Below are 72,089 nucleotides of genomic sequence, written 5' to 3'. Positions count from 1 at the left end.
AAATGAACCAAAATTACAAATTTCATTAGAATTGAAAACAAAAAATAATTCCGGCGTTAATGGGTTAAATATTAATTAAAAAATTCTCTTTTAATAAAGAGAACACGTAAAACAAATTAATATTGCATTTTATATGTATCATTGTCAATTGATTTTTTTTTTCATAAATAAATGTATGCTATTAACATATGAAGGAGGAAGGGTGAAATATATTTACTTCCGTATTGTACACTCATGTCCAAAATTATTGTCCCATATCTATAACTGTCTTCTTGTAAGAAAGTAATTTGATAATGATTTTGCAGGGTACTTTTAATACTGATACTATGTGTATAATCGGGAAATGTATATTTTTGGTAAATTTCATAGGAAAAGAATAATAAATACAAAAATTAGAATGAGTAAAACAAAATGTTGCTAAATGGACAACAAAGTTTTGTTTTCGTTTTACTGTTCTTATTTACTGCTATTTTGACATGAAATTTGCCACATACATGCATTTGCCGATTATACGTATACTAACATTGTAAGGAATACCGGGCGAATTCATTATCACAACAACATATTTATAGACATGCGACATTTCCCCGTTTTATTGAAAAATTAGAACAACTGTTAACTCTAGTTAAGAAAGAAAGTAAACCAATCGTATTATGTGGCGACCTAAACATTGATTTCCTGACACCATCAAATCACCTAACATTATTATCAAACACTTTGCAATCCTTCGGCCTACAACACACTATAAACACTCCAACCCGCATTACAGAAAACTCAGAATCTTGTATAGATCAAATTATAATAGATAATGAAACTACTTCCTTTAAAGCAAATAATCTTAACACATCACTCTCCGACCATAATGCAGTTCAAATAAACATAACACTTCAACACCAAGATCGGAAAATTGATAGAAAAGAATGTAAGTGGGCAAGAAACTTTCATGAAACGAACGTGGAGTACTTTCAATATCTTCTTAGCAAGGAAGACTGGACGGACACACTACTAGAAAATGACGTAAACAATAAATACAGACAGTTCATTAATACAGTTAGGCACTATTTCGAAATAGCCTTTCCACTTAAAAAGATAAAGGTATATTCTCACAAAACTAGATGCAACTGGATAACACGAGGCATAATTAATTCCTGCATGAGAAAGAAACAACTACATACAATTGTAAAAAGGACGAATAATAGGAAACTAAAAGAATATTTTAATAAATATAGGAGTATTCTTAAAGGTGTAATAAAAGAAGCAAAGAAAATGCACACATCAAATAGGATATCTAAATCTGATAACAAGAACAAAACACTATGGCAAGTAGTAAATGAACAATCAACCGCATCAAAAACGCAAAAAATAGAAATTAAAAAAATAATTCAGCATGGCCGAGAAATAACAAATAAACAACATATTGCAAACCTACTTAATGATTTTTTTGCCAACGTTGCGAAAAAATACTCAAATTCTGAGTCTGAAAAGACTAACAACATAAAATTATCTAGTAATTCTGTATCTATATACTTAATACCTACCACAGAGTTAGAAATAAGATCGATTATTAAAAAAATGAAGACGAAAAAATCTTCTGGGCCCGACGATATTCCTTATTACTTGCTTAAAATGTGTGCCGAATATTTTCTTATACCGTTGACTGATATATGCAATTCCTCTCTTGAAACGGGAACATTTCCAGAAGATCTTAAACTTGCAAAAATAAGACCTATACACAAAAAAGGATCAACTACTGACCCAGGAAATTATCGTCCTATCTCTATTCTATCTGTTTTCTCCAAAATTTTAGAAAAAGTTATGTATAACAGATTGGTGCCCTTTTTTGAAAAAAATATAATCTTCACGAAGAGCCAATTCGGGTTTAGAAAGTGCAAATCAATTAACAATGCTGTAGTTGCTTTTCTAAGTGATATATATAAAGCGAGAGAGAGAAGAAATAAAATATATGGAATTTTTCTGGATCTCACAAAAGCCTTTGACCTTGTTAATCACAAAATTTTATTGAATAAATTGCGTAATTATGGTATTAGAGGTCATGCTAATTTATGGTTCCACTCCTATTTGACTAACCGCATGCAATATGTAGAAATAGGTCCAACCAAGTCAGAGGTAAGACACATTAGGCACGGAGTTCCACAAGGATCAATATTAGGTCCTATACTTTTCCTTATCTACATTAACGATCTTCCTGATTATATAGTTCCAAACAAAAGCGTACTTTTTGCGGATGATACAAATATTTTAGTTGAAATTCCAAATAATATTTGCTCCGAGGAAATCATATTTAAGAACACGACAGATAAAATTACAGAATGGATAAAAGCAAACCAACTTAACTTAAATGCAGCGAAAACAACTATAATGAGTTTTAATGAAGGAAAACTGAACTCTCTAAATATACATCAAATACGTATAGACGGGGAACTCATACAGGTATCTGACTCTTGTAAATTTTTAGGGATAAAATTGGACTCTAAGTTAACATGGGACGATCACGTGAATGATTTGTTGAGGAAACTAAGCGCGAAAATATATCTTATACGTAAAGTTAGTAAGATTCTAACTACAGAAACATTGAAAACAATTTATTTCGGATTAATTCAGTCAATTCTATCGTATGGAATCATTTTTTGGGGTAATACCTGTTATGCAAAGAAAGTGTTTACTATGCAGAAGAAAATGTTACGAATAATGTTATCAGTCCCGTTTCATACACCAAGTAGACCACTGTTTCAGAAACTTAAAATATTACCATTGCCGTGTATATACATTCTAGAAACAACCTCATTTATACATATGAATAAAAGAAACTTTCAACTCAACTCGGACCTACACGAATACAACACAAGAACAACCAATCATATTCATATCCAAAATTTCCTTCTAACAAGAACTCAAAATTCGTTACACCACATAGGAATAAAACTTTATAATAAATTACCAGATCGTGTCAAACGAATGCCAAACTTGCAGTTTAAAAGACACCTCAAGTTACTGTTACTCAAACATCTTTTCTATGGTTTAGATGAATATCTTCACTGTGATCTTTCTTTATAATGTAAATATCAAAATTTATTTGAATTTTAAAATATATAAAACAAGGTAAATTTATATTTTCTCTAAAAGTACACTTAGTTTGTTTTATTGTTACGTATATATTTTATATTATTACTTTATATATTGTATTATTATATATTATTTTTTAATAATTGTAATACTAATTGTAGCGTATCTCTTGCAATTATTATTATTATAACTTGTAATAGTAACTGTATCTCTTGACGAAGCCATGAACGCTAAGTTCTTACGGCGGAAAATGAAATAAATAAATAAATAAACAATAATTTTGGACATGAGTGTACATATTTAGGATACATGACTTACATTCCGTAAATGAAAGTAGAAAAAAAACTGACTTCCCTAGGACTATTCCTGAATTGTACAGTCGTGGTAAAAGGACGCAAAATATAGATAAAACTTCATTATTATTCCTGCGGAGGTTATAAATCATTCATAAAGTATGAACATTGACAATGTTTCTACAAATGAAACCAATGCTTGAGGTCATTATACAGTACAGGGTTTGTCCGGAAAGTAATAGGACTGAGTCGATTTAAAAAAAATTATTGAGCCAATCGTTACAATTCTTTAAAAACTTTCAAAATAGGCTTCTTCTGCGTCGATGCAGCGCTGCCAGCGCGATTTCCAAGCATTGAAGGCGTCACGGAAGTCATTCTCCGGAATAGCTTTGAGAGCCGCCATGCAAGCTGCTTGGATCCCCTCTGTCGTCTCAAAATGCTTGCCTTTCATCGGGCGTTTCAGGCGAGGAAACAAAAAGTCCGGGGGGCCACATCTGAGCTGTAGGGCGGCTGCGGAAGCGTTGGGATGCCGGCCTTGGTCAGGTAGTTGTTCACAAAAAAGGCGGTGTGAGCCGGGGCGTTGTCGTGGTGCAGCTTCCAGTCGGCTCCAATGTCTAGTCGGACCCGATTGACCCTTCGTTTGAGTCTCTTGAGCACTTCCACGTAAAACTTGGCGTTGACGGTTTGTCCAGGAGGAACAAATTCATCGTGGACGATGCCTTTGATGTCAAAAAAGACAATGAGAATCGTTTTCACTTTGGATTTGCTCATTCTTCCCTTTTTTGGGCGAGGAGACACCCGCGTGTGCCACTCGGAAGATTGCCTCTTTGTCTCGGGATCATACTCAAAGATCCATGATTCGTCACCTGTAATTACGTTATTCAAAAATTGGGGGTCACTTTCACACACGTTCAAATTTTCTTGGCACAATTCCACTCTCCGCAATTTCTGGTCGTCAGTGAGCACTTTTGGGACAATCTTCGCGCACACCTTGCGCATGTTCAAATGCTCCGTCACAATTTCATGAACCACAGTTTTTGGTAAACTTAACATCTGGGCAATTAAACGAATACTTAGTCGACGGTCTGAGTTCAAAACTTCGCGCACACGAGTCACATTGTCGGTGTTTGTCGAAGTCGAAGGTCTTCCAGCACGGTCTTCATCGGCGACCTCTTCCCGGCCCTCCGAAAAGGCCTTGTGCCACCGAAACACACCACTTCTTGCTAAAGCATCATCTGGGTAAGCCTGCTTGATCATATCAAACGTCTCTGTCGCAGATTTACCGAGCTTAACACAGAATTTAATCGCGTACCTCTGCTCTAACGAACGCTGCATTTTCGGCTTGCACCACTCACAGAAACACGTCGCGCGAAAAAGCCTGTCCTGACTCTCCGTGTGTCGGAGACAACTGACCAGCCGCTCGTTCGTTAGCTAGGAACGCCCTCTACCGGATCCAGTTGGTGCGCGCACGCTCCGAAGTACAGTCATGGCGGAATAAAATCAGTCCTATTACTTCCCGGACAAACCCTGTATATAAAACTTCTGATAACTAAATTAAATCATTCATAAAAGAAAAAAAGCATAGTAGGTATAGATTTCATCCCACATGCGATATGAATAATACTACTGACGTTAAGCTATGTCCGTAGCCTTCCCACATCACTCCGTAAGGATAAATTAACCCTGCGTTAGGCGCGTATGATTTTGTTGCACGATTAGGCGCGTGGGTGACAGGTGTCACCCACCTATTAAAACATACTGCTGCAGAGATAATTTATTTTTTACGAACTGTAGACAAGGAACAGAAGTATGCTACTGCCGCCACATCAAACACCAACAATTAACGTTCAGCTACTGAAATATGCGACTCCGAACACCAACACAGTGTTGCCAGCGTGAGACAAAAATCACTGGGGGACACTTGTCACCCACGCGCGTAATCTATGGATAAGTGTTGTGATTATTAATTATAATAATGCTCTCTTCTTCGGTGCGAACGGTTCCGGTTTCGATTCTTGGTGGGGACACTCTATCGGACAGGTGTAACGGCTTTTTCAGGCTAGCCATTCTGAATGAGTTTTCTTGCGTTTTCCTCATTCATACCAGGCAGATGCCGAGATGGTACCTAGAAAAATGTTCTCAGGCCGCTTCCTTCCCTCCTCAATTTCCCAGGCAGCGTAATTGTCGATGGACGTCATTCCTCATATGTGTGTGACGGGCTAAATGGCCATAGATGCTGAAAGCCTAGAAATCTAATCCTTCCTAATTATAATAAAAAGATAGTAACGAAAGTGATATTGTAATTCAAGTAACGTCTTACTGCACGGATTTATCTAATTGATATTTTTAATAAAGAATGGTACAAAAAGAAAATAAACAATTACAAATACGTTAATTACAAAGCTGACTTACTATTTGCTACCAAAATTATTTAGTGGCGCCTTTTTAATCTCTGTGCCCTTAGTGTAATTTTTAATTTAGTGTTTGCGCGTTTTGTCAATCTACGATATGAAATATGAGTAAGGCAGATTTTACTCGTAGCTTGAAATTCGCGAAAACTACTCTCTTCCGTTTTTATTACACATTTTTCACAACACTGTGTAGTGCTGTATTTGTTGAATAGTGCCCTATGACAGGAATGGCCAACTACGAGTTCGCGGGTTGCGCGCAGCTCTCCAGAAGATAAGTGTTAACCTTTTTTGTATATTTTATTGGATACATAACAATTTGAAAAACGTAATGACTTGGACTAATACACAAAGTGGAAGTATGGTTTAGGCGCGTAAACCAAAAATAAATTTAAGGCTAAGATTAGTTTGTGTATTAGTCTGTTGTACTGTTTTATTTCGTTATTAGGGTACGTTAGGTACCTAAAAATTTAAGCATACCGTTTGGGTTCACGTTGCAAACGTGAAAAATGATGGATTGTGAATATTATTAAACGTCAGTACTATTGAGGGCAGGTATATGTTTTTACGTGCTATTAACTTTTTATTTTATTTATTTTTCATTTCGTACATATGTTTGAGAAATGATAAAAGATAATTTCACCCAACCTTGAGAGTGTAAGGATATTTTTCGAGCAAAAGGGAATTTTAAGATTGGTTAGAGGGATTTCATTGTTGAGAACCTGGCAGCTCTGATCCTGGTGCATTTCATCCGAAAGTTTCAAGATAATTGGGAAACTGAATTTGTTTCCATGAACAATCGAGGTAATAAACCACAGTATCTTGTGTGTTTACAAGTTCTCTCGTGTCATAAGGAATACAATCTCAGCCGCCCTTACAACCAGAACAATGTAGAAAAATACATGAGTTACTGAGGACAGGCATGCGCTACATTTTTTTTTCCCACGACGCCATGCCAATTCAGTCATTCTCTCCTCGCTTTTGTTGTGAGTTCAGAAATATATAAGGGAAGGTGTATATCTGATGCTGAATTTGCGAATAAGAAGAAAGAAAAAATGTTGGGTAGAAATGGTCAAAACTCTCCGGGAAAATAAATCAAAAGACCTTCCCCTATCAAAACAAACCATTACCAAGAGTTGTAGAATTAAGTACTCCTATTCACAATATATTAAAAGCCATCATTTACCAGTCTTGAGTATTTTTCATTAGTCATTGATGAATAGACCGATGTAACAGATATACTTCATCTTTTAATGTGCATTAGAACTATTTCTAACGATTTTGATGTCGAATTGCTGGGTGAAATCAATAGTCGAGCTGCAGAATCCGGAATTCAATTTGAGTCTTGCATTCCTAACCAAAATTACGCAACCCCTCAATGTACTGAATTTACTTACAAGGACGAAACCAATGCATTTCAGACTTAGTTGCATATCTAGACGGGCTCATTAGTCGTATAAAGATTTTTAGATCAACGTTTGGAAAAAGAAACTTCATATATTTTTCATCGTACAAAGAAGTGATAGAGAAAAATTTGGAGATCTTAATATGTTATGCAGTGAACTTCTTGACAAGCTTTCCGTAAAATTTACAAACCGATTTATGGATTTCGTCTCAGTTAACAATCCCATGGGGTGTAATATTTGAGTAGATGAAAATATTCAATTACAGTTGTGTGATATGCAAAGTAATCCATTTCTGTAGCAAAGGCAAGAGCTCTACAGTTTTGGAAATTGGTGCAAAGTGATAACTTCCCCAAGGTGAATGACTTTTTTAAGAAGGATTGTTGTCATGTTCGGAAACACATGTATGGTGTACATTTTCCTCTATGAAAGCATTAAAATCTAGTCAAAGAAATCGACTGAATGATATCCACTTGTGACCTGTTACGACTGATGTTGTTGTTCTATCGAAATTAACTTTGGAGAACTGGTCACTTCTCATCAACGTCCAGTGCTCATGTTGAAAAAGTAACAGGTAAAACTAGTCTAAATTCGAGTAATTACTGCAAAATTCGAGTATCGTGTTATTATTTGGAATAAATCTTATCTTCAACTAATATTCTCTGAGAGAAATCTTGAATTGCTTCAATTTAGGGTTGCGTTTAATACACCAACAATCCAAACATAGACAACGAAACATACTACACTGACACGTCACAAATGTTGCTTAGGTTAGTTTAGGTTAAACTCTCTTAGAAATATGATTTTCGCAATGTCGGTATTTTGAGTGTCTGTGTTTTGAATATGGATGTTTTAATAGACACCCGTAAATTTGAAAATTTCTGGGCTAGGGTATCATGACCGTATACTATATAAAGTGTCAATGAAGTTGCGGTGCTCGCCAGGTAGAAATTTCTATGATGCGGCCCCTCAGTTTAAAGAAATTGGCCATCGGTGATCTATGATAATAGTTCCAGCAATATTTACCAAATACTGTAAGCCTGTCAAAGAAATCGAGGCGAGTCTATCCACGAACAGTACGGAAACCCGTGACAGTTGCTGACTAAAAACAGCAAAAAATGGTTCACTAATTCAATGTATACAAATGTCCATAAGTGGATACGATTAATATTTTTTCTGTAACGTTTCCCTAATTATGTGGGCGCTTCGTAGTTATATCCATTGAAAATTTGAGGAACCGAAAAAAACTGCTTGTTCATATTTATGTGTCGTTTCGCCAATAGAAGCCAGTAGCAACAAGTGCTTTGTGTTTTTCTTCTGAGCCTCGATCCCTGATTCGCTTAGAAAGATAACTGACTATTCACTAGTACAAGAAGGGTCTGTATCTCGAACCCGTATGAGCGGCAAAATAATCTTACTTCTCATGAAATTACGAACAAAAAGAATATTTGCTAACGATCCTAAGGAAAACAGGACAACTCATGAGACATACGTGATTAACTCCTTTTAAGGAATAAAACAAAAGGACATCAGTGAAAACAACAAGGTAGCATAAACATATGTACGTCTGCTACTAATAACATTTGACAATGGATGGACAAACGTGTATGTATGTTGACCACAAATAAAGCCTATCAGTAAAACAAAGTGTAAATGTTCATCTACACATACGTAGATATCTCATAACTCGTGTTAAATATTTATTAAGAACATGTTAAATTGTTAAAGTTACAAAAATACTATTGCATTGGAAACGGTTATTTAATGACAAAGCTGCATCAGAGTGACCAACGACAGAAAAAGACAGTCTTCATCGAAACAACAATAGAACAATGTTCTACCTAGTTTAGTTCCTTTCTCTGTTGATTGTATATAAATACTACAATGACATATTTTCAAAGAATTGTAATATCTAATAATGAAAACATTACTAGTATAAACATTATGAGAATGTGTATATATAAATCCTAACAATTAAGAAAATGACATATATATACAAAAATATTATTGATGCTCTAAGCGATTTTGTAAAAATATCTTATCAAAAATGAATTCACAAAACTAATTACAAATATACAAGACTGAGTTATTATATTAACTCATTGGAAGTTATACAACTTTCTAACTCTCCCCTCTCTCTCTCTCTCTCTCTCTCTCTTTTTTTATTTCTTTTAAGCATAGCTTATACGCTCCTCGATGCCACTCTGTATTGTAAGTTCCCAAACTTGCATTGCAGAGACGAGCCTCACATTTATATAATATTTATTTAATAGAGGTTAGATGAGTTGATCCCGAAGATCAATAGGGCGCTAAGACTCCTAATTATTCCCACAGCTGGAGTTTCGTGGTGGGCATTGACCTCTACCAACGCTAACGTGACTCTACGATAAATCCTAAAACTTCCCACTTGACCTAATTATAAAGTCATTCTGTCACAATTAGTACCTCCCCATTGAATCAAGCGCCAAATAAAGTAAAATCGCCCCCAGGCGGCTTCAAAGGAAGCGGAACACCATTGAAGAAAACACGTGTTTCTTTTTTACATGGAAGGGATAATTCAACAAGTCCTTCCAGTTGACCTGCTGAAAAAGAAAGCGATGTTGCAATTATCACCCTCTTACTTACTGATTCTTCAGTAGTCTTCGCAGAAAGACAGATTTCTCTAATTTTTTCGTTACTTTTGTTTTCGTTGCATCCTCCTCCTTCCGCCTCCTTTAGCTTGAAGGGCATAGTTGTGGGACAAACTCAAATGTTTCATTTAATCTGAATTCAATTTGGGTATGTTGTAATGAACAGAAAAAAAGAAATCAATCATTACTTTCATGGTATGTGCTTATTTCACTCTTAAATATAGCATATTGTTAATATTGTGTAACTTCCATAATGATAACGCTTGTACGAACCAAACATGTTAAGTGGTTCGCCCCTTCCCACGTAAGGCATCAGTGCCACAAAAGCCCGATGAGAAAAAAAAGTACAATCTTTCTTTGCCACCCCCAGAAATCCGTCCTTGACCGCTCCTGTCCATATTATTATATTGAATTCCTTTAATGATTGTATTATTATTATTACATAATGTATCCATCGATAATATAAGTTTAACGATGGCAACAACGTATCATCTCGAAAACAAACACGTGCCGTTTATGGCTTATTTGGAGTGTTATTTATAAGGACAGTTAGGGTAAATTTCCTGCTTGAGTACAAAGAAAGCCAGTTGGGGACCAATAGAACGTCTCGACTATACCAATTAGTAGGTAATATAAAAAAAAAAAAAAAAAAGAAAAGGGATTTTAAAGAAATAAACTCATTAACACACTAATGATATAAGTACAGTGAGGGATGGCAACACTCGATTACCAAAAAAATTATGTTATTATCCGTAAACAACGTTTACGAAAAAGAAAGGACCCCCCTAACTTGTTTATGTTCCTTACGGACTCGGTACACGACTACGCAAAGCATGTCTAACCTTACAAACGCTAGCCAAAGAAACATGTGTAGCTATGCTAGCAAATACGGTTTCTCAATAGGAAGTCCTTTAGTCATAATCGGGTAAGTATGTCAATTAGATTAATATTTCCACTAACTCATTTACTGTCAATATAACCAATTGCATTTTTTTTATTTGTATATCTAGTGAAATCTTACGACAATAAAAAGGGAAACTGACTCCATTTTTTCACAAAGACGTATTAGAACTATCAACATTAAGGTTTTACATCATATTAACGAAATGTAGAGATCAAAAGATAAATTATTTAATTAAATTTTGAAGTTTCGAACAATAGGTATAATGGTCAACGGTCGTCTTATCTCCTATTTCAGCTTTTTTTCTGCTGGTTGTTTCTAAGAGTTTTATAAGTATAAAAGTGATCACTACAAATTAGAAAATCTTAACAACCTTTTACGATCGTTGACAAATGTCCATTTTTCAATATGAATCTATGCAACATCGCTCACACATATAAATGCCATTGTGTATATATAACAAATTACGAAGTTACTAATTATGTTTATAACAGCTAGCAATAAGCATTCATGAAATAATCGTTATTGCTTAGAGTAGAGAAATGGTTATCCTTCGTTTTTCATCACGAAATTTGATACAAAATATGATAGACCAAATTTGTAATAGTGCTTTCCAAGAGTTGTCATTTCTCTAACCATGCACTGTAACATGCATTCAGTTTTACCTTGTATAAAATGTCAATGCGAACTCCCTGTTTGTATGAAATATACTAACAAGTTACTAATTAATTAATTTTCTATTCAAAACGTGAGCTGTTCACATTGTGAAACTACGGTAGACATCCAAATTATGCGGATTAAAACCGAAAATATATTGTAACGAGCGATAATATGAGAGATGCATCTTATCCACCCGACTCTTACTCCACATCAAAAACAGTTTCTCGTCATATCTTACAGTTCTTGGGTAATGAAACTGAAGTTGTACTATTCTTACTACTTCTGGCTTCAATAGAAAATGAAATCTATTCTCTAGATTTGGAATCGATACCATAGACCATTTGTCGCCCCTACTACCATTTAACTTTACGGAAATCAATATTACGAGGGACATTCAGAAAGTAATGCCTCCAAGCCCACTACTTGGCTAATAGCACTGCGAACATTCTGAACTGTTCATCATTAAGGCACTGATGTTTAAGCTATAGAATGTCATTTGTTTCACCTTCCTATCTCTTCTCGATCCGGAGTACTGGAGCAGTCCATGGCATCCAGTGGTGATGTATGGTTGAAACAGCGGGCCGTCATTGAATTTCTGACTGCGGAAGGTTGTGCGCCAAGGAACTCAGGTCGCTACGTTGACACCCTAAAGCGACTGCGAGCCAGATTGTAATGCACTCGCAAAGATAAAGAGACAATATTGCACCACGATAATGCTCGTCCGCACACAAGCCACAAAACTCAGGAAGCTGCAGCACCTGAGGTTCATGGACATTCTGCTTATAGTCCGGATCTTTCGGAATGCGCCTTTTGGCTCTTCCCCGAACTTAAGGACCAACGCTACAGTGGACCTTAAGGAGGTGGAAGCAGCAGTTCGGCAATGGTGTCGTCAGCAGCCTCCACAATTCTTCGTCAACAGCATGAAATACCTTGTTTCGCAAATAAATAATCTTTGAGTTTTACGTCCCACGGTTATGCCGGTTAGGCTAAAGGAGACGGTGATGATGAGTAATGAATGAAATGGTGGAATGAAGAAAGTGGGAAGAAACGGGAGAATTCCGTGAAAACCCACGCACACGGTGTTTGTCCACCACAAAGTTCACTTGGCGGGGGCTGGGATCGAACCCGGGACCCCATGCACCAGAGGTGAACGCTCTACCACTGAGCCACCGCGGCCCCTTACCTTGTTTTGCGTTGGTGCAAGTGTGTTGCCCGTAACGGGGACTATGTTGAAAAATGATGCTACCATTTGTAGCTGACATTGCAAGCTTTCCACTGATACCTGTATCGGTGCTATCTGTCAAAGACAAATAAAGGTATCACCTTGGAGGCATTACTTTCTGAATCACCCTCGTAGAACCGGAAGTAGTATTTTATTTCTAGGGCTTTTGGTTGCAATAGACGAATAAAATCGGAAATTGAAATTATTATTCCGATATTAAGTTCAATTAAAAAAAAAAAAATGTTCCCGCTATCTATTACTATTTTTCACTGTAGAAACCGTAGTTTTCTATCGTTTCAGTTTTTGCATACAGGAAGAAGTACCGAAATGAAAGTTATTCTTGGAACACTCAATGCATATCAAAAAGCCATTTCTCCCTCTCTTACTGGGTTTGATTTGTGAAGATTATCGATAACGATATTTCGGCGTACGAACGTGCACACACACGCCTGCGTCCACAATCCCACGCCCTCAGTAGTGCTCTCGTTCATTTGTCGTAAACGTTGTCACAAATGCTCAAGCTTTTTTTCTTCACTTTTTCTGTTATTTTAGCCCTCATTATGACTCCTAATAAAGAGAGAAAACGTGTTAGTTGTAGTTAAATCATAGCAAAAAAGTGGAGTGCTAAAGGAAGCAAAACATGAGGACATGCATACAGTACCATGTTTCTGTGCCTAGAACAGATTACTCGTTTCACATTAATTTCAGTGGGAACAATTATTTTGGTTCACGAACTGCGTTATACGCAACTGTGTGCAGGTGACTGATGTTAGCCCGAATTAAGCTCCATTTATATTACAAAATGAAGATAAATGGGAATGTTGACTAGCACAGTCGTCCTAGGATTTTGAAGTACTGAGAAAAATGAAAAGAAATCTTTTTGAGTTTTACGTCCCACGGTTATGCCGGTTAGGCTAAAGGAGACGGTGATGATGAGAAATGAATGAAATGGGAGATCGAACCAGGGACCCCAAGCACCGGAACCAACTGAACGCTCTACTACTGAACCACCGCGCCCCCTTGAAGTACTGGGATTAGACCTAGGATGCTTTACAGAAAATCAACAATCACAAAGAGAAAACTGAGGTAATGGTAGATGGGCTAAAAGAGAAAAGTAATTTGTAGGGGCACGAGTTCTTCGCACTAATTCTTCTTCTGCTTTCCTTTTTCATATCTCGCGCTTTGTCGCATTTTCCAAATAGTTTCGCATTTTGTAGCTTTTGTGGAAAAGATATTCCCTAACATTTTTACAGTTGTTCCTTTTATTCATAGATCACTACAGAAATAAACAATAAGCTGAAAACAAAATACACTGAATATTTCACCTGATGTTGTAAATTTCACTTAGAAAAAAATATATATTAATCAAACTGAAGAAAAATCAATAACAAAACTTACCACGAGTAGAAAGTTTTGCTGTCTTCTATTTTATGCAACGTGTTTTATGAGATTGGTGTACCTTGAGTAGCAGAAGACAAAAGGTGTCTGCAATGATGCCATTGGCTAGCTAATTAAAACGGCTCCTCCCCATCCGGCTTTGATGGTGATAGCTAACGCGCAATATGTTCTCTATAGCCGTGTCCGAATTACCCAAAATGCACCGTTCAGTCAGCGGATAATGAAAATGTATTTTTAAAATTTCGCGTATTGTTAGTAATTTCGAGCAAAACTGCCAATTTTGCGTTTTATCGCGCAACGGAAACCAATGAAAATGCACACAGAATATCATAAAACGTCAAGAAACTGAAAATTGCTTAATTCTGGCGCATTTCGTTTTATCGCGCATTGCGAAAAACTCATGCCTATAGTAACTTGACAGGGTACAGGTCAGGAAAAGGAAAACAGTACAGACCTTGATGTTGCTTTGGTCCTCCAGGATTATCTACTTCTTTTCCCCTCAATGGCATATACTGTTCACTGCTACTGATGACTGGCCCAATACACAGCCACGGCTCCTCACATATGCTCAATACGCTTGTCTCTCTTAGGGGAAACAAAAGCGTAAAACCTCTTGTAAAATTAATAACGAAACACATGGAATCTTTCTTTATCAATTTAAAATTTATCGTCGTCGTCATATGCTTGTACTTTTCTTTCTTTCTCTCTCTCTCTCTGACTTGTGAGAGAAAATATATGACGGAGTGTTTAGTGGGCCATTCCGTCATATATTTTCCTCCAACTTTCTCCCACGAACGGCTATATCTTACTCTGCCACAAAAGCACTTTACTTTCCTGTTTCAATAAACTCAGAATACCAGAATCACATAAGTGGAAATAACTGTACTAAGAGGTAAAGAATCTAATGCAATCTTAGGAATGTAGAAGTAGGAGTAGACGTCTATTGGCTTTATTTTGAAAGAATACAATGTTTAAAAAATGAAAAGTAAATCATATACATATTTCTTGTCTTGAGCGTTGATTATCTTTGAAATGAAAGTGAGTTTAACGTCCCATGATTACGCCTTCTAGGCTAATGGAGACGATAATTAAAGCAAGTACATAATACTGGAAGAATTGGTGGAATGAGAAAGTGGGAGGAAACGGGAATACCCCGAGAAAACCCACAAGCACGATGTTGTCCACCACAAACTTACTTGGTCGGGAATCGAACCAGGGTCCCCATGGACCAGAAATAAGCTCTCTGCCACAGCTACCGTGTCCCCGAGCGTTGATTATCATAAGATGTTTCGAAATTAATTATCAGTAATAGAATTGACTGTCTGTTCTAGAAAGTTATATCATAAATGTTTTCATATTAAATGTCTTTATATTAGGGATGGCCAAAATTTTCCGGAATCCGGATTCCGGAAATTTTGTTTTCCGGAATCGGAAAATTTACTTTCCGGAATTCGGAAAAATTCCGGATTTCGGAAAAATTCCGGAATTCAGAAAAATTCCGGAATTCGGAAAAATTCCGGAATTCAGAAAAAATCCGGAATTCGGAAAAATTCCGGAATTCGGAAAAATTCCGGAATTCGGAAAAATTCCGGATTTCGGAAAAATTCCGGAATTCGGAAAAATCCGGAATTCGGAAAAAATCCGGAATTCAGAAAAAATCCGGAATTCGGAAAAATTCCGGAATTCAGAAAAATTCCGGAATTCAGAAAAATTCGGAATTCGGAAAAATTCCGGATTTCGGAAAAATTCCGGAATTCAGAAAAATTCCGACATTCGGAAAAAATCCGGAATTTAGAAAAAATCGGAATTTTTCCGAGATCCGTAATTTTTCCGATTTTACTTTCCGGATTCCGGAAAGTAAAAATTCTGGAATTGGCCATCCCTAGCTAGTAGCTGTTAAAAGAGAAACACAATAATGAATATATATACTGTATTAGTTTCATGTAGTTGGATATGTCTTTATCACTTACGTAGACAATTGCTACTGCAGTTATTTACTGCTTTATGAGAAGGTCTTATTTTCACACACAAAAAAGTCGCCGGTATGTCTCAAACATTATCGCGTTCCCACCTGCAGCTGCTCCAAAGCACTGCAAACTACTTTTTAATCAGGCGAAAGGCAGTGAAGGAAAAGAAATCTCAACAAATATTCTAATAACATTCGCTTATTGTCAACATACCTACAGTGAGCGCAGAAAGTGCTCGTACACCATGCATACTTTATATTGAAAACAGCTAGCATGAGAACGGGAGGTGGAAAATATATATATAACCAGAATTAAGACTACACATTCATACATTTTATTTCTATATACAAGAGAAAGGCCAAACAAAGACAATCACTGTTTTGCTCAGAAGAAAAGAGAGAATTCCTTTTTTGTAAACGCAAAAAGTCACCGTACACTTATGATTGAATTAATGCTTATAAAGTATATTACGTTATTTATTATTTTGTGGGATTACCCTGTGCGTTAATGATTGTCTGTAGTCTTCGTGGCATTTATTTCACCTGTAGTAGTTCGTAGTTCTGTAGCTTCGGGACTATAGAAGTCAGTGGAGAGCTTTTGTGAACGCGGCATTGAACCTCCGGGTTCCATAGGCCATAGAGTTAGTTAGTTAGTTAGTTAGTAGCTTCGGGACTGAATATGTCCCATTCTTCTTGAATAGCTTTTCTCAGGCCTTCTTTAGTAGAGAAGCTGTGCCTTCTGATTCTTGTCACCAGAACAGACCATAGATGTTCTATGGGGTTCATGTCTGGGGATTGGGGAGGTGTGCGAAGCTGTTTCAAGGTATTATAGAGTAGCCACAATCGAGTATTTTCCACTGTATGTTTGGAGTTGTTGCCTTGCTGAACAATAAATTGTTTTCTGCGCACTAGTATGGAGATTTTCCTTTAATATGTTAATATACACTTTGTGGATCATCACTCCATCGATAAAGTGGAGACGACCCACTCCTGAGGCACTCATACAACCCCAGACGAGCACGGACCCTCCTCCGTGTCTTACTTTAGGGACGAGATTTTGAGGATTCATCTCTGTATTCACCTTGCGTCATACCATACGCCTCCCATTGGATTCGATAAGATTAAATTTACTTTCGTCCGAAAATATGACCCTATTCCAGAAAGAAGCCTGATCCCTTATCTTTATACTCTTTTTCAAACTTTAGTCTCTTTATACGATTTGTCTTGTTCACCCATAACATTTTCCTGGCTATCCGAGCATGATACCCTGCAAATATTCCGCACTGTACTGGCTGATACTTTAACACCGCGTGTTTCCAGATCCGTTGCCAATTGCACAGCACTACTTTTCGGAACCTTTTTTCTTTCCCTAATAATGTAACGTTTATCTTGTTCACTCAACACTCTTGGTCTTCCAGTTTTTTTTTTTTTTTTTTTTTTCCGCACAGTGATAGAAACATTATACATCGCAATTATGGTTTGTACTGTTGAACGAGGTCTGTCTGCAAGGTTTGCTATCTTTCTCAAAGATTTACCCTTCTTATGCAATTTAATAATTACTTTTCTTGTCTCCTCAGTTGTTTCTGTTCGGTTGCTTCCCAGTTTTACAGCCCACCGTGCAGTTTTTTCACTCCTATTCACAACTAAACTCATTCTGTTATTCGTCATGCTATAAACAGAGGTGTATAATCAGGTGAATACTAGTGAACCCCAGTTGTGGTATCTTTGTTTCGTATTCGTACGTCAGGTGTACGATCTCTTTTTGCGGCTACTCTATACACTTTCTACGGAATTTATTTACTTTCAGACCATTAAACTTGTCTTTTTGTTCTTTATTGGTATATTCATAAAGCTTAGTTTTCATTATTCATATTGTGTGTGTTATTACACTTCTTAAATTTTCTGTTTCTTTTTCGCAAGCATTCTCGTTTCAATAGCATAGGTGTACGAACACTTTCTGCGCTCACTGTATTACAAATCAGTAATCACTGCGAAATACAAATCAGTAAATACAAATTTATAATTTTTGACTTTACGAAGTATACAATGTAATTGTTCAATAATTAACATAAGCAGGCATTCATTAATTTATATTAATATAATAATTAATAAAACTAATAAGCGGGTGATTGATGACTCAGTGGTAGAGTTTTCATCTATGGTATTCTAACCCAGGACATGTGGGTTTTCGATGGCTAATTTTGTGTTCGAAAATTTTTCCGGTGGTAGGCCTACTCTTGGTTCCCTTTCTTATATTTGTTCCATCATCACTCATTAACGAATTTAGTTTATCAAAACTCTATAGCCATATATTCATTCTGTCCGTCAGTGAAACAAACAGTCTCAAGTACTATCTGATGGATTACCATCAATTTTGGCCACGATGTACAGAGTCAATAGTTAAGAATCGAGTTCCCTGATGAATGTTATATTCAAACCGGAAGCGGTACAAATCAACCATTTCCGGTTTTAACGTTAATCATTATATAGTAAATATGGTAATAGATAGCGAGAAACGGTTTCCAGTAATCGACATATATAACATTCATGTAGATAGAATGTTACCCAATTTGTGCATCTGCTGAAAATAATGAGCTTAGGTATTTAGAGAGCATTTTCCGCTTTAGAAAATGTTTGCTTGGTAAAGAATGTAGAGAATTAGCTGAGTCAGGCACGTAGCTAGAATATGGTAATAGGAAGGAGGGGGGTCTGTCACGAAATACTGTGGTTATTTACCAGGGGCTCAATCATTCTAAATTATTTTATTGGCAACATATATTGGTTCGTTTAGCCAAGATTTCTAATGGAGGGATGATATGAAATACTGTGGTTACACACCAGAGGCTCGATCAATCTAAATATTTTACTGACAACATACCCATATTGATTGGTTAGGACAATAAAATGAGGATATATTAGTAAGTATTTTAATAAGAAGCTATGAAGATATCTCGAGTAAAAAATTATAAAAAAGTATTGAAAAAGATATAGTCTTCCGAGGTCATTCGAACGGTGTCGAGAATTTTGCGTCTGGGAAATTTGCGCCCTACCTCAAGAACAAGGAAAATTGCGCCTGCAATGTACCTCCACCGGGAAGTTTGAGCCCTGCGAAATAAAAGAACCTATTCGAGCTTACGCATTTGCTCGGAAGGGCTGACATTACAGCATAAACAATCCTCCCCCCACAACCATGCCATTTGTGATTTATTTTCATTGTGGCTATATAAGGGGAGAATAAACTTCAATATAAGCCAAAAGAACACAACGGATCAACGCAATCACTGCTTCTTCCAGAGATGATTTTGGGGGAACACTGGCCTCCCCAGAGCTCTCAAAGTGCCCCCTCGGAGGAGACCAAAATAATACGTCTATAATATAATAATAAATAGAATAGTACCAGCAGTGACCCCCTCCGGAATACTAAGTGTGCCCCCCGGAACATTTTTTCTGAAAGAACGACTGAACGCAATTGTGTGTTTAAAGTGTAATTCCAGCAAGTAAACACACTGTACATAGTTTTCTTGATAATATTACTGAACTGATTTTACATTCACTTTACATTTTCTTTTCTATATTATGTGTCCTAAAAAGCCAAACAACTCGCAAGGATTGTGAACAGAGATATCTGGGTAGAGCCAAACAGCCTTTTGTAGATTAAATTATACTCTTTGATTATATTAATAAATAATTATATATCAGTCATTTATACTTTTATTGTAAATTTTGTAGTATAATGAAAAATTGTATTTGTATGGATTGCCCTTCAGTGAACTAAAATTGTATTTTTTTTTCATTTGTTCGGAATATTATAACGGATGGATTAACTCACTGAGACGATGAGAGGCAAGCCTAGTTCAAGTGTGAGTGGAAGTTACTTTACACAGTACAAAAATAAGTTGAATTGTAGGGCGCTAACATCCCAGTGCAAATATATAGCCGGCGCATTTTCCCCTCTTTTTGCGGTAGGGCGCAAACATCCCAGTGCAAATATATTGCGAGCGCATTTTTTCCTATTTTTGTGGTAGGGCGCAAATTTCCTGGGCGCAAAATTCTCGCATTCAAGGGAAATATAATGTCCGTGAAGTTGACAAGCCACTTATGTCAGACTCCAATTTCGACTTTAAACGTCGCTAGTGCTATGTTAGTGTTCGATAGTGACGAAAATCGTTAGTACTCCACAGATAACGTGTGCTTTTTAAATAATGGATATGTCTTCTAACTGCATGCCAACACGCCCACTTCTAAGAATCATCTCAAAAATGAGGTTAACCGTTAGAGCAAGTAAGTGCTCATTAGTACCATTAACATTAACGTTAATGCCTCCATTGTACGGCCCTTTGAGTAATAATTACACCACGTATAGTCTCAATGGGTCCCTATATTCTCGCGAACATTCTGACGTGCCCAAGTTAGTTACTTTTTTTTTGGAACTATTGTTTATCTGTTATTGTTTATTGTTTATTGCTAGTCTGCAGAGTAGTCCTTACATTAATATGCCATTGTCCTTGATAATCATTGCGTATTTACAAGCAGTTTGTTATTACTGTTAGAAGATATCAAAAAACAACAGATAAAATCTACTACTTAACGGTTCATATTTTTCTTTTACAGTACACAAACGATTAATAATAATAATAATAATAATAATAATAATAATAATAATAATAATAATAATAATAATAATAATAATAAGACTATTCCAGCATAAAAGTTATCAATTGCATCACACTGGCAACAAGCGACGCATATTTTAACTTCATAAAAATTCGTTTCTCACGATTTTCTGGAAAACTACGTATGATATCTTCATTCTGTCAAGTTGTTTATCTCAGTGTGATATATGTCTTACCTCTGGACAATATCACAGTAAAACAAAAATTAAATATTAGGAGTGCATCGTACTTTTGGACTACATCTCATTAACCATGGGAAGATTGAGTAGTGTATACTTTAGGATGTAAGTTTCAGCTTAACTTGCATCATACATTCTTAGGATTACAAAAAGGAAATTTGTTCGTTTGCATTTGAACAAAATTCTTAGGATTACAAAAAGAAAAAATAATTTTTCCGAATTCCGGAATTTTTCTGAATTCCGGAATTTTTCCGAAATCCGGATTTTTTCCGAATTCCGGAATTTTTCCGAATTCCGGAATTTTTCTGAATTCCGGAATTTTTCCGAAATCCGGAATTTTTCCGAATTCCGGAATTTTTCTGAATTCCGGAATTTTTCCGAAATCCGGAATTTTTCCGAAATCCGGAATTTTTCTGAATTCCGGAATTTTTCCGAATTCCGGAATTTTCCGATTTTACTTTCCGGATTCCGGAAAGTAAAAATTCCGGAATTGGCCATCCCTACTTTATATCATATCACTTATATACATAAATATAACATACTTCACACACCATATCTTCCTTTACACGTGACCCGAGGGTCCACTATACATCAGTCACATTGAGAAAAGAATGAGAGATTGTGCAGGTACAGGACTAAAAATTTTGTCAAAAATAAATAAATAAAGAAAGAAAGAAAGAAAGAAAGAAAAAAGTATACAAATTCGTTTTATTATTTTATTGTTAGGCCCAGTGAAAGCTCTGCAAAAAGTTCATGCATACTGATTATCAATTAGGTTGAAAGATTTATATATAATCCAAGCCAAAAAAAGCACATGGCTACCTTTCAAAAACATAACATAATAACTAGTCACACCCTTTACATGAAAATAAACTACACAAAGCTGGCATCTCCTAAACGCATAAGAACAAAGGATAACGAATTACAATAATGAATTCTAATGCATTATAATCTTCCAACCAGTCGTGAAACTGCTAAATATAGTACAAAATAAACCCATTAAAATATTTTTTAATAAAAATCTGCGGTATTATGCTTTCACTGTAACTGACTAGATGTCAGTTACCAGATATGATTTTCAAAATACGCGATTGCACTTTTTTAAAAACTGAACATTTCTATCATATCTGACTAAATTATTGTTTCTGTCTAGGAAGTTTATTCATGTATTTTAAAAATATTTTCAACAAATACAAGAAATTAATTGCTTTATGTTATAGCTTCAGTATTAGTGTGAGCTACAATATGAGTTTGCAATAGGAAAAATCTACTGATAAACACTAAAAATACTGCAGCATTTATGCACACACACACTTGTCACCCGTAAATTCTTTATATATGTGTATATAAAAAGTATTTCTTGTAAGACAAGAAGAATAAAATCTGCACTCTTTGTTTACTCGAAAACTAGAAGCCAGCCGCTTCTATGTACGATATTATGCATTCATGCACAGAAAAGGAACCAGCTCATATGCTATCCATGGACTTCAGGTGAACATTGCGCAAAGCCTACAAGAAAAACAAAGAAAAAAAGAACATTAATATATTGGCACCAGATGGTTGGCTTGGAATTCTAACGCTACTTTCAGTATCGAGGTTAAATGAGACATACACATACAACTTCATGTGGAAAACTAATCACATAAGTTTCCACCGGAAATGAAAAATAAGTCTCTCGCGCTTTGTGCTAAACACACAGCTAGTAGTTCACTAAAAAACACTCAGGCGTTTGGATCCTCATATGGACCTAGGTATTCTATATTGCTGCACTACTAAATACATGGAAGTTCGTCGGGATCGTAATACGGCAAATTATGCATAAGTTAAAATATCAAATAATACTTTTGATAAAATGGATTCTTTCAAATCTGTAGGATCAATATTAACAGACGAAAAACCTATTCACGAAGAAATTAAATGTCGACTAAAAGCAGGGGAATTCCTGTTATTATTCACTTCAAAATCTTTTGTCGTCGCAAATCCTGTCGTGGAATTTGAGCTTAAAATATATAAAACGATAATCATGCCTAATGTTCTGGGTGGTTGCGAAACATGGTCGCTTACTCTGAGGGAAGAAAGTAGACTAAAATTAGATCTATTTGACAACAAGATCCTGAGACGAATATTCGGACCCAGGAAGAATGGGAATGAGGAATGGTGGAAACTTCATAACGAGGAACTATGTAATTTATACGATTTACCAAACATTGTTATCTAATGTCATCCTTCTAGAGTCATCAAATCTAGAAGGCTCAGGTGGACAGGTCATGTAGCCAGAATGGAAGAAAGTAGGAACGCTTTCAAAGTCTTAACTGGAAGTCCAATCAGAAAACGACCATTAGGAAGACCTAGGCGCAGATGGGAGGACAATATTAAGATGGATCTCGCAGAAAAAGGAATATCCTTAGAAACTGGATTCAGTTGGCTAAGGATAGAAGTCAGTGGAGAGCTTTTGTGAACATGGCATTGAACCTTCAGGTTCCATAGACCATAGAGTTAGTTTAGTTAGCATATTGACTTGTATATTGCTCCACTAGCTAATATGCATTCTGTGGCTGATATGATGTTACGTTTTGAGGTGTTCGCGTAATGCAGCTTCAATAATGCATCACTTACTAAAAACTACCACTTGGAAGTTATATACTTTAGGAAGATCTTATCATTCTGGATACTATTCACTCTTGTTTTTGGTGACGAATAAGATAAATGAATAACAAAAAATTGTAGCTGCAGGATGTGTTTAATTAATAACTTTTTAACGTTCTACGATTCTGCACCAGCTAAGGGAGTCTGTAATCATAACAGGGTGGCAAAACAGGTTTTGTTTGTTTTGTTTAAACAATTTTTAAAAAAGATTGGCTTTACTTATATTATACGCGGATAAAAAAAAATGAGAAAATTCACCTAACATTCTTATACAACAATGGAGTTAAGAATAACAGGACCTAAAGCTTAAATAGGGCTGCCAGATTCTTGGTTTTTTTTTTCTTTCTTCGTAAGTTTGCATTTTTCTGACACGTTATACATTCTTATTTTCTTCGTAAAATAATTTCTTTCGTTTTCGTTAATAAATAAAATAAATTATAGTCCTGGGCATTTTAGAAATGTTTTTATACGACTTTGTTAGTGCATTTTTTTTTCTTTTTAATTAGGGAAATTAATTTCTCACATTGTTAATAACGCAACACAGTGATGTATATTACTAATTAGGGAGAAAATACAATAGCTTGCGTTTTTACCTCCTATCTAGCCGATACTACAACCTTATGATTAAGAATAATTTGGTTTTAGCATCTGTCAACATCGTCTCGACCATGTCGCAGTTTCTATCCATCATGTTATGCTAATGTGAGTAACTGAAGCTACTGTGAGCTAATAAAAGCAGAATATATTTATATCAGGAACAGAAGCTACTGTGAACTAATGAAAGTAGAATATATTGTTCTGAGGAACAGAAGCCACTTTGAGCTAATAAAAGCAGAATATGTTGATGTCAGGAACAGAAGCTATTGTGAAATAATAAAAGCAGAATATGTTGATATCAGGAACAGAAGCTACTGTGAACTAATATAAAAGCAGAATATACTTATGTCAGGAAGAGAAGCTACTATGAACTAATAAAAGAACAACATACTGATGTCAGGAACAGAGGCTACTGTGAACTAATAAAAGCAGAATATACTGATGCCAGGAGAAGAAGCTACTGTGAACTAATAAAAGCAGAGCTCGAAGTGTGAATTTTGTACGTATGTCCTGAAAATATTTTTGAACTTAAAAAAAGGGACTGTAGTTAAAAGGCAACAAAGATTTGTCATATCGCCATATGATCTCCTACTGAGAATTATACTATACTTTTTTGCGTTGATTTTTTAAAAATGAAACTGTCCCAATTTCCAATTAAAATTATTTTGTGTTACTACGTGAAACCATAGATGTTTGGTAAATGTACATTCTCAATATCACATATGTTTTGTTCTTTCCCTAAAAGTCGTAAGATCTTCCTTTTTTTTCTCTCTGAAGAATCTATCAACCCTTAAATTGGGATACAAACTACTACTTGACTTCCACCTCCAATGGTCATCTCCCAAGGCCCTCCATCTGGACTCGAACGCGGCATCCCTTAATTACAAAAGCGACGAGGCTATTAAGTTATCCACGGAGGACACTTGATAGAAAATGTTGTACTGATCTTGCATACTCGTAAATGTTTTAGGAGTCGCTTCAGAAGGAAAAGGAGATATACAACTACATGAGTGAAATCACTTTACAGTTATACACGTTATTAAAATAAAATGGACAATTTCAAATAGAGTACAGGAGATGTAATTTAGTCCAAGTCAGTTCAATGAGTAGAAGTATGACGATTTAATTTAATTTGCAAATCAAAAAATAAAAGAAGGGAATAAGGATACGAACCATATACATATGCAGAAAATTACAAATAAAACTCCAACTGACCAAAGCAGTATATATATATATTTAAAATTATATGTGTGTTACAGTTTCGGCTATGTAATATAGCCTTCCTCAGACACATTATGGGAGAAATATCCAATTAAAAGTTTATGTTTAGAGCCAATTAAAAGTTTAAGTTTTGTAAAGAGAAAGTGGGCGTGTCTTGCATCCAGATTGTATATAAGCTGTCAAAATTGGATATTTCTCCCATAATGTGTCTGAGAAAGGCTATGTTACATAACCGAAACTGTAACAGAAATATATAATTTTAAAATATATATACTGCTTTGGTCAGTTGGAGTTTTATTAGTAATCTTGAATTTTCCAAAGCTACAGTGAATAATTTACATGCAGAAAATATTTTTGATTTTAATAAAACATTTTCATTCAAGTTTCCTGAGTTTAACGTGTGTAATAATAATAATAATAAAAAAAAAAACTTGTAGATGATTTGAGATGCGAAAAAAAAAAATCACTATGAAGTTCAGACACTTTGTGGTGTTTTTGCTCTTAAATTTATATTGGTTTAAATCACTCAAACCTGGATCATAACGACTACAATGCTGGAATGAATAAAGGGGGAGGAAACAGGAAAATCACCAAAAAACACTCGCACACAAGGTTTTTCCACTACAAATCCCACTTGGCATGTGCTGGGAGCGAATTAAAGACCTCATGCACCAGAAGTAAGCGCTCTACCACTGAGCCACCGCGGTAGCAAGTACATTGTGTTGTGATTCTTGTAGTGAATAATTCGTTAATTCGTTCCAGTGACGAATGAGAGCAATATAACAAAAGACAGTGAGTAACCATATCAGAGGGGAGGATGATTTCAAGAGAAAGCACTTTGAAAAAGATGGGAATATGACCCGCATTAAAGTAGCTATAGAACATCTACAATGTTAATAACAGTTTGAAAAAAAGAAGTTCAAAGATAAGACATATACCTATCATATGTACAATACGTACATTTGCACGGGGCGGCAAAATCTGTTATAACTATATTAAAATATTTAAAATAAATATATCTTATTGGAAACAGACTTCATGATGATGGTAGTTAAATTTACTAAGCTGACCTTCTATTTGAACACTACATTCATAAATCATGTTTAGGTCGCATTAGTTTAAAAGGTAACATAAGACAGTGCTAAAGCAAACAGTCAAACAAATCTCAGCATGGATTGCTTGATTGTTGTCAAATACAAGAACTCAATTCTCGAACAGTTGCGTACACCTGTTCCATTTAGTTAGTTATCACAGTTTTGATATGATAACTAGTCTTACCTTTATCGCAAACAAGTTATTTACCATTGAAGGTAGAAACGAGTTATTTTTTTTATTTTTAACAGATGTAGAAGGAAAATCAAGAAATAAAGATAAAAGAGCTAGTTGCACTGGAATTACAAACTGATATATTGAGATTGAATTCTACAAAAAGGATTACCATTTTCCTCTGCAAGTGTGTTTGCTTTATCTTTCACTAATAATAGATTATTATTAAAAAGGAAGACTGACACAACGAGATTGTATTTGTAGTGTTTAGGCCCTTCTGAGTGCAAGTGCACTTTCATCCCTTTTGTTGTTCATGATCGGGTAGCATACTTAAGACCGTGGCTTTTAAGATTTGTTCTTTCTGGAGAAGGGGTTGTATGTGTGTGTGGCAAATAATTCCATTGGTTTTCTGGGATCATGGTTGGATACTTTTCCGACAGGCCTCGAATGTAGCTAAGTACACTAATAACTAGCAGATTATATCTATTGGTGCTTATCATTAACTAAGCTGACACATTCTCCATTACATGGAACAGCTGGAGCAAAACTAAACCCAGTTCTACTTATACAAAAAAGATGGCAATATTTGATATAGATATAGTCTATACAAACAGCGACTGCGATGGAATGGTCTGGATAATAACTAACAGTCTCTATTAGTCTGGGAGAACCTCTTTTCACATACGCAGAAGCTTTATAGCTAGTGCAATGGATATATTACAAAAAGACATCGCACCATAAAAATACAAATCTGATTTAGCTTTTATTCAAATTCAGAGTTTATTCGCAACACTACAACCACACCTCTAATTCCAAATACTGTTTACATAAAACGAATTTCTGCATCCAAATATCCACAGAACAATACGAAACTGCACCCACAAATTATTTCGATTCCTTGCTCAGTATATTTTCACATAAAACATATCTTTCTCAACCGGTCAAACATATGCTTATATCACAAAATATTTTTACCCAACCATTATTATAGCTAATATAAATATACCAGGACAATTTGAAAGAAAGAAAAAGAACTCTGTTTGCGCATGTACGAAAAGTATTCGGGGATAGCAATGCCTGATCTGTGACGTCGCATAACTAGGTTAATACGCAGTGAGAGGTGAAAAGAGAAGGTTATGTTGCAGTTTATTTGTCCGCTAAAGCAGTTCGAAATGAACACTGTGATAGAAAGTCCGTGAAATGTGCGTACAGTAATATGCTTCCTGTGGGAGAAACAAATTTTGATAGATAAGATTCTTTGCGAAAGGTGAATGTTCATGGACGAAATAATGAAAAAATGAAATGAAATCTTTAAGTTTTACGTCCCACGGTTATGCCGGTTAGGCCAAGGAAGACGGTGATGATGAGAGATGAGTGAAGTGGTGGAATGAAGAAAGTGGGAGGAAACAGGAGAACCCCGAGCAAACCCACGAGTACGGTGTTTGTCCACCACAAAGTCCACACGAAGCGAGCTGGGATCGAACCAGGAACCCCAAGCACCGGAAGTAAACAATCTACCACAGCCACCGCGCCCCCTGGACCAAAATGAGTGAAGGTGTCTACCTCGATTGTGTCGTATATTTAAAGATGGACTAACTAGTGCATTATGAGGAATAGAAATGGTCTTCCATCTATAGTTAGTGATGAACTCGTGCAGAAAATTGACAAAAAGCCTTAACTTCAGTCCGCAAAATTCTTGAACTGTTTTGTACGAGGTAGTGGTAGAAAAATCGGATTACCGCAACTTCTGTTCTCATTGAGCACGAAAACTCCTTTCTGAGAAGCACATAACACACAGTTTTGGTCTCTCTCCCGTTATGTCAAAGGAGAACGATTTCTTAGAACTGTGATTGGCAAGAACACATGGGTGTTGTACATGTCTATCAAAAGCAAACTGCTCTCAATGGAGTCAACGAAAGCTAGAAAAGATCTCTGCAAACATTTGCCAGAGGTGTTATGGCAACAGTATTCTGGAATGCCAAAGGATTACTGCTAGTAGAGTTCATGGAGCGTAGTTTGTCCATAATTTTAAACTCATCCTGTGAAGCATTACGAAAATTGAGATTCAGAACGGTACATATTGATTTCCGGTGAAGTGATTGTTCTCGATAGAGTTTACTCATACACCACTCGAAGCACGCAAGAACTATGCAGTAGTTTCGTTGGGACATCCCCAATATAGCCCAGATTAGGCACAAAGCGAATACCACCTCTTCAAGCACATAAAACAATGTATAGCACCGCTGTAACAATGACACTGTACTTCAAGATGCTTTTAAAGGGTGGCTTCATTTCCAAGTGGCAGATATTTTTGCAGAAAGAATTTCAAACCATTGTTAAGACTAACCTGAATGGCGATTATGTCAAAAAGTAATGTAATATAGTTTTTAAATACGTATCACTGAAGTCAAATTCTTCTATCGAACTGTCCTCTTATAATGTATAAAATAATAATAACAAGAAAGCAGCAACGAAATACATATGCAAGAAAGTAGTAATATATCAAATTATGAAATATTAGAAAGCTTTAAGAGTAGAATGGTCAAACAATTAGCAGTAATTAATTACAAGATAGCAGCATTAGACATAATAAATAAGTATCTATCATCACTAACCACTGCAGCCATCTTCTGACTGTTAGGAGTAAGAATTTCACTGAGCGTCTCTTGTACACTTTTCAGTCGCTCTTCTGGAGATTCCTTGCGACATGGAACATCAGATCTTGTAACAGACGGATGCTGCAAAAGTTCATCGACACTGGCCCGTTCTTTCGGGTTCCGTACAAGACACCTCTTCATTGCATCAACCAACAAAGGCTCGTCGAATTCCGGAAATTCTATTTCGTATTCAGGGTCGCATATGGCGCGAAGTTTTGCAAACACGTTAATTATATGTTGAAATGGAGTCTTACCGTACACAAGGTTGTACAAGATGCAGCCTAAAGACCAAACGTCTGATTTTACACCAATCTGTAACAGCAGAAACAAAAAGCAGAGTAACAATCAACTAAACTATTACTTACTTAACCATTTACAAAAAAAGATTACAAAATTTTGATATGCGACCGTGAAAAATATTGGAAGATGATAACCTGGTTACAACAAAAAAGATAGCAATAGTGAGGAGAACACAATTTTTACAGTTTAAAGTGAGCTTTAAGCAAGGTATAGTAGTCTTTAGAAGAATAAATAACAATAATGTTTATTTCTGTGCCATGAACAGCCTAATGGCAAAAATACAGCACGTTATTGAACAAAAAACATATTGCATACAATGTAACCTATCAACTGAAACAATAAAACAAATGATAAATAACAAAGTCTTAGATTAAATAAAATATATCGAATTAATAATTCGTTGTCAAATTTATACCAAATATTTTTTGTCTCAAAGTAGATACATTATCAAAAATACAAAAGTAATATTTGTCAAACCCTAAAATTCATGCTTCTGTACTGATAAAAATAAATTAAATTAAATTAAATTAAAGTAATTGATCATTCTTCTTAAAATTACATATTTTGGCTTCAAAGAAATTAATATTGATCTATTTCTCGTATTATACATTGGTACCCTTATTATGGAAGAAATATTCACTATGATATCTATTGTCTAGTATTTTTTGAATAAAATCACTTTCAATAAGTTTTCTCCTGTCACTTACTGCCTGTAACTTCCAAAACTGTTTCTACTATTCATAAGTACGTGAGTAGTAATCTCTATTCATTTTATGGCACAGAAGCCTAATAAAACATAATAATAATAATAATAATAATAATAATAATAATAATAATAATAATAATAATAATAATAATAATAATAAAATAAACACATGCTTTTTTAAAAAAACTCTTACTGACCTTAGAGATTAAAGTGAAAACATTAACTCCGTTGCTTGCGTCTGTACACACCCACGAAAGCTACAGCATAAGTAGGAGAAACCGTCCAGGAAAAACTCTTACAGACCCAATAAACGGAGTTTGCGTTTTCATTTTATTTTTAATAATTTGATTAAAAATGCGTAAATTATTGTCTTAAGAAATAACCCCAGATGGTTTTCAGTTTTCTTGTACGATAGACATTCACGCACAATCTGACGGACATTCTACGTGGAAGTGGTGTTTTTTATATCAATAAGTAAAATTCACAAGAATTCATTAAAGGAGATGGGCACGGTTTCTGTATTAAGTAGGAGGATAAGGTTGTTATTCAACATGTTTTATAAGGAAACAACCTCTACAAAGATGATGTAACGAATCACGCCTTTTAAGAAGTGGTGCTGATGACGATTACAACGATAACCTATACAATACACTAATATAAGGAAAACTGTCGCGAGATCGAAGTAGGTTAGATAATCATTTGTGAAAAGTGCAAGTTCTCTCATCGACACCTGACGGCAACAGTGTTGGTACTGTGTATTTTTCTTCCAATACGTTATTTACAATTTTTGTAAGATTTTTATCTGGATCATCTTTTTAGTGATATTTGGAAATGTTGCTATCAGTTACATAAATAGAAGGATCGGCTAGAAAGTATGTGCTCTGACACAGAAAGTAGCATTTCTGATTGATGTAATGTTTCTATGTTAGATAGTAGGTGTTATACGTAATCCCTACGAGGATACATGTTCTAATGCTGAACCGTTCCTTCTCTGTAAGTAGAATTGTACGCCAGAACGGAGCCATCTTCTTTGAACAGCATATCACCGATCGTGCAGTGCCTCGATATCTCTTCCTGAAGGGCTATAATACGGACAAACAGATTCATCAAGACATGCAAAAACATCTTACAGGATCAAGCCCAATTCTATGCAACAGTGAAGGGTGGTGGATGAAGAAGTATTCTACATTCAATATATAAAGAAAAGTATTGCGTATGAAGTATTTATTATTTAAACGTTCCGGCTTTAAAAACAATACAGAGTAAAAGGCCTGATATCTTCCAGGGAAAACGAACAAAATATAAAATAATATAAAAGAATGACTTATCTGGTGTCTGCAGAACTATCTGGATCTGTAGAAAATAGTAAAATGTTCTTCCGTTGTAGACACGACACTAAGATAAACACACAATGCACTGTAAAATCACTAACAAAAGGTGTTCTGTAATGTACACACTTGGTTGTTCACCCATAACAAGAGATGTGGTACGGTCGACGTGATCTCAGTGAGCACCGACAGTGATAGAGTGTATGGTTGTTCAGAGGGCGGGTTGGGTAGTCTAATGTTTAACTCATCGGCACGGTACGCGAGTTTAATTCTCGGTTCAGTTACGCTTTTTTTTTTTTTTTTTAAACCTTTTGTATATCATGACTTTGTTCATGTTACTTTACGACTTATATGAACAACTAGGCTACAGAGCTTGCAGGTTTTGCGCAATGGGTCTTCGGTTATCACCATTTGTGCTTTGTTTTCAACTTTTTTTTTCCACAAGAGTATTCGAAATGAAAAACTGAAACGAAATCTTTCAGTTTAACGTCCCACATTTATGCTCTTTAGGTTAAGGGAGACGATGACTAAGGCAAGTGAATGATAGTGGAAGAATTGGTGGAATGAGAAAGTGGGAGGAAACGGGAGTACCCCGAGAAAATCCAAGGGCACGATGTTGTCCACAACAAACTTACCTGCCGGGTATCGAACCAGGGACCCACGCACCAGAGGTAAGCGCTCTACCACTGAGCCACCATGACCCCCCTAAGAGTTTACTCGAGGAGGGGGAGACATTCACAGAAAGTAGTTCCGGAGGAAATTTGTAGGAATTCTACTAACCCTTCGGATCGTACCAGAGGTAAGTTTACTAGCCTCTTTCGTTCCAACGTTTTTTCTAAAATATATGTCTCTGGAAAACACGTATTCACGACCAATAGTAAATAATACTAGAAGAATTGTGCTCTCATTATCCGTAGGTTCTTCTCTAGTATCTCTTTGCTCATTCCCTCTCTCAGTAATTCTATTACTCCCTCTTATGTGTTCCTCGCTATATTCGACGCAATCTTGTGTTTAAAAAAACTGAGAAACATTTAAAGGCTATTACTCTTAGTTCTTGAGCTTTCGGCTTTACCCTACAGCCTCCGTCACCATGGTTAAGAATAGGAAAAATGCCAAGGAATAAAAAGAAAAAAAAATGAAATCTTTAAGTTTTACGTCCCACGGTTATGCCGGTTAGGCTAAAGGAGACGGTGATTATGAGAAATGAATGAAATGGTGGAATGAAGAAAGTGGGAGGAAACGGGAGAACCCCGAGAAAACCCACGCACACGGTGTTTGTCCACCACAAAGTTCACTTGGCGGGAGCAGGGTTTGAACCCGGGACCCCAAGCACCAGAGGTGAACGCTCTACCAATGAGCCACCGCGGCCCCCAGGAATAAAAAGAAACGAATCACTATGGCAGAATAATGTAAAGCACAATTTCGCCAACGGAGTTGAAGACTTAAATATCGAGCGTTGTGTACCTCAAGTAACAATGGTCATGGTATGTGTCTTCTATTAGACAAACGAGGGTGCGTCTAAATATTTTTGTTGCATTAATATTCTATTTATTACAATAAAACCTCCCTTAATAGACACTCCTCAATAGCGGACATATCCATAATACGGATAGAACCTTCCCTTTTATGGACATTCTTAGATACGGACAGAAATTATTCTCTGATTATATGTATTTATGGTTGGCATTTCTTATTTATCCTTGTAGATAATGTGTGAACGAACACGTTTTGTTGATTGAAGGTAGTAAACAATATTTCGAGAAACAATCACGGGGTTTCATTTCTAGCTCCAAATAGAATTCCTGAATTCACAATATACAGTTGTCTCTCATTTCGTCAGACCTGTTATCCATGTTCGCTTTTCTTACGATGTTCTATTTGCCACAACTATATAATATCCCTGATAAACGTATTAAATGTATTTTACTCCCCCAAACACTTGATTTGTCATTCGGATTTGTGTAGTAGTTCTTGATAATTAAGCGTTGTTGTTCTCCGAAGTCCTGCGTTGCTTCAGTGCTATACATAATCCATTCTGTCAATACATTTCTTTAAGGTGTCATTAACCTAACCTAGCATATATATATATATATATATATATTAGAGTGGGCCGAAAAACATTAAAATCGTTTTTTCAAGTCGTAATACCGCGGAAAAGTTCGAATTAGGGAGACTAAAAAGGAGTTTAAAAAAAAGGTTATATCTTCCGGTCATTTTTATTTTTTTCGGTCTACCCTAATATACATATATATGTAGGGACATCGACCCAATTGATAATCCCACGCCGTAAACGTTACCAACATCTAGTGGCCCACTTGTCGGTAAATGTCAATCGTCGATATAGCGACGCACCGAAGGACTGCAACTAGTGTGCCACTGGCGCCAGCATTCGTCGAGTCGAAACAGATACCTAGAATCCGGGTGTTGAAGTTCCCACCGCGTAACAGCGAGGACTTCATTTTGGTCCGCGTTCCTTCGATTGGTCCGCGGTTATTATTATTATATATTATTTTTTCCTGACGAATTGTTCCTAAAGTGAGCTCCAGGGGTCAAGACTAGCCCCTGTCTCTACATCATGAAGTGAAAAATCTTGAGATGAGTGCGTGTAATTGTATGAATTTAATGGGAGAACTATGAAATAGAGTAAATAGACGCGCGTCGTTTTGTAATAAAATTACACGGTGAATGCATTTTATCTGATCCCAAACGGTTATCTTCGCATATACACGGTTAAAGGAGTTCTGATTGGCTAAATTGAAAATACCTCAACGATTTATCCCTCTACAAGCGAGATTTTTCTTCATCGCTTCCGTGGCGAAGTCGGAAGAACACGCACTTAGTAACCATAACGTTGGTGGATTGCACCCACCCCGGGGTACTTGTTTTTAGCGTTAAACTCACCTTTAATGTAAACAAATAACGCATACAGGCGATTTAACATATTTTGGGGGAGTAATTTTGTGGTTCACTGGGTTTCGTTGCTTCTCTACCGCTGTTGGTATAATTTTCAAAACGGAAGTGGGGCCACCATGGATCATCGCTGCGAGGCCGCCAATTTTCGACGAGATGTCGCTAGTTGCCCATCGGTGGTCCACAGACTCTTACGGCGTGGGGAATGTTAATTTTGCTTAGGGGTTAAAAGAAAGAAAAAAAATATACATATTTACACTCTTCTCTAAACAACAAATAAATAATTATATCAGCTCAAATTTAAAACGAAATTGGGAAAATTGTATTTTGAAAACAGTACCTTAATAGCTGGTCTATATTGGCGCCCTCTTGACTGTGTATTCTGCTTCGTGTCTTGAATCGCTTCAGGACTCATATAATTATAAGTTCCTACTTGTGTGTCTTTGATAATGCTCGTCATGTCGTTTTGAATAGAACTAGCAATACCGAAATCAATGAGCTTCAAGCATCCTGCTACCAATAGGAAATTGGCTGGTTTCAAATCAGAATGAATAATGCCTACGAAAACAAACAAAACAAAATTTTAGTTTTCATAGATATAATCTGTAATAAACCATGTTTCAATTTTCCTGAAGTCGTCTTCTATTACAAAATTCTGACATGAACCTGAGGTTGTATCCAACAAGAAAAAAAATGTTTCTGTTCCGGAAGCAATCAATAATAATAGTAATAAAAAAACCTTTTGCAGCTGACTGTCCAAGAACTAATACTTAAACGTATTAATTGTGTGTAAGAATGTGAACAGTGCACATAACGAAATATTGAAATGTATATAATACCGTATTTTGCGCGAATGTTGGCCGCACATTTTCCCCTAAATTTTGGCTTGAAAAATCGTGATGCGGCCTATATTCGAGATTTCGCCCCTTAAATCATAAATCATCAATTTCAAAATGACATGTACATGTATCTTGTGGGTTGAAATGAATACCATTACAAGTTATTATAGTTACTTTTGTAAAGCTTCAAAGACTTAAGAAGAAAATAGCAGAAAAACATATCTTGTTCGGAAAAATTGCCACCTTCATTGGTACCGGTAACACCTTACACTGGCTCAAAAAACACCTGAACACTTAATAGTTTTATTAACAGGAATACGTATCTTTGTTATACAGTATATTTATATACAGTAATTGTTCTTGAAAAATGAAAAGCAACTTTGTTTCGTAAAACTGTGTCAGCTTGTTTGTACCCACCCATATCAAGCACAAAACTTCGCACCATCTCAACATCACCAGCACAGAATAATAAACATATAACAATGAAGATCGTGTTTTAGTTTTTACATGTAAGAGTCAGCAGACGAGTCTCTTGGTAATTTCACCAGGCAATTGCGTTGGTAATCCTTAACATGTAACTCCAAAACCGACAACTTTCTTTCAGCTTTCTAAATATATTAAAGAACACCAAATTTTAAAAACATTACCCTTTCTCTCATAGACACACACACAGGTTTTGAATTTTATATATATATATTAGATGGCCAATTCCGGAATCCGGAAAATTTCAGTTTTGAAAAATTCCGATATCGGCTAAATTCCGGAATTTAGAAGATTCTTATATTTCGGAAAAATCCTGGATTTTTCCGAAATCCGGAAAGTGAAATTTCTGATTCCGGATAATAAATTTTCCAGAATCCGGATACTTTTGGCTACCAGAATATATATATATATATTTCTATTATCTTTTCTGCCATTGAAATTATCGAGAAAAATTACTGTCTTCTGCGTGGAACTTTACCATATTTATTACATTAAATACACTATATGTATCTTAGAAATTACTATTGTTACATTAGACCAAAGTCAAAGTGGGCTTTGTTTAGAGATTTTACGTTCCTTTTCAGTGAGATCTTTTATAAACTGTGCTTACAATTTATCATGGGATCGGACCTAATGTGACTGAACCCAAACCATAAATCGGCTGTTCGAGAGCCCTACAAAAATACATAATCAACTTTTGTTACCAACTGTGAATTCCATAGTGCTAAAAAACAAAATAAGCGCTGTTTACCTTGTTCATGGATAACTTTTACAGCATTTAACATTTCTGTCCAATAATATAATATCATAGGCTTGGAAGGTCGTTTGGTTTTCGTGTAACTCTTAAGTAAAGTTGCCAAATCTGTGTCCCCCTTCTCCATCACTACATATAACTTCTTATCTCGCTCTTGATATTCACTGAAACAAGATGAAATTTACATACAAATATATATATCTTTTCCTTAATTATACTCTCATTTACAAATAAAAATATACAAAATCAATTGATAGCAACTGACAAAGTAAGTTTTATGTTAGCTTCGCACGATTCATATATTTTTACGTGTTAGATTGTACATCTAGCTGAAAAGTGAATTAGTGATCAAGAAATCCATTCCAATTTTTACCCACATTAGAACAACAAATTCAACAATGATAAGCCTATAAACTCGGCATAAATTAAGCCTTTTCTCCAGAATCCGAGTTCGTAATAGTTTTTGAGATGTGAGATTATTTATTTTTTCTCTGAAAAAACTTCCATAGGGAGGCACGAATCCAGTTTAGTTGTATTTGACAGTCATTGACAAAGGTGTCAACAATTACAGAAAATATACTATTCGGTAGCAAAAATCTAATGACTAATTGCATATAGTGGCCGCAACAACAAGATGGCCTTAGTGGGTGATAATCGGAACTATCCGAACAGTCGTATCCTTTTACTAGTGACATTGTAACTTAATGTGTGTCCAACGACGTTGCCATAGTTTTGGTCCCCGTTACACTGTAATTAATGACTTAGAGATGTGGGTTCTTTCTATATAGAGAAAGAAGAAATGAACAGACATTGACCAATTTGCCTGCATATATGGGTCGTTCCTTCGCAACAGAAGAAGAAATATTCTGTTGAAAGCAGGTTAAAAGTGTCGAATAACAAAGCAATATCAAGCACTTGGAGTTTTCAGATTACTTTTTTCTTCGCCAAAACATTTAAGACATTCCATTCCTTACTCATAAGAAGGACATCAGCTTTTACTCACCCCCCCCCTCCTATTCTCGCCAAGCTGTCGTCCAGTTCGAATTTTGTTGGCAACACCGAATTTCGGTGAAAATATCTGTTTCACTACCATGTAGTGGGAGAAGAATAGGTCAATAGGTCAATTTTCTATACCACCCACTAAGACTTTTAAGCTCTTGCCTAAAGATTAATCCTTTATTTTAGATAATTAATATAGAACAAATAACAATTGTATGCCAGGAAAATTACTGCTGCATAATTAATATACGTAAACATACTGAATTATTTGAACTGAAAACAAACACGGAAAGTGTCCTGAACAAAATACAGCTGAAGAATATTAAAGAATAGCTATTCCGTATTATTTAAAAGAATAACAGCAACGAATCAATAGTTAACGATAATTTCGTTTATGGTGATTCATTCTATTTTCTTTTTAACTTTCTGTTGTAATGCATAGTTTAATTTTAAAAGTAGCCATCTGTTGTTAATTATCTACTGCAGTAGGAGGTAAAATGATTAGGTGTATACTGTTTGCAGATGATATGACGCTTGTTACAGAAATGAAATCTTTGAGTTTTACGTCCCACGGTTATGCCGGTTAGGCTAAAAGAGACAATGATTATGAGAAATGAATGAAATGGTGGAATGAAGAAAGTGGGAGGAAACGGGAGAACCCCGAAAACCCACGAGCACGGTGTTTGTCCACCACAAAGTCCACACGGCGCGAGCTGGGATCGAACCAGGGACCCCAAGCACCGGAGGTGAACGCAATCTTGAATAGAGTTGAGAAAAAGACTTATAAAATGCTTCATGTGGAGTATTGTACTGTATGGAGCAGAAACATGGACATTACGCAAAAATGATGAGAAACGACTGGACACTTTCGAAATGTGGATGTGAAGAAGAATTAAGCGAATTAGCTGGGTCGTCCTGGAAACGAATGAGAGGGTGTTAGAAATGGTATGAGAGAAAAGAACAATTTTAGATATTACTAAGAAGAGGAAGACTGGTTGGGACATTGGATAAGAAGGACCTGTATCGAGGGACGTGCTAGGGGGTATGGTGGCAGGAAAGAGAGGGAGGGAGCGAAGGAGACTACAATTAATGGACAATATCAAAACTGAGAAATCGTACGTGAAGACGAATAGGTTAGCGAAAGAAAATGGAGCAAGGAAGCTTCTCAGTTGCAGCAAGTGATCTGGCGATAGTGGCAGAATATCTATGATGATGAATGTTTACTTCAACAAAACATGCCTTAAGTAAAACGGAAAGAGTTCAAAACTTACTATTGAAGAACTGTTAATAGTAAGACAGTCATCTTGTATCTTGAGAATTGCTTAGATTTAAGGTAACTTTCAGACGAAAGAATGTCCCGATATATTTGTAGGCTAGGCTTGTCCAAAACAGACATGGAAAATAATAAAGAAAGTTCGAAGTATTTTTCTTCCAGTGTTTATTAGGACTTAATTGGGTATTAGGAATCATTTTCCTTTATGTTTCTTATATCCTGTACATTACACATATAAAAAATACTAATAATAAAGAGAATCAAATAGAAACTTATTGTAAAATGCTATTTCTAGTTAATACCGAGATATAACTTTTGTATTCAGTTTACGTTTATCATTTTACAATACTGATCTACTTACTGGTCAAACAGTTTGATAACACTCGAGCTGAACTGCAGTCGACTCAGAAGCTCTATTTCGTTGAAGTAGCCTTTAGCAATTGATTCGTCTACATCTTGCAGATCAACACACTTAATAGCAAGAATCTGATTCCTCTTGGGTTCGAAGGCCTAAGAAGAAAAAAGGGAAAAGCTTACATGAAAATTAATTTCGAAAACTGCAGATCAGTCAACAGTAATCTTTCGGCTAGTTTACATTCGACAATGCTAGGAAATGGTTTATTTGTTCTTATTCAGGGATTTCTCCATTTTACAAATAGAAAGCAAATGCTCGAGATGCTACTGAATAACAACTAAACAGAACAGACTCTCAATGATAGGCAATGAACAATCTTAGTTTCGTTAGTATTATATTTCACGACTGTACTCTAAGCTAACTAAGTGGTGGGCAGGGGGGGGGGACAACAAGGCTTCTTCCCCGGGAGCCAGATTGTGGGGGCGCAAAACAACGATTCACCAACCTTAGCATCATATCCATAGAGCATAAATTGGCTTCAAAGATACTTTTGAGGACCCAAAAGGGCCCGCAAAGTTAAATTTTACTTCCAGCCTTTTGTATTTTCATTTAACTGACATCGATTTAAGAGATTTGTAAAATGTCTAAGTATAATACTGGAGACAACGGCTTGACTGTTTGTCATAACTATTCTATTCTAGAGCAACAGACTGTTGATTCATTCTACCCATATGCACATTCCGATATAATTCCTAAAACATTGTTTTGCAGTTATTATGATAAGACTGTAAGAATATGTCAAGCATGCTACTCTCAGATTATTTGGCATTCAAATACTAATTAATTTGGTGTTTTATCTTGTACTAAACTTTGTACTGCAACTTTGAAATCAAGATAAGAATGAAATGGGAGAAGAAAAAAATGAAATGGGAGAATTACTGTGAGACTAAAATCAGGTGTAGTCGGGGAGCGTTTCGGTTTGGCTGATCAGGAAGGGGGAGGGGACTAAGGCGAGTTCTTGCCCCGGGGACAACTAGTGTAGTTACGTCGCTGCGAGCTATTTAAGGACAGGCTTCAAATGAGAACCAAAACCACAACCAAGTGGGACAAACATTCACCCTTGAATTGAACATGGATTTGTGACAGCATCATACAACTCCTGAACAGGGTGATAAAATATCTCAAATTCTACAGACAAATGGAGAATTAACACACGTATTCCCCGTCTGTGGACATCCTCGTTGGACGGCGACAACCCCGCTCCCAGCTGTACGTAATTGCATTTGTCGGGTGAAACGTTGTGTGTAATACTTTCACCCGACAGCGATACCTTTCCCGTTGGGATATTCGACATTATATAAATGCCTTTGTCGGCTTTTCAACGTCTCTCACGTAAAAACGGCGCCACTTTCGATTCATGTTCATTAGATATTTTTTTTTTTGTTGGATTTCATGTATATTATCACCTCCTTCAGTTTTCAGTGTATTATCTTACCACCCTGTATATGCCAAATAGAGGAAATTATTGATTTATATTCCACCAATTTCTATTATTTTATAGGTAAAAATTAAATTATAAACAAGACAAGAATTGAAAAAATACACTAGATCGGGAATTGAGTCTGGGTCTCCAACTTGAAATGCCTAACGAACCTCACTGAAACCCCTATTATTGTCTCAGGAAACTTTCAGATTGAGAAAATCTACATACCAAGAATATCACTTATTCCAATTCTTGTTACGATTTTGTTCTCACTAACAATCAGGGTGGATTGATTTAAATCAGTCTGATTTAAATCACTTGATTTTTTAAATAAAAATCGTTGATTTAAATCGAATTCCGAAATAAATTAATTTAAAGTGAAAATAAGTAAAATCCCGTTTCTGTTCTGTTATTTCGATTATGGAAGTTAATAATCATAACACAATGAGACTCAAATGTACAGTATAGTATGAAAACAAGTGTCATGCAGAGGATTATTAGGGAAAATCCCGTTTTGAACAGGTAACGGAGCAATCACGCTTTCTTCTTTCCGTAACATTGGGTTTGGGTTTTAAAATCGTTAACTATTCCAACGGGGAAGTCACCATCGACATTTAAGACAAAAACTCTTCTTTGTGAGTGTCTGTTTATTTGTTCCCAGATAATAGGGCGTATTTAGAGGGGTCCTATCCCCACTTTTTTTTGTTAATTTTATAACTTTAGGCGAAATTTATGTATTTCATGCCGCAAGCTAGTTCTGAGTTTTCAAAAATAGGCCCCTGCCAAATATCAGTAACTTTTGTGAAAAAAAAAAGTGTTATTTTGATAAACGTTGCTGTATTTTTTCCTTAATGGTTAATCTTTTAAATTATATCTCCTATTTTTAGGTGATAGGGTAGAATCTTCATTATTCGATTAAAAAGTACCAATAAGGCTTTTTACTTCGTTTTCTTCAAGCCTGGAGGTATTTTAGAACACGTTACATATGCTTTCACGCCTTTCTGCGTTGAGGCATAGTGTGTGATGACGTCATAAATTTAAAAAGATATTTTTTGTTATTCCTATTATTATTATTATTATTATTATTATTATTATTATTATTATTATTTGGCGGGTTACATTTTGCATTCAAAAGACTGAAATTTTGCACACTCGTTCAGTCCAGCGGGGTCCAGATGTTCAAACATCTGGAAACAGCGGGGTCCAGATGTTCAAAAATGTTTTAAAAAGGGTATTTTTTAAAAAGAATAGTTTTTTTTTCGTGATTTTCCCGCCTCAGATGGAGACATATGAATGGTACCGTTTGAAAGGCTGTTCTATTCTGAAGAAAATGATGTACGTACTATGCTCCTAGGATAAATAAGAATGTCTCAGGAAACTGTTACCTGAGATCCTGTTTTATACGGGAATTTGGGGTATATGGGGAATATTATTTTTTGCGAGCTTACTTTTGCACCCACAAGATTGAAATTTTGCACATTTACTCAGTGCATCTCTCAGTATTTTTCAGATTTGTTTCAGATGTCTGCCTTAAAACAGGGGGGGGGGGGGGTCCACAGAGATAAAAATTTAAAAAAAAAAAAGATATTTTTAACAGAAAATTCCTTTTTTAGTGATTTACCCGCCCCAGATACATGATGGAAATATTTGAAGGGTACTGTTTGAAAATTCGTTTTATTCTGAAGAGAATAATGCACAAATCATGATCCTAGGATAAATAGGGATGTCTGAGGAAATTTTTATATTAGATCCGGGTCATCTGGGGCATTGTGGGAATGTTCTTAGCTCATTGTTAAATAGCTCTCAAGATAGAAGCTTGAAATTTTGTACACACATTTAGTACACCCCTTAGTATTTCCCAGTATATTTTGAGATTGTGCGTTAACCTCAGGGGAATCCAGAGGGGATAAAAATTTTTAAAAAAGTAAAGAGCCGATTACTCTCAAAATTTCCCGCTTCAGGAACATGATAGGGAAATGTGAATGTTACCGTTTCAAAAGCTGTTCTAAAGAGAGTGATGTATGTACGCATGTACCATGATCCTAGGATAAATAGGGATGATGATGTAGCTGCTTGACTGAAAGTCTATAATTTACCTTTAAAAAGAGCCATAATTTAAAAGGGTTAAGAAACATTGTTTGGGATAATTCAAAATTCAACCCCAATACTTTCACTTAAATGGCATAATTAGCATTTAATACTAATTCCTAATGCTTTTTCTTTAGTTCGCGATTTCTATTATACGAGGAAAAAGATTTGATTTAAATCAAAAAAATCAACAAAAATGATTTTTTTTTAAAAAATCATGATTTTTTTCCACCCTGCTAACAATTAACAAGGCCTAAGAGCAAACATTACGTGTCGTAAAATGAACAAAATTTATTTACAAGTCGAATTAGATCTTATTTTTGTCCAGCAAAACAGGCGGTCGTGAAATTCCCAATACAATCCCATTTATAGTAATAATCATAAATATGAACGAAAATGCGATTTTCATAAGTAGGATTCAGAGATTCATGATATACCACATCTTTCTTTCTTATAGTAGAGCTCCTCGTGGCTATATGGTTCGGATCCCACGTTCACTTTGTTTTCCTTTTTAGTTAACGTCCCATGATGATGCACCAAGGATAAGAAAGACGGTGATGATATGGATGATAATGATAGAATGAAAAGGTGGGAGGAAACGGCAGAACCCTGATAAAACTCATGCCATTACATTACAAACCCAACTTGGCGCGGACTGAGATCGAACCAGGGATCAAAAGCTCCAGAGGTGGGAGCTCTTCACTGAGCCACTGCAACTCCCTTGTAGGTTCACGAGGGTCTCATATATCCTGAATGAGACACTAAACTCAAATTAACCAACCTCTTTCTTGTAGTGTAAAATTAAAATAAGTTTATTTTACGCGATTCTGCTTTAATTAGTTTTCCCCCCTCATACAATAGCATACATCTGATTTTGTTAGACTTTTAGTCATATTCCCATTATTTTTTCTTAATTAGATTATATTCCCTTTATGCACTTGCTTATTGTTTGTTTCCTACTGCATTCATAGTACTGCACTACCTGCTCTTTAAAGAAATAAAATTAAATCAGGACAATAAGCTTTTAGGTCAGTTTTATATTTAGATTATAAACAACCAGTATCTAGTAATAGGATTAACTAAGGATTATATTGGTGGAATTTACTTTATCCGATAATTACAGACAAACTTGTTCCAATTTTGGAATATTTGCATATTGATATATCTTTTATATAATTTGAAAGTAATGTTACATACGTCGACCATCATGGAATTATGATCACTCACCTAATAGCGTGTAGAGCTCCTCCGTGGCTAAGCGGTTAGCGTACGCGCCTTTGGCTTGGGAGACCCGGGTTCGATTCCCGACGGAAGCTCGCGTGGTTCGGATTCCACGTTAATCAGTAGGTCCCGTTTCATATAGCCTTGCTGCTGAAAGGACGTTAAACTCAAATTCAACTCAACTCAACTAATAGCGTGTAGATCCTCCTCTCGCTTTCGACCCGATGTGGCAGAGTTGTAATGTCAGTAGACGTTCACTGGTATGGCCAACTGCGTTCCGCGTACTACGGCCTTCAACGCAGGATGTCCTCGATGTCCCACAGGTACTCAATAGAACTGAGACTGGAGAAGTTTGGGAGAATGGAAGATAGTGTTTTTCCAACCATTCCTGAGATGGTTAGGAGTCTTATTATCTTCGATGATATTATCGCCAAATGGGAAATAGTATAGCATGTTGGGTTGTACCTTGTCTGTTAGGACATCCGTTATGCATCGTTCACAATCACCCGGAGGCCTAATTCTTGCTCTGTAAATATGACTTACACCATAAAGCTGCCCCACCGGGAAAAGAACCTGGAACCCCGCGCAGAAAAGGCGTGCACGCTAGCAATTTGACCAACGAGGAGGGCAGTTTTTACCGACAGTTTGTTTACTTGCCCTTGTTAACATCCGTCTTCATACACTCTTCACACGCCCCCCCCCCACAATCTGTCCCTTTGAAACATCGACAGGGTTGTTGAAATTTTCCCCAGCCCAAATTTCCCAGTGTTTTTTTTGGGGGGGGGGTAAAACCCACACAAAAAAACAATAAAACCCAAAAAAGCCCACATCAAAAAATATTTACTTCAAAACATGAATCAATAATAGTCTAAATGTGATCATAATTATTGTCTTTAATCGTATTTATTAGTATGTAGTAGTAGTGGTCGGCGTATATTGAGCCGAGTCAGCAAAAATTTTTGTGACGTCATAGGTCAAAGGTCAATGACCTTGGCCCGGGGTCAATGACCTAGGGGTACCTAGGACCACCCCCTCTAAATTTTGGCAGGGGTACCATGGCCCACCCCCTAAATTTTGGCAGGGGTACATAGGACCACCCCCCTTAAATTTTGGAAATTGCCAAATTTAAAAATTGGGTATGGTAGCCTAGGACCATAGTATGTACCTCTATCAGTATTGGGGGTCTATGTCGTTCCCTTTTATGGGTAAAAAATTGCCAAAAATTGAAATTTCGGGGGTTTTTGACCTAATTTATCCCCTTGGATGAGGTATTATTACCCTATATAGTTATATGGGCGTATACAGGGGTCCATTACCTTTCATAACATATGGGTATATTAATGCACCCCTTGAAAAATTTGGGAGGGGTACTATGGCCCACCCCTTCAATTTTGGAAATTGCCCAATTTCAACATTGGGTATTATAGTACAGGACCCTAATATGTATTAGGTTAAATTTGGGTGGTCCACCTCGTTCCCTTTTAGGGGTACAAAATTGCCAAAATATAAACGTAAGCAATACGTAGTACCACGTGTTTGGTTTTTGGTCGATTTTATCCCCTTTGATGACGTGTTATTATCCTATATAGTTATATGGTCATGTATAGGGGTCCATTACCTTTCATAAGATATGGGTATATTTGTGCACTCCTTTAAAAATTTGGGAGGGGTACTTTGGCCCACCCCTTAAATTTTGGAAATTGCTCATTTTATATATTTGGTATTATAGTACTGGACCCTAACATGTATTATAATAAATTTGGGTGGTCCACTTCGTTCCCTTTTAGGGGTACAAAATTGCCAAAATATAAACGTAAGCAATACGTTGTACCACGTGTTTGGTTTCGACCCAAGTTATCCCCTTGGATGAGGTCCTATTACCTTATATGGTTATATGGTCATGTATAGGGGTCCATTCCCTTTCATAACATATGGGTATATTGGTGCACCCCTTTAAAAATTTGGGAGGGGTACATTGGCCCACCCCTTAAATTTTAGAAATTGACCATTTTACATATTTGGTATAATAGTATAGGACCCTAATATATATATATATATATTACTATAAATTTGGGTGGTCCACCTCGTTCCCTTTCATGGGTACGAAATTGCCAAATTGTTAGTACAACCACGTGTTTCGTTTTTGACCTAATTTATTCCCTTGGATGAGGTCCTATTACCTTATATGGTTATATGGTCATGTATAGGGGTCTATTACCTATCATAAGACATAGGTACATTTGTGCACCCCCGGGAGGGGTACCTTGGCCCACCCCTTTAATTTTGGAAATTACCCATTTAATATATTTGGTATTATAGTATAGGACCCTAATAGAGATTACTATAAATTTGGTTGGTCCACCTCGTTCCCTTCTAGGGGTACAAAATTGCCAAAATATAAACGTAAGCAATACGTTATACCACGTGTTTGGTTTTTGGTTGATTTTATTCTCTTTGATGAGGTGTTATTACCTTATATGTTCACATGAGCGTATACAGGAGTCTATTACCTTTTATAAGACATGGGTATATTGATGCACCCCGGGAGGGGTACCTTGGCCCAACCCTTTAATTTTGGAAATTGCTTAATTTCATCATGTGGTGTCATAGTACTGGATCCTAATATGTATCATGATAAATTTGGATGGTCCACCTCGTTCCCTTTTAGGGGTACAAAATTGTCAAATTTTAGTACAACCACGTGTTTGATTTTTGACCTAATTTATCTCCTTGATGAGGTCCTATTACATCATATAGTTATATGGTCATGTATAGGGGTCCATTCCCTATCATAAGACATAGGTACATTTGTGCATCCCCGGGAGGGGTACAATGGCCCACCTCTTTAATTTGGAAATTGCTCAATTAAACATTTGGTATTACAGTATAGGACCCTAATATGGATCACTATAAATTTGGGTGGTCCACCTCGTTCCCTTTTAGGGGTACGAAATTGTCAAATTTAGGTACAACCACGTGTTTGGTTTTGACCTAATTTATTTCTTTGGATGAGGTACTATTACCTTATATGGTAATGTATAGGTGTTCATTCCCTATCATAAGACATAGGTACATTGATGCACCCCGGGAGGGGATTCGGTATCATAGTACAGGCCTCAACATGTATCATGATAAATTTGGGTGGTCCATCTTGTTCCCTTTCATGGGTAAAAATTGCTAAAATATAAACATAAGCAATATGTTGTACCATGTGTTTGGTTTTTGGCCCAATTTCTCCCCCTTTGATGAGGTTCTATTACCTTATATGGTTATATGGTCATGTATATAGGTTCATTTCCTATCATAAGATATGGGTACGTTGATGCATCCTTTAAAAATTTGGGAGGGGTATCTTGGCACATCCACTCGGTTTTAGAAATTGTTTAATATAAGCATTTGGTATCATAGTACAGGTCTTCAATATGTACCATTATAAATTTGGATGGTCCACATCGTTCCCTTTTCATAGGTAAAGAACTACCAAAAATCAAATTTCGGAGGTTATTGACCCCTATTTAGCACATTATATGGGTATGTACAGAGGTTTATTACCTTTATATGTTTATGTTCCCTTTTAAATTTGGGAATTATCAAATAACAAAATTCGGTAAACGTTTTCTAGGACCCGTTGGTATTCCTCTTATGGCCAAATATTCAAAATTTAAAGGTTATTGACCGGCTTTATTATTGAATAAGTACAGGATTTATTACTTTTTTCATAAGACACAGGTGTATTTGTGTACCAATCTTAAATTTTGGAAGGGGGTACATTTCTTATTGTCATATCAATAATTGGTAATTGTTCTTAAAATTGGATAGTATCTCATTCATTGGGTAAATTATTAGGATCACGTGATCGGTTATTGACCTATGGTGGGATTAGGAGTCCAGGACATTGGTACATTGAAACTTTGTAGGATAATTTGAGAATTGTCAAATGAAATTACGTCATTGGTTTTGATTATTCCCGCCAAATATAAACGTAAGCAAGACGTTGTACCACGTGATTGTCCTTGATGAGGTAGTGTACAGGGATTCATTTCCTTTGTTGTGGTACTTCTTAAGTTTGAGTACATTAAACAGTTGGTTCTACTCAGGTAAACAATTGACGGACATTATTGACCTTATTGATATGATTAATTCTAAGACTTAGGTATATCAAGAGAAGTATTCTTTAAATTTGGGAATGGTGATAAACAGAATTTTAACATAAGGTGCGAAATTTGAAACAATACATTGAACTTTAGTCACAGCTCATAGTCTAAGATCATTGGTGGTGATTCATTTGAAATCTGATAGCTAACCTTATTGAATCTTATGACTCATAGACGAAAGGCAATACATGCTACAACACTGGCAAAGTTATTGTTAATGCAATTTGATTGGTTGATCACTATCTTTCCTGCAATCTGATTGGTTGATCACTATCTTTCGTGCAATCTGATTGGTTGATGATTTTCAAATCTTTGCTGTATTCAGTTTTAAGTTTTGTTTAACATTTAAAAATCTTGGTTTCGTTCAACATTTTGCACTCACTGATAAATATGATCAAAACCGTTTATTTGTTAATCGAATAGTTAAAAACCGGATAAAGTTTGACGGTTAACCGTGAAACGTAAAATTTTTTGAAATTTTTTGTTTGAAACTTTTCGTTTGAAATTTTTGTTTGAATTTTTTTGTTTCAAAATTTTGTTTGACATTTTTTTGACAACTTTTGTTTCAAAAATTTTTTTTGTTTAAAAATTTTTCGTTTGAAATTTTTTTAAATTTTTTCGTTTCAAAATTTTGTTTAAAATTTTTGTTTGAAATTTTTCGTTTCCAAATTTTTTTGTTTGAAATTTTTTGTTTCAAAATTTTGTTTGAAATTTTTTTCGCTTCAAAATTTTGTTTGAATTTTTTTTCGTTTGAAATTTTTTGTTTGAATTTTTTTTCGTTTCAAAATTTTGTTTCAAAGATTGTTTTGTTCTAAATATTTGTTTCAAAGTTTGGTTTGACATTTTTAAAAGTTTGTGCACTTATTAGTAAAGAACTGGAACTGTTTAGAACAAAAACCTCTGGCAACATTGTGGTGCAATAGTACACGTCAGAACATGGTGCAATAGTACACGTCAGAACATGATAATGAAACGTCATCAGTTTTGCATCATCGTTCGAGTTAGTATTCATGATAACATCATCATGGCTACTTGTCTGCAGTTTCTAAACACGCGTGATGTGATGAAATCATTTACCAAGATTACTGATTTACAACAGAATGTACCTTATAGAATCTTAGCTAGCCAAATGATCCCTACAGAGTTTGGATTAAGAATCGTAGTGAATCTTGAAAATGATAAGAATATAATTTTACCAGCAAGATATTTACCCATGGAAGCATCAAAACAAGAAGAACTGCTGCGTTTCTTAAATACTGGATCTGTATCTTTATGCTATAAAAGACTCTTGGGTCGAAGTCATCAGTTTGAATTTAGTACACAGCCGGATTCGTCAGCAATTGTGATGAAATCATGAATCAGCACATCAGACATAGTTGTATGAATTTGGTTGGTCGGCAACTGTGATGAAACCGTGAATTCAAACGTCAGCACATGACGTCAGCCGTAGTTCTATAAATCAACCAATAACGTGAAATCATTTGAGCAAGTGCTTTTCAGGAGGAAAGATGTGTACTTCTAACGATAAAGAGTTCATCTTCGCAAGCTATTATCCAATAAATATATTTCAAACAAAACATGTGATGATTGGTATCAGTGCTAGAACATTTGAACCTGTGATTCGATTGGGCAAAGCAGAACAATTTGGTGTACAACTGACCTGTGAAGAATGGCACGAATCGACCAAATGAACGATGAGCTAAATGTGACCATAGTCAAATCATTAGGCTCAAATCATGAAGTGGTCCTCGAAGAGAAGATGGTGCTGTTACGTAAAAGAGTAAATTCCATGTCCCTCGCAACATGGTGTATCTAACGGAAACAGAATGGAACAAATTCATCAGCGTATTTCAGTGTGTGAAACATGCAGTGGAAGTGTGCAACAAAACCAGTATATTCCTGAAAAAATGTGTTATGCATATTGTACAACATGTATCTAGATATTGTGACGGTTGTCAACATCGTTCGTGGGTGCATACCTGTATTGATAAACAGTTTATTTGTGATCAAATGGACATTGAGTTTCCACCAATTGATATTGCACTAGACCTTAAAAGACTTCAACTGGAATTAAAATTATATGCTAAAGACAAACTAGTGCAAGAAGTTCAAAATACATTGTATCGACAATATCCAGAACCACTATCTGGTATGGATGTATGTGGAGTGTAATAAAATGATCCATTTCAATGAATTGTGTTTTTTCATTTCAAGTACAACCCCAGGTTCTGACGTGTACTATTGCACCACAATGTTGTCAAAGGTTTCTGTTCTAAACAGTTCCGGTTCTTTACTAATAAGTGCACAAACTTTTAAAAATGTCAACTCAAACTTTGAAACAAAAATTTCGAGAACAAAAATTTTCAAACAAAATTTTGAAGCGAAAAAAATTTCAAACAAAATTTTGAAACAAAAAATTTCAAACAAAAAATTTGGAAACGAAAAATTTTAAACAAAAAATTTTAAACAAAATTTTCGAACAAAAATTTTCAAACAAAAAATTTCAAACGAAAAAATTTCAAACAAAAATTTCAAACGAAAAAATCTCAAACAAAATTTTGAAAAAAAAAATTTGGAAACGAAAAAATTTTCAAACAAAAAATTTCAAGCAAAAAAATTTAAACTAAAAAAAATTTTACGTTTCACGGTTAACCGTCAAACTTTATCCGGTTTTTAACTATTCGATTAACAAATAAACGGTTTTGATCATATTTATCAGTGAGTGCAAAATGTTGAACGAAACCAAGATTTTTAAATGTTAAACAAAACTTAAAACTGAATACAGCAAAGATTTGAAAATCATCAACCAATCAGATTGCACGAAAGATAGTGATCAACCAATCAGATTGCAGGAAAGATAGTGATCAACCAATCAAATTGCATTAACAATAACTTTGCCAGTGTTGTAGCATGTATTGCCTTTCGTCTATGAGTCATAAGATTCAATAAGGTTAGCTATCAGATTTCAAATGAATCACCACCAATGATCTTAGACTATGAGCTGTGACTAAAGTTCAATGTATTGTTTCAAATTTCGCACCTTATGTTAAAATTCTGTTTATCACCATTCCCAAATTTAAAGAATACTTCTCTTGATATACCTAAGTCTTAGAATTAATCATATCAATAAGGTCAATAATGTCCGTCAATTGTTTACCTGAGTAGAACCAACTGTTTAATGTACTCAAACTTAAGAAGTACCACAACAAAGGAAATGAATCCCTGTACACTACCTCATCAAGGACAATCACGTGGTACAACGTCTTGCTTACGTTTATATTTGGCGGGAATAATCAAAACCAATGACGTAATTTCATTTGACAATTCTCAAATTATCCTACAAAGTTTCAATGTACCAATGTCCTGGACTCCTAATCCCACCATAGGTCAATAACCGATCACGTGATCCTAATAATTTACCCAATGAATGAGATACTATCCAATTTTAAGAACAATTACCAATTATTGATATGACAATAAGAAATGTACCCCCTTCCAAAATTTAAGATTGGTACACAAATACACCTGTGTCTTATGAAAAAAGTAATAAATCCTGTACTTATTCAATAATAAAGCCGGTCAATAACCTTTAAATTTTGAATATTTGGCCATAAGAGGAATACCAACGGGTCCTAGAAAACGTTTACCGAATTTTGTTATTTGATAATTCCCAAATTTAAAAGGGAACATAAACATATAAAGGTAATAAACCTCTGTACATACCCATATAATGTGCTAAATAGGGGTCAATAACCTCCGAAATTTGATTTTTGGTAGTTCTTTACCTATGAAAAGGGAACGATGTGGACCATCCAAATTTATAATGGTACATATTGAAGACCTGTACTATGATACCAAATGCTTATATTAAACAATTTCTAAAACCGAGTGGATGTGCCAAGATACCCCTCCCAAATTTTTAAAGGATGCATCAACGTACCCATATCTTATGATAGGAAATGAACCTATATACATGACCATATAACCATATAAGGTAATAGAACCTCATCAAAGGGGGAGAAATTGGGCCAAAAACCAAACACATGGTACAACATATTGCTTATGTTTATATTTTAGCAATTTTTACCCATGAAAGGGAACAAGATGGACCACCCAAATTTATCATGATACATGTTGAGGCCTGTACTATGATACCGAATCCCCTCCCGGGGTGCATCAATGTACCTATGTCTTATGATAGGGAATGAACACCTATACATTACCATATAAGGTAATAGTACCTCATCCAAAGAAATAAATTAGGTCAAAACCAAACACGTGGTTGTACCTAAATTTGACAATATCGTACCCCTAAAAGGGAACGAGGTGGACCACCCAAATTTATAGTGATCCATATTAGGGTCCTATACTGTAATACCAAATGTTTAATTGAGCAATTTCCAAATTAAAGAGGTGGGCCATTGTACCCCTCCCGGGGATGCACAAATGTACCTATGTCTTATGATAGGGAATGGACCCCTATACATGACCATATAACTATATGATGTAATAGGACCTCATCAAGGAGATAAATTAGGTCAAAAATCAAACACGTGGTTGTACTAAAATTTGACAATTTTGTACCCCTAAAAGGGAACGAGGTGGACCATCCAAATTTATCATGATACATATTAGGATCCAGTACTATGACACCACATGATGAAATTAAGCAATTTCCAAAATTAAAGGGTTGGGCCAAGGTACCCCTCCCGGGGTGCATCAATATACCCATGTCTTATAAAAGGTAATAGACTCCTGTATACGCTCATGTGAACATATAAGGTAATAACACCTCATCAAAGAGAATAAAATCAACCAAAAACCAAACACGTGGTATAACGTATTGCTTACGTTTATATTTTGGCAATTTTGTACCCCTAGAAGGGAACGAGGTGGACCAACCAAATTTATAGTAATCTCTATTAGGGTCCTATACTATAATACCAAATATATTAAATGGGTAATTTCCAAAATTAAAGGGGTGGGCCAAGGTACCCCTCCCGGGGGTGCACAAATGTACCTATGTCTTATGATAGGTAATAGACCCCTATACATGACCATATAACCATATAAGGTAATAGGACCTCATCCAAGGGAATAAATTAGGTCAAAAACGAAACACGTGGTTGTACTAACAATTTGGCAATTTCGTACCCATGAAAGGGAACGAGGTGGACCACCCAAATTTATAGTAATATATATATATATATTAGGGTCCTATACTATTATACCAAATATGTAAAATGGTCAATTTCTAAAATTTAAGGGGTGGGCCAATGTACCCCTCCCAAATTTTTAAAGGGGTGCACCAATATACCCATATGTTATGAAAGGGAATGGACCCCTATACATGACCATATAACCATATAAGGTAATAGGACCTCATCCAAGGGGATAACTTGGGTCGAAACCAAACACGTGGTACAACGTATTGCTTACGTTTATATTTTGGCAATTTTGTACCCCTAAAAGGGAACGAAGTGGACCACCCAAATTTATTATAATACATGTTAGGGTCCAGTACTATAATACCAAATATATAAAATGAGCAATTTCCAAAATTTAAGGGGTGGGCCAAAGTACCCCTCCCAAATTTTTAAAGGAGTGCACAAATATACCCATATCTTATGAAAGGTAATGGACCCCTATACATGACCATATAACTATATAGGATAATAACACGTCATCAAAGGGGATAAAATCGACCAAAAACCAAACACGTGGTACTACGTATTGCTTACGTTTATATTTTGGCAATTTTGTACCCCTAAAAGGGAACGAGGTGGACCACCCAAATTTAACCTAATACATATTAGGGTCCTGTACTATAATACCCAATGTTGAAATTGGGCAATTTCCAAAATTGAAGGGGTGGGCCATAGTACCCCTCCCAAATTTTTCAAGGGGTGCATTAATATACCCATATGTTATGAAAGGTAATGGACCCCTGTATACGCCCATATAACTATATAGGGTAATAACACCTCATCCAAGGGGATAAATTAGGTCAAAAACCCCCGAAATTTCAATTTTTGGCAATTTTTTACCCATAAAAGGGAACGACATAGACCCCCAATACTGATAGAGGTACATACTATGGTCCTAGGCTACCATACCCAATTTTTAAATTTGGCAATTTCCAAAATTTAAGGGGGGTGGTCCTATGTACCCCTGCCAAAATTTAGGGGGTGGGCCATGGTACCCCTGCCAAAATTTAGAGGGGGTGGTCCTAGGTACCCCTAGGTCATTGACCCCGGGCCAAGGTCATTGACCTTTGACCTATGACGTCACAAAAATTTTTGCTGACTCGGCTCAATATACGCCGACCACTACTACTTATGTATCTAGTATCAGAATTGGGTTAAAATGTGTGTTTGTCACCAAAACAGAGTTCCACTTAAAACAAAAATGGTTTGGGAATCATGCATATAAAATTTTGTTTGCACTCGATCAAGTACTCTGTAACAGTGCTCAACTTAATCTATTATATAAAAATGAAAGGAATCTTCTTTTGTGCTTACATCATGGAGAAATGGTTTAACTGTTTGGAAGGAATTTTCGAATGTAGTTATCACGTACCTCGAACTTGGTTTTTAATCATATTCTACGAGGGAGCGGAGGAGGAGATCAAAATCTATGTGAAGAACTTGTATCTCACGGTCTTTTCAAGTTAGGAGGATAAAACTTTTTATATAAACTCCTCATTAAACATAAGTGAACCCGTGTTAAGAATTTCCATTTTAAGTGGGGAAAGAGGAGCACTTTCTATAATTTGAAAGCGATGTTGCCTGTTGTTTCTGATCATATCACGGGGAAACGGTTAAGCAGTTCGAAATTAACTTTTGAACATACAGTGTACCTACCCTGAGTTGGGTTTTTATCACATTATTTTGATTTAAGGGCGCATCCTGGGGGAAGGGAGTAGAGGGGGTTTAGAATTCATGTAAAAAAAAAAATATATATATATATATAGTATGACGCGAGTCCGCCAAATTAGGAAGATGAAACTCGGAGTAAAAACTGGTCATTAAAAAATTGGGCATGTGTTCCAACGTTTTTGAAAATGTTTGTTTCAAGGAGAAGAAGTGATTTTGTTATTCCACTGTTTACATTGAAAGCGATGTTGTATGTTGTTTGTGAGCGCAACAAGAGAAAACGTTTGAACAATTTGAAATGAATTATGGAACATAAGTTATTGTTACTTATATATTTATTGTTATTTTGCTTAAAGGACGCATGGTAATGGAAGTAGAGAAGGTTCTAAACTTCAACCAAAATTATAGTATCTCATGAGCACGTCATGTTAGAAGATGAAATTCGGTATATAAACATCTCATTACAAACCAAGGGGCACACCACTTCTGTTTTTGAAGGAAAGAAAGAGAGCGTTTTCTATAATTTCATTTTTCATATTTAAAATGACGATTCCAGTTTGTGATCGCGTCACGGGGAAATGGTTGAACAGTTTGAAATGAGTTTTTCAATATAGTTAGTACCTACCTCAAGCTGTGATTTCATCATGTAACTTTACTTAAAGAGCTTATCCTAAGGGAGAAAGGGATACACAATTGATGCCAAAAATAGAATATTTTATGAAGTTTTTATCGCAACACTTTCCTTGATATGCGTATTGTAAGGGGGAGAGGAGGGTCAAATATTTCCCATGAACCTAATTCTCTCCGTGCAAAGAATGGGCATTTCAGCTAGTATAGAACAAGAAATAATGCGACTACATTTGCTTTGTTTTTGTAGTGCACACTTGTGTATTAAAGTTTTAACATAAACAGATAATAAAACGTCTTCCTCCATACGTCAGTTAATTACAAATCGTGAACTTTTCAGTTGAAAAAGGAAATTACTAAAGCTGTACCTCAACACTAACAACAATCAGATCGTGAAGCTTCCTAATTCTTCTTGTTTATCTGGTGGAGCATATGAAGCACAGTCAGTGGCGTATTTACGATTTTGTTTCGGGGAGGGCTTTACTAACTTTCGGGGGGGGGTGCTTTGCCTGAAAATGTGAAAATTCTGCAAGATTTTTCATATACTTTACTATAGTAAGTAAGATTTCGGGTGGGGCTTAAGCCCGGAAGCCCCCCCTAAATACGCCACTGAGCACAGTGTAATTATTGTATATCGCAAAAGCCCCTAAATCATAAAATCTATTGTAAGAAAACAAATCTGCAACTGAAAATTAGAAAAAAAAATCCATTTCGAACACTTCAGTTCTTTAAAAAAAATACTTTTTTATTTCTTTTAAAAAAACATCATCGATTCAATAGAGCCATTTTTATCTCTGACTCCTGAACTTGAGGTACTATCCCAGTATTTGCCTGGCGTGCTTTGAGGGGAAAATAAAGGATCTTTAGTCAGGACGGCTGGCTCAAGGATTTGGATCCTGAGTGTAAAAAGGGGATTTTATTCCTATTTTGTATTACATAAAATTATCCACCACTTTGTTACACAAAAAATCGTGTACTTCCTTCTTTCTGGAAATCGAAATATAACTGAGATTAGGAATTAAGATTTCTGGGCTTTTGGCATCTATGGCAATGTTATCCCGTCACTAAGATTAGGATTAGGAATTAGATTTCTGGGCTTTTCGCATCTATGGCCATGTTAGCCCGTCACGTATGAGGATGACGTCCCTAGCCGATCACACTATCCTAGGAAAGGAAAGGAACAAAGGATTGGGGCTGGGTTGAGACGTGTATGTTAGGTACAATCCCGGTACTTGCCTGATGTGAATGAGGAAAACCCAGGAAAATCGCATTCAGAATAGTTGATCTGAAAAAGCTTTTACACTTCCAAACGAGTGTCCCCATTGGGAAATATAAGCGAGTGTCAGTGATGCAAGGTGTGTCCCACGAAACGTGGATTGGCTTCACGGATTTCGCGACATTTTTCTTTGTTATTTTTAAGTTTAGTAAATATCCCATGAGTATGCACCGGGTCTAAGGAGGCTGTGATGATGAGATGGATGATAACGATGGCATAAGGAAAATGGGACGAAACGGGAGAGCCCTCAAGAAACCCATGCACACGGTATTTGTCCACCACAAAGCGTACTTGGTGGAAGTTGGGATGGAACTGGGAACCCGCGCCAGAGGTGAATCACTGCGGCCCCATGAGGAATTTCATAGTTTCATTTGTACAATAAAACATGAATGCTCATATGATATTTTAAGTTGGAATATGGCTTTGAACAACGTGCAAAATTTAATAAAACCCAATATTGCCCAATAAAACTCAATTTTACCCAATAAAACCCACTGGGCTGGGCTTTTTTAAAAAAAACTCGATTTTTCACAACCCTGACTGCATACCTAGGCCCGTAGCTATGCACTACCGGAGTATACACTACGTCATTACTAAAACACGTGGCAACAAGGTCGAATCCGCTACTTGGATGATGATTGTTCGGTATATATATATATATATATATACTATACACTCTTTCGCTAAACCCTTGATCACATAGACACGTAAAGAAATAGAAAGCAAAAACAAAAATTAGCATTAATGCTTCTATTCTAGCAATATTGAAAAGCATAATAATGTTGCCACGCTCAAAGTAGAAAAAGTTTAGTGGAGAAAATAAAAATTAATGGAACGTGTGGATTAATGAGTGCATAAAAGAGAAAAAATAATTAAAAGAAAAAATATATGAATAATATAGGGAAAAAAGAACTGAAAAAATAAATGTTAATGAAGAGGTTTAATATGTTATGAAGAATATGGGAAACAGTCAGTAAAGTAGCCGAGTATAGAGGATGGCAATGTACACATTTTCCTATCTCCTATCTGAGGCATATGGAAGATGAGGTAAGGTGATTTTTAGTTTAGCGTCCCTTTTCAGCAGCGAGGCTATATGAGACGTGGACCTACTGATTAACGTGGAATCCGAACCACATGAGCTCCCGCCGGGAATCGAACCCGGGTCTCCCACGCCAAAGGCGCGTACGCTAACCGCTTAGCCACGAGGGAGCTCGAGGCATATGGAAGAGTGAGTGAAACATTTTGAAGATACTTAGGCAGAAAGTATGATCAAATGACTGTTGTGTTCTGGGAGACATAGATGGAAAAGTTTAAGCGCTGCAGATGATTGTTGACACAAATTGAAACAGGGCTTAGAATTTCGTCAATATAGAAGGCTGGACAGCAAATGCATTTTAGGATATAAATAAGTTTGAACACTTGCAGTTACAGAAAGTAAAAGTCGTTTGTTTGTTTGTTAAAAGACGTAGGCCTATAATTTAAGCTGGAATCGGAACCACCGGAACGCGTTCAATATTTTCCAGGGTTGGCAAAATCCAGAGTTTTTATTGAAAAAAAAAAAAATTTTTTTTTTTTTTTGTTTAAACCTTTTTTTTGGTTTAAATAATTTGCTCTATGTATTTATATCACATATGGGCAGAAACGAGTTTATTCGCCTTGGTGTTATTATGCAACAATCAGGTTAAGCTGGAAGGGTTCACATAAACTTAAAGCGGAATCCAAATTGCTTTCCGGCTTACATCCGAGAAATTGTCATCTATTTGAACTCGAAGCCGAAACTAGCAGGCTACAAAGAAATACGACGACTTAATTCGCGAATTATTTGAGTCCACTTTGGCTCTGACCCATTTATACATAAACAGATACCAAAGATACTCCTAATTTCAATAAATGCCTCTTGTGTGCTTTGTATGACCCCCCCCCCTCCCAAAAAAAGTACGGCAATTCGATGTATTTTATCAATAGTAAACATTATTAAAAAACGAAACAATATTTAGAATTTTCCTTTGATTGCAATTACATAACAATAATAACAAACTATACAAAATCACAAAAGAAACATTCACAAATTTAAAAAAAAGAAAAAAAAAAAAAAAACAGAAGTTGCTTTTGTAGTATAATCTCTTTGAGTTATGAGTAGGGAATTTAGGTTTGAATATAATACGAATAATATACGGGAGTGAAACGTGATAAACCACAAATGTCAAGATTTTACGAACACTTACACTTTTACTAACATTTTTCGTTTTTTGGTTTAAACCAGCCAACCCTGATATTTTCCCACCGAAAATAGAACGCAGGATCATAAGCACGAAAGACTCTCACACTAGCCACTAGTCCAGCTGGCAGAGCTGAAAGTAAAATTCATGTGGTAAGTTCCAGATAGGATATTGGAAGTTAAATTGGTATCTAATATAAGACATGTTATAGCCCGAGTTTCTGTTTTAAAATACCGTATGTTTTTTAATTAGGATTTAGATTTCTGGGCTGTCGGCATCTAAGACCATTTAGCCCGTCACGTGTGAGGGATGATGTCCCTCGGCGATCACATTATCCGATGAAAAGGAAGCGGCCTGGGATCATTGTTAGGTACCATCACGGCATTTTCCTGGTGTGAATGACGAAAACCTAGGAAAAACCTCACTCAAGATGGCTGGCCTGAAAAAGCTGTTATACTTTTTCGACCAAGTGTCCCCAAGAGAAATCGAATCTGGGACCTCTCGCACCAAAGGCGAGAATGCTAGCGACTACACCACGCGAGGCTACATGTGTGTTTTTTAAGTGGCCAGTTCTCATTATGAAGGTATGAAGGTTAAGGGGCTTCGGTACACAATTTTAAACTAATTCAGGAAAGCAACTTTCGTCGGTTTCAGACGAAGTAGTAATATGGATACGCAAGAGTCATTATTTTTCTATAATAAGGAAGCTGGGATGCTCTTAAATATTGAAGTTCGGAGTAGACGATTTTACACGTATAACGAATATTACACCCTCCATTATTCCAGTAGTTACTGTTTACCATTCGGCCGAGACCTCTAGTTGGCAGAGTGCCAAGAAGATTTTATCTTAATGAAAGGAATGGACTGTAAAAGAAATAGAAAAGGAAGGAAGGCGTTGGTTATTCATGTCGGCGGTAAAGGTATTGTTTGCAGTGTTACCAACCCAGCCCAGTAAATCTATACCTGATAAGATTTTATAAATAATAAATGAGAATGAAATCAAAGTGGGCCTACAGCACTGAAAGCCCGATTATTATTGTCCGTAGGGCATGACTGGGGATCTACGGTGCAAGATGAACAACAACAACAAATTTGAAGGCTGGGATAAGCACAATACTTTGCTTTCACTGGTTGGCTCCATCATAATAAAATAACAAAACGACGCGCGTAGACACACACGCTCACGCAAGCATAACCACGAAACAGATAAAAAAAAAGAACTAAAAAAAATACATAAACTCCACACGCACAAGCGTATGTGTACTTTACAGAAAGACAATAACTGAAGTTCTCCCGCGAGTTGTTGGCGCGATCCACCAAATGACGAAGCCCCTAAAACACAATGCTAGGCTGCATTTAAAATGCGCACGCTCTGTTCACTGCGTGACATCATCACCTAACAAGAATGTATTGCTAACCTGGGACCAATTTACGTAGGCTGGCAACTATGTTTAAACTTCCAACCTTCTTTCTCTCGCTCCCAGAGAAGAAAACGAACACATGTTGTCCGTACATAAACATACCCATTTTTCGTAATGGACTCTTCTACTTCTGTCATGCGCACAAGTGTCGAGGGACCTAATGTTCGAGGGTAAACAGTACAATCTTTCCAACCTCATTTTTATCCTTAAATTCAGATACTGTCCAGCTTTTTATGTTGGTGCTTCAATGAAAACGAGATTTTTATCCTCTAAATACAATTACTATGTCTCACCTGATAAACTACGCTGGATCCTCCTTTGCCAAGAACAGTGAGAATATCGTATTCTTTCCCATTGATTACCATACTCTGGTTCTTCTTGTACTGAAGCGGAGGCGGCATCTGAAGACGATCAGCGATAGATCCTGGTGTTTCCACTATTACTGGAGCTACAAAATTCTTTGACGCAAAATCAGTTTTCTTCACTACTACAGGTTCACGTTGGTTCTTCAACAACGGCACTGGTTCACACTGCTTGACAGGCGTTGCTTCATATCGGTCCACGGAAAATTGTACTGGGTCTATCTTCTCTGAGAGTGCATTCAAAGGAAGTCTCTTTTCAGAGGATTGTGTCGCCTTCCCCACGGACATAACACCATTCCTTTTGGCACTTCCGTAAACATAATTATTTTCCCACACATTTTCTTTATTCATCTCTAGTTGACTATTAAAATCTTTCAGAATATCTACCGGTGTTTTAAAATTTTGTTGATTTAATAATGGAATATTCGGTTTGTCATCAAACAACAAACTTCGTTTAACGGCAGGCGCGTTCTTATCGCCTGATAGTCCAATTTCACTACCTACGTTTGAGGGTATAATTTTACGATCACTTTGAAAGTTGATCTCTGGTCTGTATTCTGAAGATTTTAGTATATCGTACCGTTTAGATGCTGAACTTGGGATTATATTGTTCGATATCACTTTTTGGTTTGTCGGGTTCTTTTCTGAAACATTTTCGGGCGCACGAAGCAGGTCAAGGTCATTTTTTCGCGCTGATCCTACTACAATATTTTCATCATAAGAATTCGTACTTGGTGGTTTCAAAGAATTGGAATTCTTAACAGCACTTGGACAAAAAAGTTCTTGTAATCTTGTACGATGATTTGATTCATTTTTGGCGCCCAATATTTTCCTCTCTTGAATTCTATCTGCTGGAGTTTCTGGAAAATCAAGTACGTCGCTCGAGTAGCTACTGTTACTCGAATCAGTGACAAATCCCGTAAAACTTTTACTCGTACTAATTGCGTCCGATGACATACTGCAATTATTTAATTTATGGTTTTCGTCAACTTCAGGATGTTTGTTGTCCGTATCATCTTCATCTTTGCTAGAGATCTTTGATAATGCACCATATCTGATTGGTTGCAGTCTTCCACTCAACTGCCCCAATCGTCTCCTGCAGAGAAAATAAAAACATCACTCTCAGTTATTAAGTACAACAAACAGATTGTTATTTATTTATATATTTGTTTGGCTGAAAAAGAGCTCGGGGACGATTATTTAAGAATGTTACCTAATAAAATATATAAATATGGTATTTCCTCTCCAAGTATTTAGACATCAAATTGGTTGAGTTGATTTTGAGTTTAATATGTCCTTCAGTAGTGAGGCTATACGAGACTTGGACCCACTGAGTAACGCGGAATCCGATCCACATGAACCCCCGTCGGGAATCGAACCCAGGTCTTCCACGCCAAGGGCGCGTAAGCTAACCCCTTAGTCACGAAGGAGCTCTGGCATCAAATTGGAAGAAACGATAAATAAATGAATAAAAATAATCTCTTACTTTTCATACGGCTCTTATCCTTTATTTAAAAAAAAAAAAAAAATCTTGTTAATGTGCAAAGAGGGATCTAAACTACATTAGCTTTAAATATTTTCATTTCTTCTTCGAGATACTAGTTTGAAAATGCTTGCTCTATTTTAGACAGTACAACCCACACAACATATACTGAATATACGAGTATACGTGTATATGCAAGGTCCATTCAATAAATAACCGGAAAATTTGCATAAAAAATACGAAATTTCGACAGCATGTACTTCTTTATTTTTTTATTTTTTATTTATTTATTTTTTTGGCGGTGTCCTAGTTCTATTATCAGATGGGCCTTGTGCTACTCCATCTTTCAGGTATTTGCACAGATGTTTTAATGATTAATTTTGGTAATTAGTTCTCTGTTTTGTAAGTTTAAAGTTATTTTTTATGATGCCACCGAATTGTGAATTTGAATGTAAAATTGTAAAGCAGATTCCAGTGAACGCAACCATTTCATTATCTGAATTAACACTTTTTTCAATCAACACCGAGAAACAAAAGAAAGGCGATTTGTCTGAATCATTATATAAATAAATGAGACATTGAAGACAATAATCAAATACGAGGTTTCAGCTAAATAATTAAAGATAATTTGCTGTTGTTTCTTTAAATACAGATATTATGGTGTTAAACAAAGAAAATATGATGAAAGAGTAATAAGTTACGCTTCGGAGATTTGCTTCTCCGTCTCTTGTTACAATCCTCCGATGTTCAATATAATCTAGAAACTGTTCTTTAGCAAAATCTTTAGTAAATTTCGTCGCTGAGAAATATAGGGAGGATATCATAAGCCAATATAGGAGTGCTGAACATGGCAAGCTTTTAGAAATTCTTAACTGAAGCATACGATATTAGTCACGTTAAATGTTCACAGAGTCCTTAGTCTTTAGAAATAAAGCTGAATTCCACCGTGAGACAATAATCTCTCAACCTGCACCTGAAATAAAACAATATATTAAGGTTCTAGTAGCCAATTTCGTCCGTAGTTTGACGTATGAATAAATGTTTCTATAAATGAAATGAAATGAAATTTTTGAGCTTTACGTCACACGGTTATGCCAGTTAGGCTAAAGGAGACGATGCTGATGAGAAATGAGTGAAATGGTGGACCCGAGGAAACCCACGAATATTTCTATAAAGTATACGAGAATAATTATCATACGTATACGTGAAACGAGGTTTTGTTAATGTTATCCAGAGTTGATACTATTGAAACTGAAATGGTGTATGTTGGCAACGTAAGAATATGCGCACGGATGCTTGCAGTTATAGAGGACTAAAAATTACATATTTCAAAACCTATTGCTGTATGATAAAAATAAGCTAGTATTACTAAAGAAACTGCTCACTCCTATTGGTAACGTATAGACTGGTACATCCATTTCTTCTCTTCTACTATTACTACCTTTGATAACACCGTCCATAAATTGTAAAGGAAAAATGTGGGACTTATTCTATGCACGTATATATATCTTGTATTCACTTTTCTGACTTTATTGCTGTATTCACCTTGAGATTAACAATATACGTAATTGTCTATGTCTTTATCATGAAATCTGTGGTTAATTACTACTTGTAGTCGTAGTATGTGTATATACGCTCATTACTCCACAGTGGTGGAACACTCGATACGGTTTCACGCTCACTACTCCACAATGAACACTCGATACGTTTTCACGCTCACTACTCCACAGTGGTGGAACTCTCACGGTTTCATGCTCAGTACTCCACAGTGGTGGAACACTCGATACGGTTTCACGCTCACTACTCCACAATGAACACTCGATACGTTTTCACGCTCATTACTCCACAGTGGTGGAACACTCGATACGGTTTCACGCTCACTACTCCACAATGAACACTCGATACGTTTTCACGCTCACTACTCCAGTGGTGGAACTCTCACGGTTTCATGCTCAATACTCCACAGTGGTGGAACTCTCCATACGGTTTCACGCTCACTACTCCACACTGGTGGAACACTCGATACGGTTTCACGCTCACTACTCCACAGTAGTGGAACTCTCACGGTTTCATGCTCAGTACTCCACAGTGGTGGAACACTCGATACGGTTTCACGCTCACTACTCCACAATGAACACTCGATACGTTTTCACGCTCACTACTCTACAGTGAACACTCGATACGTTTTCACGCTATTCCACAGTGGTGGAAGACTCGATACGGTTTCACGCTCACTACTCCACAGTGGTGGAACACTCGATACGGTTTCATGCTCACTACTGCACAATGGTGGAACACTCGATACGGTTTCACGGTCCCTATTCCACAGTGGTGGAACACTCGATATGGTTTCACGCTCACTACTCTACAGTGGTGGAACACTCGATACGGTTTCATGCTCACTACTGCACAATGAACACTCGATAGTTTCACGCTTAAATAAAAAAAAAAAAAACTCGGCTTTTCTAGACATTAACAAATTCCCTGAATTTTCCTACTCCACAGTGATGGAACACTCGATACGGTTTCACGCTTACTACTCCACAATGGTGGAACACTCGATACGGTTTCACGCTCACTACTCTTCAGTGGTGGAACACTCGATACGGTTTCATGCTCACTACTCCACAATGAACACTCAATACAGTTTCACGCTTCCAAAAGCTTCGTTAAAACTTCCAAAAAATTTTGAATATTCCCTGGCTTTTCTAGACATTAACAAATTCCCTGAATTATCCAGGATTTTCACTTTTTCTAGACAAATAGACACCCTGTGAATAGTATAATATACTAATGAAAAACATGAAAAATTATATATACCAGAGAGCCTTGCCTCCCTTTTCTCCAGCAAAGCCTGAAATGACGCTACTTTTATTGACAAATTTGTAAATGTGTGCCTCGAGTGTTGATGCCGAGAGATTCTTTTTCAAGTATAATATGATTGTTACTGACAGGAGAATTAGTAATGACTTGCTTCATGTTATCCTTCAACTAAGGAGAGGTTCGAAGAAGTGTTTAAGTATTTGTATTAATGTCTATATTTCACTGAATACATTAGCTAGAATGTGCACCTAATCAAGATATATCCTCATTTTTGTAATAGGTACACCTTACTACAAAAAACGTTTACAAGTACCTTATTTAAAAAAACAAAAAAAACTTGTGCTACATTAAAAAAAATAAATGCGACATAAATGCGAAAATTGTGATAATTAATGCTACAAAATATCAAAATTGTTACGAAAAAGTTTCGTCTCTAATAAGAAATACTACATTTAAGCATACTGTGAACTTAGACTGAGGAAAATAAAAAAAAAAAATTCTAAGTCAATAACGAGGTATAAAATATGTAAGTGGGATTTGTGGATAGTAGTCTGAGGTAAAAGAGATAAAGGAAAAAAAAAATTGGTAGGTGGTTTTACACATAACGTGTAGTCTAACTGCGGAGTATTAACATTAGCTGCTACCTACGTTCGTTCATTTCATTGAAATGTGAAGTATAAAGCGCTGTAAGTGAATCACCAATAAAACTACGTGGGCTTGAAACTTACTTAGGTCGTTCCTTACTCGACAATCTTTCAACTGATTGTAAGTTTCCAGAAATGCTGGAGTCTTCTCCTTTATCGCTAAACTCACAGTAAGCACGATACATTGCTGCAAGGAGTTCTGAAAATAAAGATCAAAATTAATGCAAAGGAATCTCCTAATGAATTAAGAAACAAAAAAATAATACAGGTGATTTTTTTTTTTTTTTTTTAAAGGTCACAGATTTCATTTGGGTCTACAATTTCTAACTGAAGCCAGATTTTCATGAGATTTGCGGCAAATGATCAAGCAAGGATGGGAAATTTATGGGACTATGTTTACTGGTTTAAATTCATGCGGTGTAATGTCGACCACATCTCAAACAAACAAACAAACAAAAAAAAGCCTCTAACGATTTTTTCATGTTTCATAAATACATAATTCATAACAATATGATAATATGGGATAACTCATTTATTCTGAAAAATCGGCAAGGGGTAGTTCACTTTTGGAGTTAGTTTTTTTTTTTTTTTTTTTCGGACGATTTTTCAAATACGAAACAGGCGATATATAATAATTTGATTAATAACCCTATAATACAGTTAAGAATTTCTCCCCAATAAATCCGCAAGGGGTAGTTTCTTAATAGGAGTGAGTTTATTATTGGATGATATTCTCAAAAGCAACTCAATCGATTTTGTTTATATGTCATTAATAATTCTGTAATGTTGCGTAAATCATTTTGTTGACACCTCATAAATAAATATTCAATTAATAACCCTGATATACGAGGGTTCCATTTGTCACTTCTTATAAAAAAAATTCATGTAGGTAATTTTCCTCGAATGAAATTTCCTCAAAACATAATGTCGCTCGTATTTCATGTTTAAGCAATAACTGCAGCATAATATGATATACTTTAAGAAATTGTAGTGAGAAAATTTAGTGGAGTGACCTGTATCTTTTATTACATATTGAGAAAATAATTATAGAATTTTTCCTCTTAAAGCGGAATTTCACAAAATGATGGAGCAAGTGTTCACTTACTTTTAATAATGAGTTTATATACTGTTTCATCTTCAACATGTCGCGAAATACCCTATTCTTGACAGACATTTTAAACCCTATTCCTCCACTTTAGCATATACATTCTGATAAAGTGAGTATCGTTTCACTGTAATTTTCGATCCCCGGCAGGAGCTCATGTGGTTCGGATTCCACGTTAATCAGTAGGTCCACGTCTCATATAGCCTCGCTGCTGAAAGGGACGCTAAACTAAAATCAACTCAACTCAACGTTTCACTGTAATTAAAACTTTCAAACTATGCGAATTCAAGAAGGAGATTAAAACGCATTCTTGGGACACTAAATCGATTGCAAAAAGCCGTTTCTTGTTTTACTCATTTAAAAGCAAATATTTTACTCATTATTTAATTAATATTCTTAATTTTATCGAAACAAAGTTGAAATAAGCAAAATAAATAAATAATAACAGAATTCATTCTCCTTAATAGTTGAAAGTGGTGTGTATTTTGTATTTTAATACATACTTTTAAGAATAAATTATGACATTTGCATTAAATAATGAATATTACACATGATTTCTTGCTATAGATAGATCAGACAATAAAAATATGGTGTACTCTGAAATATTAAAATATTGATGTGGCCGTGTATTTAAAAATCTTTTATTTCTATTTCTTTTTCTTTTTTACTAGCATTAACAAAATAGAGTATGTACCTTTTGTTGGCGATGGGGAGAAAAGAGCAAAGTGGAATCTCAAACCCACGGCAAGGGGAAAAAGAAAGAGAGGAAAGTGACCTCTTAAACCCACATATGTAAGTCATAAATCAGAGTATAACAGAGACTAAAACTATGGCAACGTTGGTGGATACATTTACTTACAATGTCACTAGTAAGAGGATACGAGTGTTCGGACATTGCCAAAACCACCCACGAAGAGCTTTTTTGTTTCTGCCACGACTCTACTCAACATTGCTGACGTACGGTACCTGCTCTCTACGGACACCCTTCTCGCTACTGGTCACCCCTCCACCCCGCCTACTGCACTCCTGGCCTGATTCTGTTAGACAGCATTCGTGCTTTTTAATGGCCAAAATGGTTGTTTTCCCACCGTAGTTTTTATGGCATATTTCCGGACACAGCATTTACACACCAAATGGTGACACCCTCTTAAAGTAATTCTGGTAAACACTTTCTAAGGTAGTCACAGCGGATTTCGTGATAAATCACAAAATTTTAACGTTTTAAGCCTGAAACTTCTGGACCTATTCTGTGGTACAAAGACCGATTTATGCCAGTTTATTTATGAAAGCAATATATCTCTAAGCAATGCAGGAAAAATAATATCAGTACCATTAACATATAATAATTACTAAGATGGACATTAACCCCTGATCTTCGTTTGTCCCAAACTTTCTAATGAGTGCTAAGAAATTTTAAATCGTTCATCCACACATACCTAGTAAAAATGTAAAGGTCATGACAGAATTAAGAGTTTTAAGCTTTTAAGACTTTTAGCCAATGTTTAAAATATGTACGTTGGGCCAGGCCCGTATTTACATTATGCGCCCATGTGCTTTAAATAATTTGCCCCTCCCCCTCCCCTGAAGACGACCGATATTAGAGTTGAATGCATAGTTTTCTGGGGTCGCTGAAATGAATAGTGACAGTTTTAGTACAATTCAACTTCAAGGACATACTTCAATCCACAGGGCGGGGAAGAGATTTTAAAAGGGCCTATGTTTAGCTGTAGGGGTCCAACTCTTTTCTCTAAAAAATGTCAGTTTTGATCATTTCTGTTCACATTAGGTTAGTTTAGGGTAGGTTAGGTAAGTTCAGGTTAGGTTCGGTCAGTTTATGTTATATTAGTGTATGGGTCCAGCATAATTTTCCAAAAAAGATAGAATTTCGCTTTTTTCTACTAATATTAGGTTATGTTATGTTACGTCTAAGTACTTGTATCATTCATTTCTCCCGTAAATTTTGTTTTTTACGTGCTTCTGGACCCCTTGTACTAAACATACTCCTTTAAAAGTAATCGAAAACTACAGATAGTGTTGAATCCATAATTTTTGAGGCTGCTGAGTTTAACGGTATCAGTTTTCATGATGATCAAGTTCATCTTCACCCCTTGGGGTGGGCTGGGAGAGAATGACATTTTAAAAATAATCAGACAAGCTAGCTAATTAATTACTGTAAATAGAGCGAATTAAATACATTAACATATTACCTCGCGCTTGTGTGGAGCTATGCGGGTTGCTAGTTTTAAATATTACTTTATTGTGAATCTTAAAAAGAATTCAAAAATTTTGCCGCCCCATGCTCGAGCACAGAATAGCACTTACATAAACACGGACCTGCGTTGGGCTATTCTCAAGTGAACATCAAATAACTAGCTATCATTAATAGACTACAAGGCTACAGCAAAATTAATAGTAAAATCAATGTAAGATTCCGTTTCTGAACTATTAATATCGAGATAGTGTATTTTCAATAGAAACTGTTCTCAAATGTAGCTATAAATTTGTCCATATTACAAACTTGTTCATACTTGCTTCCTTCTACTCCACTGGTCTAATACTGTATTAATTTACTAACTCTAACTATACATGCTTTAAAGAAAAATCCATACCTTTAATCTATTTATAAGCTAACTGTTGCTCTTTTTCTCAATTTTTAGGAAATGTAAAACCACAGAGGAAATAACAAACCTAAATTCCTCTGTGGTAAAACCTAAATTACTCAAGCTCACATACTGGTACTGTCAAAAAAAATAATTCACGAAAACCAATATTAACTGTCTATTTTTGTACTCACTGACACTATGTTAACCCATTTTTGTTATCCTCTATGATACACTTCTGTGTTTTGTTCACTAGTACTTTCCATAAATTGCTTTCACAAAGTAACTAATTTTCAAAAATTAAAACACCCCGCCATTACAGAAAAAACAATTTCAACTTCTTTTCTCCATAATACACTACACCACAGACAAAAGAATGCGCTATACAGTGGTGCCAGCACAGAAAAGAGTTTTCCCCTAGAAAAGAATTTTCCCTTTCACCTAATTTCCTACTCATTTCCGTATACGCAACACAATACTATATTTTTACTTTGCGATTGTCGGTATTGAATCTATAATTAGTTATTGCTTTATTCGCACTACATTGAAATCTGAAAATTTTGCAAGCACTCGGAGGAAATAATGCTCCTTTCTCATAATGCCTTTAAATTTCATTAGAAGTACCTAATTTTAGGTTGGTATTTCCAGGGGCGGACCAAGGCAAAATTTTTATAGGGTAAAGTGACTTTTTGGCGCCCCCTAGTCCTAGCCTATATTTTACATTTTATTGCAGTGACTTTATTATTTTAAACCCATTTCTCAAAAAGATAAATTAACACTCAAATACATGATACTGTATAGGTATATTTAGTACTTAAAATATACGTATGGTTTCAATTATATAATGTTTTTTAATTAATATTATATATGTACTGACAGGGGCGTGCTGTCCAGGAGGGAAACCGGGAAATTTCCCGATGGATCCTGGACGGTGAGTTTTTTTTTAAAAGGGCTTTCCTTCTTCTATTGTAAGTTCACACTCTCCTCGCATACGGGAGTAACGAAACGGAGGAAGATAACACGTCGGGTACCGACAACATAGTCAGCTAATAGCAGACCAGCGTGCATTTTTGCCGATCCCAAACGTTTCAGTTTTCGGTCGCTACCCAAGCCAGGTGATTTAAGTTGGTCATTAATTTTCCCATTTGATGTCGAGAACAGAATCCAGCCAACCTCTACGGGCTTCTAAGCCGACCCTACTACAATTACTACTATTTTTACTACTACTACTACTACTATTATTATTACTAATAATAATAATAATAATTTTACTACTACTATTACTACTATTTTTACTACTACTACTTATACTATGGATCCGTATAGTAAAATTACACGCTTATTTTAATGAAAAAAAGTGTTACGAAAATTTAAAAAAATAAAAATCTTTCCTTTGGCTGGGTTTGAACCCACGTCAAAAGCGACTTTCATTACTAGTCCGCTCGATAAATGACTTTTTTGAGTATTATTTACAATCTTACTTTAGTGAAATAAGTGTTATGAAAATTTAAAAAATAAAAAAAAGAATCCTTGGGTTGGGTTTGAACCCACGCCAAAAGTGACATTTATTATTAGCACGCTCGGTAGCACGCTCAGCAACGAGATCCAACAGGATCTGGTATTTGCATTCTACTATATGTATGTCATGATTCTTGATGTTATATCTATATCGGCCAATAACATCAGAGGATACCAGAAACGTTTGGGATCCGCAATAAAGAGCACGAAAACAACAATCACTTTAAATATTTTTCAGAAATACGCCATTTTCAGCAGTGTTGCGAACTTTATCAATGTTTGTATTTCCGAAACGGTTTGAGATATGGAAATGCTGTAAAGGGCAAAATGACTTGTTCGCCAATTGCTAACCACACAAGTAATTAGATGTGATTCTTACCAGTGACATAATTTTTCGGTTGTTAGAAAATTCTATTCTAGAATTCTTTCAGTATTCTAAATAAATTTTGAGCTACGGTAAATGCTTTTATATTATTTAATATGGTACCGGTAACATAACTTTGTTTCAGAAGTCAACTTCGGATTATTTGCTATGATTTTCAAGAATTTTATCGTATGACATTCTCTTTCTACAGACTCATCAATTTCACAATATAGTAAATGTAATCTCCATTAGTATCAAAACTGCAAACGTCTGCTATCTCATATATTTGAAGATCTTCTTCGTGGCTAATCGGTTAGCGTATGTGCCTTTGGCGTGGGAGACACGGATTCGATTCCCGGAGGGAGCTTATGACGTTCGGATTCCACGTTAATCAGAAGGTCCCGTCTCATATAGCCTCACTGCTGAAAGGGACGTTAAACTCAAAATCAACTCGTATATTTGAATTGTCATGTATGCTCTCTAGTGAACTGTTAACAGTATGCACGAAATATGCAATGTATCAAATTATTATGATAGTTGCAGAGGCACCTTTAATTAGGAAGACTTTGTCCATGTACTTTTGTATTGTTGTCTCAAGACACTTCATTACTGTTCCCCCTCCAAAGAGAAAAACCTTTCCGGTTACAGCTGAACGTACGTTACTGCAAACTTCAA

General features: G+C 35.9%; 1 protein-coding gene across 2 annotated transcripts; it reads right to left on the bottom strand.

The window, feature by feature from the left end:
• Window positions 1-21,507: 21,507 nt before the first annotated feature.
• On the bottom strand, window positions 21,508-69,900 carry LOC145689916 (dual specificity protein kinase TTK-like). Of its 2 annotated transcripts, none has more exons than XM_081764263.1 (8): window positions 69,727-69,900; window positions 65,912-66,026; window positions 60,809-61,973; window positions 39,158-39,306; window positions 36,522-36,688; window positions 34,789-35,006; window positions 29,163-29,516; window positions 21,508-22,326 (listed from the first exon to the last, which is right to left on the bottom strand). In XM_081764263.1, exons 2-8 carry the CDS (start codon window positions 66,010-66,012, stop codon window positions 22,285-22,287), a joined length of 2,196 nt encoding a protein of 731 aa, XP_081620389.1. In that variant the 5' UTR covers window positions 66,013-66,026; window positions 69,727-69,900; the 3' UTR covers window positions 21,508-22,284. The 2 variants fall into 2 exon arrangements, with proteins under 2 accessions (XP_081620389.1, XP_081620390.1); XM_081764264.1 differs by lacking the exon at window positions 69,727-69,900 and adding an exon at window positions 69,542-69,688.
• Between the last annotated feature and the right edge of the window lie 2,189 nt (window positions 69,901-72,089).

The sequence above is a fragment of the Thermobia domestica genome, chromosome 7 (assembly GCF_964235325.1).
Source record: "Thermobia domestica chromosome 7, izTheDome1.hap1.1, whole genome shotgun sequence".
Lineage (NCBI taxonomy): Eukaryota > Metazoa > Arthropoda > Insecta > Zygentoma > Lepismatidae > Thermobia > Thermobia domestica.
Note: the sequence above shows the minus strand (reverse complement) of the source record. Positions and strands in the feature narration are given on the sequence as shown.

Excerpts from the sequence above, each read along its gene's own strand:
- LOC145689916 (XM_081764263.1), bottom strand. The coding sequence starts at position 66,012 with ATGTATCGTGCTTACTGTGAGTTTAGCGATAAAGGAGAAGACTCCAGC. Across the intron at positions 35,007-36,521 it reads AAAAGTTATCCATGAACAAG|GCATTATTCATTCTGATTTG; the intron begins GTAAACAGCGCT and ends TTGTTTTCGTAG. Across the intron at positions 22,327-29,162 it reads GTCAGAAGATGGCTGCAGTG|GCTTTGCGCAATGTTCACCT; the intron begins GTTAGTGATGAT and ends TTTTTCTTGTAG.